The sequence below is a fragment of the Salvia miltiorrhiza genome, chromosome 3 (assembly GCF_028751815.1).
Source record: "Salvia miltiorrhiza cultivar Shanhuang (shh) chromosome 3, IMPLAD_Smil_shh, whole genome shotgun sequence".
Taxonomy (NCBI): domain Eukaryota; kingdom Viridiplantae; phylum Streptophyta; class Magnoliopsida; order Lamiales; family Lamiaceae; genus Salvia; species Salvia miltiorrhiza.
Window position 1 is genome coordinate 40,699,744 of NC_080389.1, and position 70,839 is coordinate 40,770,582.

A 70,839-nucleotide genomic window follows, 5' to 3' on the forward strand; every position below is an offset into this window, starting at 1 on the left:
TGATGTACTTTGTAAGTTAAATATAAAGTGTAAGTTCAATATTTCTTTCATTGTCTCTTCATGCAATCAAGAAAACATAGCTTTAGTTTTCCTACGACTATGCAACTGTAGGGTGAAAAAAAACACATGAAGCGTGCGTGTGTTGGCGTAGTGGTAGGAGATTAATACTCAAAACTTGAGATTTTGAGTTCGAGTCTTTCCTCGCGCGATCTTTGAAATTTTTTATTTACTTATATAATTTAATTTTTTTTTAAAAAAAGAACCATGGATGACCATTGCTAGATCTTGGAGGCGATGGGCGGTAGAGGTGGGAGACCACGAAGGTGACAATCTATGGAGTCACGTTAATTTTTTGAAGGCAAAAAATGAATATGGAATATAATTGAGTAGTTCAAAATTTGAAGGACATTTTCAACAAATTAGGATAATACTTTATTGACAGTTTGCAAATGGGATACCCGTTTTACTTAGTATAGCCTCCTATTAAAATAATAATGTAATAAATAATTGTGAATTTACTATTTACCCTATAGCTTATAGCCCCCCAAATTAAACACCCTGTAACCCCATTTTTCCTGCATTTGTCGAATACATTTATAGATTTCATATTTCAGAATTTCAGAGAAACACGAATAAACAATTATAATGCAGCAAAAATATGTACCATATGGAGTACAACACAAAGGAAGCAAAAGTCCATTTTCCACGTTCAAGAAAATCACAAACGAAGAATATTTTGCTATGGTGTTGAAGTGCTTCCACTGCTCTCCATCCAAGACTGTTAATTTCTTCGAAGATTTCGAGGCAGAAATTGGGCTGAAGCTCCACGACATTCCATCTCTGTCTTATCTGAAGTCGTAGCCTGCACAAATCAACATTTTCTTGATTTCAAGTTCTTTGGGATTTCATGTTTTGTTTGATAGGGTTGTGGGGTTTTCTTTAGTATATCAAGTGATTATGAAGGAGTTTAAATTTGAATTTGGCCTATTTTTAACTTAGTTACTACGATTCATTTAGAAGTAAATTGATTTTGTAGTTGGTTTTTAGGATCTTGAATTATTTGTAGTTTTGTACATGGTTTTTGGCAACTGATCTTCCAATTAGTTCTAGTTGTTAAAATGTACTATCCTGTTTCATTATGTGCATACTATTAGAAGAGTTAAGCTGTTATATTGTTAAGAGTTACTTAAGCTGTTATTAAGAGTTAGTTAAGATGAAAGCTGGCGTGTAAATGCAGAGGTTAGGTTTAAGTTAAGGGTAAATATCATAAAACCCCCTGAAGTATACCCACTTTATCAAAAATACCCTGAAACTTTCAAAATGTTCTCTAAACCCTCAAACTATCAGATTTTTATCAAATGATGTGAGTCTTATTTTGCCCCAACTCCTTGGAGGCCCAAATCCACGCACCAAAAGTCCATTCTCCCAGGCCCACTCCTTGTCTTCTTAACCTCCTTTGTCCTAATTGCTAAGAGCATCTCCAATGGGGGTGTTATCACTTCGGATCGATCGGCCAAACATGACACACCAATCGCTGGAGAGCCGCGGCGGTGCGCACCCAATTCTTACCTTCGACTCGGGACAATGGTGAGGGGAAAGACATGGGCGTGCGCTACACGCGCGCCTAAAATAAAAAAGAAAAAAGGAAATTGGGGAAAGAGAGTTCCAGGGAAAACTGGGGAAAGAGAATGGGGGAGGTCGGGTGGGGAAGAAAGAAGAAAAAAGGAAAAGGAAGGGGGGAGTCGGTGGGTTTTTTTTTTTTTTTTTTTTTTTTAATTTTTGTTCTTTTTCCTTTTAAAAGTTCTAGTATTTTTTTTCACCTAATTTTTAATTTTGTAATATTAGGATTTTTTATTTTTTGTAATTTTTTTAGTTATTTAAATTATGTATTTTTTTTAATTATTCAAATTATGTAATTTTTATTTTTAATGTAATGTTTAATTTTAATTTCAATTAAAATTAAACATTTTAACATAAAAGTGTTGAAATGGGAATTTTAGCACCAAGGTAAGAACTATGCATTGGAGGGGGAGGTGATTTAGGTGGGGACCACCATTTAAGCACCACCTTAAGCACCTCCCATTGGAGATGCTCTAAGTGAGGGATTGTGAGCAACGAATGAGGCAGCGTAAGTTCAAAAATTGGTGAAGCTATTTCTATTAGTGAGAAAGATTGAGAGGCGTCAGTGTCGTTGAGTGTGAGAGAGAAGACGGTTGTTCTCGTTGTTCTTGTATTATCGAGCGAACCTTGTTCTCTATCTCTCCCTTCGCCTTCCTCACGTGGATTGAACAAGAAGCTTCGTGTCTTGCTTGTTCTCCTCTAGTTTTGTGTCTTCTCATTGTTGCTACTGTGTGGAGCCGTCGGAAAGGGTCAAGGGTGTAGTGGGTGTGTGAAGTTGTTAATTCATTAAATATATCATAACAATATGTTAATTCATTAAATATACATTAAAAATTTATCTTCAATTTTATATCAATCATGAAAAAAGTAGTTTTTCAAATTTTTTATACTAATTAATTATTATTTAATAATGTGAAGCTTATGAATTGTGTATCATTCACACAAATTGACGGATTAATGTAAAGTTTATAAAGTAATATATTTCAATTAAGCCAACGATCAATAACATGGAAAACATATAATTTTTTATGACCAGTAGAAAACAAAAAGACAGCATACTGGTTTTCTTGCAATAAAAGCAAATTCTAATACAAGAGAGTTCCTTTCTCTGTTTTATTTTATCAAGAGAGTTCCTTCTCAAATCATATAACTTATTAATATGACAAATAAATATTATGATTTGACTGCCTCAAAAAACAAAAATTATGATTTGAGATAAGGTATATGTATATGCTGGGCCATGTAAAAAATTGTAGATAAATTATGGAGTACTTCTTTTTGTTGATGAAATGAGTATTCATTTTTTTTTTGATCCGTCTATCGATCGAATGAGTACTCCACACAACCCTCTCACAATAAAAGTGAGCCACTTATTTCACTCACAACATACTAATCAATTTTTTAATATTTTGTATCACCGTCAAATTGATACTCATTTCGTGAAGAGAAGGAGTATGAAAATAATATTTTGTAGAACCCAACCAACTGATCCTAAATCAACGGATCGAGATACTGAACACCACTAAAATTATTGATGAGTCAATTTGAAGACCAACCTATACAACTCATTATTTAAGCTACAATGAAATGATATCAAACTTTAGAAATTGTATTTGAGTTTTAATTGATTATTTGCGAGCCTAAACAAACTATAGATATGACGAAAAAAGAGATTCGAATTTCAGCAATTTGACAATTTTATATTTTACTTTTACGTGCTTGAAATATGAGGCGAGCTTATCAAACATAAAAGTATGTGTTACTCAACTTCAATGATTTTTTATTTTCTAAATTAACTTAAATGAATTTTTAATGAGTCTATTGGACACAAAAAGAGAGAGACGTAGTCACTACTTGCCAGGGGCGGAGCCAGGATTTTTTTTGGGGGGGGGGGGGGCTGAACTGTTACGGGGGTTCGGGGGCGGTAGCCCCGTTTTTTTTTTTTGGGGGGGCATTCAACACATTTTAGACATTTTTTACTAAAATACAAATATAATCATAATAATAACAACATTTTTATAGATAATATAGTTCAAAACATTTACTAAAATTTCTTTTTGGAGCATTCAATACATTTTAGACATTTTTTACTAAAATACAAATATAATAATAATAATAATAATAACAACATTTTCATTTATAATATAGTTCAAAACATTTACTAATTTTTTTTTTTGGGCATTCAATACATTTTAGACATTTTTTACTAAAATACAAATATAATAATAATAATAATAACAACATTTTCATAGATAATATAGTTCAAAACATTTACTAAAAATTTTTTTGGGGGCATTCAATACATTTAGACATTTTTTACTAAAATACAAATATAATAATAATAATAATAATAACAACATTTTCATAGATAATATAGTTCAAAACATTAGCTAATTTTTTTTTTGGGGGCATTCAATACATTTAGACAGTTTTTACTAAAATACAAATATAATAATAATAATAATAATAATAATAACAACATTTTCATAGATAATATAGTTCAACATTTACTAAAATTTTTTGGGGGCATTCAATACATTTTAGACATTTTTTTACTAAAATACAAATATAATAATAATAATAACAACATTTTTAGACATATTATAAATTTTTTTTTTTTTTTCAAAATTTGGGGGGGGGGGCTCTAGCCCCCCCTAGCCCCCCTAGCCCCCCCCCCCCCCCCCTGGCTCCGCCCCTGCTACTTGCTATATCTAAAATGTCAAAAACCATGCAATCTTCTTGAGAAGAGCCAAATTTAAAATAATATTGAAGATAATGAGTTACATGAATCTTATTCTTTCTTTCTTTTGGTGGCATAAGATTCCAAGTTTCCTATATATATACTATATGATACTAGGAGATGAGAAAGGGTTCAAATGAAAAGCCTTGTTACTTATTGTGAGAAGCCTATTGATTTGAATGAACATTTGATGATGAAGAGCAATTTGTGGGTGGACTTATGTTGCAACTGCCTTGTCTGCTTTGGGTGATTGTAAACTGATCAAACTCTCCATCTCTTCTCTACTTGGCAAACCCATATCTCTCTTCCTCGGACTTGGACATGAAGAACTATCCACCTGCTCAAAGATCATGGATTCGAGGTCTTGATCAGCCTCTGCATTCATGGCTAATCAATAAAGATCAAGAACGCGATATCTTATCCTCTTACCAAGTAGTCATCAAGAAGGGATTTTCTTGCTATTCTTGAAATCTCACCCACTTGTTCCGAGTGGATGGTGCTCGTTTGCTTCGTGTAGACGAGGCAACGAGCACTCAAGAGGTCGGCCTTCTCTGATGCTTCGTGGTCTAGTCGGAGAGGATCTGCAGAATGCAATGTGATATGAGAAAAAGCTAAGGTAGTTAAATATGCTGGTAGGTGAAGACCAGTAGTGCCTTCTTACATTCTGCAGACAACATTAAATTCTTCGTAGCATCATCCATTTCTTCAAGAAACGACGCTGCAATGGATGAAAATCGAGTGTGGATCTTCTCAATGGCTGCTGTTCCGTTCCTTCAAATGAAATGGAAGTGGTTAGATAGAACAGCCTATATCACATATTATGAAATGGCAGAAAATGAGCTTACTTGATGAGAGAATCGTCTGAGTCGAAATTCTTCTTGATATCATCCAAGAGGGATTCTTCAGACAGCCTCCTTTGTTGTGAAACCTCTGCCACCTTTCTCATGCTACATATAATGCATTAAAGATTCGATAAAACTACTACACATTTACATAGGCAGAGAAAGAAACCAAAAAGGAAAAGAAAAAAAAATGAAAGAGGAGTGTGATTCTGTTGCGTTTACCAGCATTGAATGCCGTCTTCAAGAGTGCATTTCCCAGCTTCCAAAGCAGCAGAATCTTCCACATATTCTCTTTTTGTTGTGTCAATGAAACCATTCCACTTTCCCTCTGCATCAACGGTTAAACTTTGCATGCAGGATATTTCTTGATTTAGCTTCTCGCCTCGGTTAGAGGCGCTCTCTAGCACGTCGTCTACTGCTGCTTGTATCTGAAGAACAGAATCACATCCCCCCTTATCAATAGGTGCACATTGCAACATTAATACAGAAAAAAAAAATGTCTGATTATTCCTGTCTGAATTTTACAACTTTACTGGTTCAATATCATATTTGTGAGACTTTATGAATGTAGACATTCAAATTTGGAGATGAGTTTTCATTGTAATAATAATACTTGCCATTTTCTTCTTTCTAGAACTCGAATTCGCCAAAAGTTCTGCCATTTGTTCCAACAAAACCTTTTCTTCAGCAACAGAGAACTCCTACAAAAATAAGTTCATAACTTAGTGAGTTATAGGAAATTGCCATAGGAAAACATTTTAAAAAAAAAAGAAAAAAAAAAGCTCTATGCTTGCAGTTAAGACTACCTCAAACTCCGTCGTGAAGGCGTGCAGCTTCTGTTTGGCGATGGTTTGAGAATCCTCTTCGATGAGTGCCAATTTGGACACATAAACTCTCAAAGTCTTGAAAAAATTTACAAGAGTGCTGGAAATGGACTTGGATGCATGGTAGGTTCGCGCATGATTCTGGTGAAAAAGGTCAATTCACAACATTATCAAGAGCCCTTCTACATGGCCGTGTGGCATTTTTTCGCGTAAAACAAGAGAGAAGTTTTTGTTCTTACCTCCTGTTGCTGCTTTACAAATGCATCTACTCTCAATTCAAGATTGTTCATGTTACTTTTTAGACCATTGTTAATGGCATCAGCATCTGATGAGTTTTTTGTCACAAGCTGCAATGGATTACTGGTTAGTTATGGTAACGTAGGAGAATCACAAAAGTGTGTTGTCACTACAAACATCGATTCTCACATCCATAATGCACGAAGAATGAGCTGATAACTCGGAGCTCAATCTACTTAATGCCAGTTGAGACTGCTGATACAGTTCTTCAGCTGAACCGTCCAAATTATTGACACCGGATGCATACAGCTCTTTCAGATGTTCGATCTGTTTGAATAGCTCGTCTATCGTCTACATCATTACATCAGAAGAAAAACATTGTACAAGATTCATACCCCTCATGATTGGAAAAATCAAAGAATAGACATTACTCAAAGAGTTTCTGAGCTACCTTAACTTTTGAAGTTAGAAATAGTCGTGTATCATCTTGGATCGCCTTCCAGTTCTGTTCTTGGCTCGTTGCTGAGGCCGAGACGCCTTCGTCTAACTCTTGAAGCTGCTGAACTAACTGAGAATAAAAATTCTCTACATGTTGTCTGTTTGTTTCTTCTATGTTTTTCTTGGATTCTGTTGGACAAAAAACCAATACTAGTCACTGATCTGACACAAGTTTTAGAAAAAGTGATGATACATATGAAGAAGAAACACGAACCAATTTTGGCGAACAAGGTAGACACATCCAGTGCAGCGCCCTCAAGGTCTGATCGAAGTTCAAGTGCTTTCTTTGTTAGTTCTTTTCCTGTACATTATTTAGCAATATGCTTTGTTTAAGGAAAAAATATCTTCTGCAATAAATGGATGAATATGAATATAAGATGCAGAATGAGATTGCATTCGACACAAAGAAATAATGCAAAAATCACCCTCTTACCAGAAGAAATGAGATTGAATATCACAGTCTCCTTATCTCTACACATGCCTTTTGCTTGTTGGTATTGATCTTCAAGATTAAACAAAGATTGTCGAGCCGTTGTCAGTTCTCTCTGGATTCAAACATAACATGCACCATTTTTACTCGTTTCGGGCTAGAAAAACCATAACCAAGTAACAGCAGCAGTATTATATATACCTCAGTGCTAAGTAGTTTATCTTCCAAATCTACTCTTAGCTGTTGCTGATAAATATACAGTTCTTGCAGCTCCATCAGTTGCTGCTCACAACAACAACCACTCTCTTTAGCCGTTCTCGTCTCAATATATTAATTTTTTTTTTTGAAGAGAAGTTAAAGTTGCATAAAACCAAGTAACACAAGGGCTACACACCTTCCTCAATGCGTCTGCACTATGTCGATCACCACAACCACCATTCATTTGCCTCGAAACACGAAGTTCTGATGCGAGGGAATCAAAACATAACTAGCTCATTTACTGCATTTCGCGTGTGAATCTATTTCATGAGACATGAGAAACATCTACCTTGTTTCAGACTATCTATCTGAGTGTAGAGATCTTTGATCACTGTAGATTTCATCAACTTTTGGTTCACCTGAAAATCAAACCGGGCTCATTTCATTTCTCATCTGACATTGATTCAAGACAAAACCCAAACGTAAACACTAAACAAGAATCCACCAACCTCAGGTCTGTTCTTGATACATTTAGCACGAAACGCATAGTCAAGAGTGCTGAGCGTCTCTTCTTGAGAGAGAATGGATGGTGAAATTGTTGATATAATACACGTTTTCGTCTTACCTCCCAAAGAATCCCTCAACAACCTAGTCAACTTGCTATCCCTGAGATTCAAAAGGGGCTAATCTTATATCTAATTCTTTCAGACAACAGAATGCAGCAGTCATTAAACTTGACAAAAAACAGGACATGCCTGTATGGAACGTGTGTAGAATTGTCAGCCAACGCGTTGATAACACGCCCGAGTGTCAGCAAACTCTTGTTGATCTCACCAGCTTCCCTTGCTCTCACCTGCATCATTACAAACAACAGATTAATTCAAGAATCTCAACAATTGTTTGTCAAAACTACACAGCAGAATGCGCGTTTTTAAAGACCTCTCGTGCACCAGAACGCAGTATGTTCTCGGAACCAGCAAGGTCCACAAGATTCAACCTGCCACACCTGATCAGCTCTGATCCATCGGTGGTGTTAGGCTCCTTAATCTGGACTGTGATGGTGAAAATCGAGTGAGACCGGTTGCTCTGCTTGTTCACGAGGGTCTCAGCCGTGTGCTTTCTAGACGACCCTTTATCCAAAATCGCCCAAATTTCATCCACACTATACACACTCTCTTCCTCCAACCCTCTAACAAAAACAGCACCTTTCCCATCTTCCATTAGTACTAATGGCCTCTTGGCCTCATCCGATGATGCCAAGAGATCCGTTATCTCCTCGTTGTAGAGCTCAAGAAACGTCGCCTTCATGCTGTAGTCTGCCCTCTCCCTCTCCAACACGTCGAATATCTGCTGCACTGCTCTTGGGATCACACCGGCATTTTCATGGAACTCACCATTCTACAACAGAAACCAAATATTCAACAACATGATATAGCATTTTTATGATTGCAACACATCTTTTTCAGCTGATAAAAAGCAAGAAACCTTGTGTTTTCGTCCTTCACCTTCCATGGTGTAGGTCTTGCCCGTCCCCGTCTGGCCGTAGGCGAAGATGGTCCAGCTGTAGCCTTCGAGAACTTCAGTGATGACGGGAGCAACGACATCATCGTACACCTCTCTCTGCTTCGAATTCGGACCAAACACCTAAACAAAAAAAAAAAGCACATAAATCCTCAAAAATTCCATCATTCAGTTCAAAAGTAGCTGCATTGTCACGTGATTGCATCATTTGAACAAAAAAGCTAACCTTATCAAACACAAAAACTTTATCTGTTTGCTTGCTGCCTGTGTTTGGAGAGGCGATCACTTGTTGTTTGGACTCATCACACGCAATCATTAACGATGTTTTTGCTCTCATCTCATCTTCACACAGAGGCCTAATGTGAACACAAACACTGATCACTAAAACATATGTCCAAATGCAAGAAACTTATTTATGTATGAAGATGAGAAAAGAACTTGCCTGCATCGCGCAACAACTTGCACATTTACGCCATTCTGATCGTCGTTGGATCGAGAATCTTTTGTGGGACTTTCAGTGCTACTCCACAGTGTTCTACGCATAGATGAAGGAGTCCAACTCCGTCTTCTTTGATTATTTGTTCTTGAATTTTCCATGCTATTCAAGAATCAAGAACCTGGGATTTACCAAAGAGTGAAATCAACAAGAGAGAGATAGAGAGAGGAGAGAGAGGGAAATTAATAAACATGGAGGAATGTGAAACCTTTTCTACTCTTTGGAAAATCCGACAAGAAAAATGCAACTTTCGTCAACATGAATAATGAATTTAAGACATCCAATAAACAAAACATGAGACATAAAAAGATTTTGAGAGAATTATTGAGCTGAATTGAATATCAAAACAGTGAGTTTTCTGAAATTTGGAGTGGGGATTAGGACAATCAAAATTAAATCGAGAAAGTGGTTGGCCGGCTATACATAAAGAATATTGAGTGTGGGAAGATAAAGAGACCGTTGATTTGATTAGGGATGTTGAAAATTTGTAAGGTTATGCCAATTTAATTCTTAAATTAATCACACTTTTCCTTTTTGATTATTTTGTCTTCATCTTCAATGATTAGATTTCAATATCTTTTTCTATTTGGAGGATCAAGAACAGTGAATTTAGAGAATCCTATATTTTCTTCTTCTTTTTTTTTACTCCAACATTGGAAGATCAAGTGCATGGATGCTTGTAATTAACCAATGACAAATAATTAATGAAGAAAAATGGTCCTTCATAATTCAATCGTATAAATAAATATGTAACTTGACCACCACAAATTAGAGAGTAAAGTAGACATTTCCAAGAAAAAGTGAAGAAACAAGAATCTGATCCCTCTACGTTCTAACCTTCACACATACACACACACAAAATAAAGAGAATTTCAATTAAACACTGAAGTCATCGACCAATAGAAGAGATAATATGAGTTTGTTTTGATTAAATTATGAGTAGATTATTTCGGTTACAATTTGTTTTGTTAATTGGAATGGAGCGTTTACTTTGAGTAATTACACCTCTGTGCGTTAGCTGTTAGGCGATATTAATGGTTAAAAGGGCAAAACAGTCTGCCAACTTTATCTTACAGAAACGTGTAAATTCTACTATCTTTTTTCCCCTTTGTTGTGTTTGCGAAACTTATGGGAAAAAATCTTCTTTTTTTCCCCCCTTAGTTTGAGAATGTATCAAGATTATGAAAATGCAGCAAGATTGGCGGAGACAAAGGGGAGCAGTGGGTCACTGGACCCTCCTAGAACTTTTTTTTTGTAATTTTATAAGCATGTTATAAAAATATAAATTTCATCTTCATCGTTATCGAGTTGAGCTATTTTATAATGTGATTGACGTGCAAGTTTTAGAGTTGAATCAATGTTTTAATGAAGTCAACATAAAATTAATTTTATTTATACATGTCATGCTTGGAAGTTGTATCCTAGAAATTCATTTTCGGGGTTCTATATTGTGGGGTTCTATATTGTAAAGCTACTTCATTTTACAAAGTTTTATCGATTTGAATTTTTTGAAGTTGCTTTGTGTAAAGTTGAAAGTCATCTGGAGAACTTTTATTGTTGATGCGCGCATGGATGAGAAGTTTTCAGAAGATGGTTTCTACAAGGAAATATGATGATGGTTTCCCATTGGTGTATTTGTTGATTAAATTGTCATTAAGTTTACTAGTTGTCACTATTACAGTTAAAAGAGTTTTTCAGTAATGTAGATCATCAAGAGTGTTCTTCATAATCATATGGAAGACAATTATTTAAATTATTACGCATTATCTTACATCGAAAAAGATTAATTTGTAAAAAAAATTAAATTACTAATATAATGCGAAGGTTTCATAATATGAAAAATATGAGAAAAACGTTTGATTTCTGAAACAATCATGCTTATTTTTTTTTCTAATTTTTTATTTAATTTATACTATGATATTATAATTGTATTAATGATTATTATTTATTTTTATCTTTATTTAGTCTATTTTTATTTTTATTTTGTCTACTTTTATTTTTTAAGTAATTATATTTTTTAAAATATTGAACCCCCTTAAAAAATGTGGAGTTCCTTTCTATGTGAAGGATACTCTCAATCAAACCATCGCGGATTATTTCTTTGATGGTGTTTGGCATTTTACTCAGGAGTTTGTGAATTCTTATCCGATGGTGGTCTGCGACATTCTGTTGTTGCCCATTGGAGATTCGGATACGCGGTTTTGGAAGCCTTCGTTGCAAGGCAAAGTGACGGCTGCACTTGCTTTTTCCCATCATAGGCATAAATTTCCTAAGGTTTCTTGGGGAACTTGGATTTGGGAGCCCTTCATTCCGGTACGTAGATCTTTGGTGTGCTGGCGACTGTTACATGATAGAATGCCGACTTATGATAGACTCATTAGACATGGCATGATTATGCCGAACTGGTGTCCCATTTGCAATAGAGCTTCTGAGACGTCGGAGCACATTTTCTGGGATTGTGAGCTTGTGAGACCTGTTTGGAATGATTTCTTCAATTGGTTTCACTTCCCGGAGGCTTTGCACTCGGCCGATATTCATAGTTTTTTGGTTCTTGCTTGGGGTAGGAAGCTGAGTTCTCAGCTAAGTAAATTCTGGAAAGCTAGGATTATCGCTATGATCTGGGCTATTTGGAGTCAACGCAACAAGTGTGTCTTTGACAATTATAAGTTTTGTCAGAGGCGCATCCTTCATGTGGTGAGAGTGGCTTTCCTGGAGATGGAAATGAACTTTAAGAAGCTTGGTCACATGGACAATAGTTGGGCGAACTATACTGTCTTACGGAATATTGGTATTAAAAGAAGAGCTGCGCCCCCGCCGACTTTTATTTCGGTCAGCTGGTGGCCACCTACGGCGCCATGGATGAAAGTCAATACGGATGGGTCGGCTCTGGGTGCGCCGGGTGCTATAGGATACGAAGGTGTCTTCCGTGACCACTGGGGATGGGTTCGTGGATGTTTCCACTACAAATACAGCATGTGTAATGCTTTCGAGGCGGAATTACTGACTGTTATTATGGCTATTCGTATTGCTCGGGCGAGACACTGGACTAAACTCTGGGTCGAATCTGACTCCACTTATGTTGTTGGTCTTCTTCGAGAAAATTCTAAAAACGTGCCTTGGAGGTTTAAAGCTTCTTGGGACGACATCTTGAGCTCCCTGTCTTCGTTTCAGCTGCACATCACACATATTTTTCGGGAAGGAAATAAAGCTGCGGATTTAATGGCGAACCCTTCACGTGAAGAGGGATGGTGGCCTCATGAGATTGAAGAAATAAAAGATGTTGCCCGGCAGGATATGGCTGTGCATTCTTATATTCGTATTTCCCGTTAGTGCGACCGGGGGTGGCAGCGGGGCTGCGGCGTTAATTTTGGAGGATTTTGAGGGTGTCGCGGACATTGTTTTGATCTGGCTTTTGAATCCTCTTTTGGCTGCTGCTGAGAATACTGTTGGAGTGAAGCATGACATGGTTTCTCGGCGTTGGTGTCTTAGAATTTTGATCGAACATCTGGTGGGCGGTTTTCGTTGTGGTGATCAGTCGAACTTTTGGGATTCGACGAATGATGCTCTTGTCCATTTTTTGTCTAACATTTGGTGGGCAGGTTGTACTGATTTTGGTTTCTCCGATTTTCTGGCGTTCTCGTTAACTTTTGACAGCTCCAGTGCCTATTTTTGGTCTTCCGAGGCTGCTGATTTCTCAGCAGCACGCTCACCCAAAGCTACTCAAGGCGGTATAGTTTCCGGCGACGGCGTATCACCGGCCGAAACTATTCGTCTCTCGTCCCTTATTCTTGTTTGTGGGGTTTTTTCGGCGACGGAGTATAACCGGCCGAATTTTTACCCTTCTTGTTTAGTAGTAAGTTCACGGCGACGGCGTATAACCGGCCGTGTAGCACTGTAGCTTCCCTTTTTTTGTTTGTTTTGTTTGTGCTAACGGCGACGGCGTCTAACCGGCCGTGTAGTTTCTTTCTCCTAGCAAATTGGCGACAGCATCTCACCGGCCTTTTGCCTCTGCTCTATTGGTTTTTGTTGGGTGAGAGCCAGGTTTGTTTGGGGACGATGGTTAGGCCGGAGTTCCGGAAACTTTCCTTTCCGCTCTCATCCTCTTCTTTGCTTTCCTTAGACGGGTACTCTTTTTCCTTTTTACGGTTTTTCCCTCTGGGTTTTCCGTAAAAAGGTTTTAACGAGGCTCGGCCCATAGTTTGCTTTTCTTGTGCTTTCAAGGGTTCTCTTAGGTTTTTTCTTTTTCTTTTTAATAAAATCGCATTTTAATAATAATTGAACCCCCTTAATTCAAAATTCTAGGTTTGCCAAGAAGTATCAGTGGGTTATACTATAAACTTTTACCTCCATAGAAACTATAAATCATATATAGACAATATTTTTTTTAGGGTTAATTGCACCAAATATCACCAACTTTGCCTAAATTTTATTTTTTTCCATAATTTAAAAAAAAAAAAAATTTATCACAGATTAAATTAATTGTTCATTTTTCCCACAATTTTTTGCTTCGGTGACCAGAAAATTGATGTGGCGCTGATGTAGATTTAAATTTACACATAATATTAATGTGGAATATATATTAATTTAAAATTACTCAAATAACAAATCACACAAAAAAGCCCTAATATCACTTGAATTAGAAAAAAATTGTTGTCTTCTTCTTCTCCAAAAATCAGCTGCCTTCTTCTCCTCTACCCCATTGCACTGCCAGTCGTTGGTTGAAATAGCCGCCAGCCCTGTGTCATCCACGCCACCCTTCTTCTCCACGTTGAGGCGTCGCCAGTCACCACCTCACCACGCCTCACGCCTCATGCCTGCACACCACCCCTATTTAGATCTGAATTGAAATGCACGCCACCTTACAATTGAAATGGAATTATGGGTGGGTGAAGAATGAAAAATAAACAATTACTAAGGTAGAGAGGAATTATGGGAAGAATGAAAAAAAAAAAAATTATGGGAAAATGGAATTCGGGCAAAGTCTGTAATATTTAGTGTAATAAAAAAATGCATCCTTTTCAATCGCGAACATGTGTGGCGTGTGCCGGCGAGCCACATCAGCGCCACATCATCTCCGATCTGAGGGGAGCAAAGAATCGTGGAAAAATGAATAACTAATTCAATCTGTGATAATATATATATATATAGGGAGAGGTTCAAATAAGAACCACTAATAAAATAAGAACAGAGAACCATTTTAAGCCATTCGATCATCAAGATCTACGGTGGATGCATCATCTTGGTGGATGGATGCAGATGCTGGGTTCGAATCCTGAAGGGAGCAATTTTTTTTTTTTGATGCATTAAATTTAATAGCGGATGCATTAATTTGTATAGCAGATGCAGTAATTTTATTGGTTCTTATGTTCTCACGATAATTGTGGTTCTCACTATAACCGCACCCTATATATATATATATATATATATATATATATATATATATATATAGGGGGCCGCTCCAATGAGACCCCGTAATTTTAGTGAGATCTAGGGCACGATCTGGTGCGTTTATTTTGTCAATCCTATGGCTGATATTGTATCAGGAGGGTGATTTTTTTTCGCAGGGTTCGAATCCTGGAGGGAGCAGAATATTTTAAATTTTTTTATTCATCAGTATATACTGTGTTGTTCATCAGTATATACGGCCATGTTCATCAGTATATATGTCTTATTCATTACGAATTTTTTAAATTTTATTTTTCATCAGTATATACATCTTGTTCATTAGATATGTGTTTTGTTCATTAGTATTATATGTCTTATTCATTGTACTCATGTTACACGAAAAATAGGGGGTCTCACTGGAGCGCGCCCCTATATATATATATATATAATTTTTTAAAATTATGGGAAAAATGAAATTCGGGTAAAGTTAGTTATATTTGGTGCAATTAACCCTTTTTTTTTACAACAATCATATTGATCAAAAATCCTAGTATGTAATATAAAAACACTTGTAACTACTTATTAATAGATAAACTAGAACGCCCTTATGTGCAATATACATATCACGATATTTATTTAAAAAAAATATGTAAAATATAAAAATATTATCATTTATGAGTTAGATTATTTAGTGACAAAAAATTTATATTAGATTTCATTTGAAATAGTGTTAATAACAATATTACCAACACAATAAGAACAAAACTACATTTAATAATAATAATAATAATAATAATAATAATAATAATAATAATAATAATAATAATAATAATAATAATAATAATGATTAACTTAAATTATTATTATTATTATTATTATTTTTATTATAGAGTGTAAAGCAAATAATTTAAGTTAATCTTGAGCAAATAATACTAAACTCATAATATAACAAAATCAATAGCTCACATTTAATATAACGATTTTGGGCTCTTAAAAGTTCAAATTATATTATTATTAAAAGTTTATATTTAAATAACTCAAAACTAATTAAAAATCAGACAACGCAAATAATATAAACATGAAAAAATAACAACAAATATGTTTAAATAAATAAATAAATAAATAATGCGCACACATAACATAACTAAATATTAAATAAATTTATATATTACAATTTTTATTTTCTTTATTTGCATTAAAAACTATTATAACTGTAAAATATGTAAATTTAAAATTATTATGATTAAGTAATCATGTAAATTTTTTTGAAAGAAAAAAAAAATCAACAAATGAAAAAATTACATAAAAAAATAGTATCATGTTCAATATTAGAGATAGACAAGTGTGGAAAAAAAATTGATACTTAAAACGATCATAATTTATTCATTTAAATTATCTTTTATATTTTTTATATCAAATTAAAGATGTTATCATGATCTTTAATTTAACATCTATACTGAATATTTTTTTGTTGAATCAAAATTGGTGATTTTTAGAAGAGAGAGAGAGAGAGAGAGAGAGAGAGAGAGAGAGAGAGAGAGAGAGAGAGAGAATTAGTAAGTAAAAGTTTACGTTAGAATTCTATTTTCATATATTATAAGATAATATCTCAACCATATTGTTGTTCGTCAATCAACACGTGATAATCTAATCGCATTATTACAATGTGAATTCATAACCAACGAGCAAAATTGTGCCACTCATCAATATCATGCCAACAATAACATTCATTATTTATTCATTCACCCTCTTTATAGAATACAAAGAACACAAAACAATCGAATGGGGTTGTCTTATTTATTTTTTGAGAGGGGTGTTATTTTTTAAGGATGTCTTATTTATGAGAACATCTAAGAGCATCCATTCCGGGGAATGCGGAAACCGACGCACATTGAGTGTACTATACATTATAGAAAATTCTATATTTTTATTTTTAAATCAATGTAATTTTAAATTTAATGTTAATTTTAATTAAAACAATATTAAAAATAAAGATAAAATTAAAATTAAAATTTTAAAATTGGGATATTAGCTCTCCCATGGTAAAAGGTGGACTCTTAAATAATGGAAACTTAGCCAAGCAATAGGCAAAAGGTTTTGGGTTCATGTTTATTATGGCACGACCTTTAAATTTTTTTATTTAATATTATTTAAAAAAAAATAAAAATTGGAGCCCACCTTGCTCTCTATTCATTCGACTTCCCAACGCAGCAAGCCAAGAATAGAATCCGATTGGTCGGGATTCATATTAAAAACTTATCATATGGAGATGAAATAAAAGACACGTCGCACGATCGACATATCGAGATAAAACATTGCATGAAACAAGCCTAGAGAGCATTTTCTTCATTACCCACCCAAAATAAAATAAAATAAAGAAAAGAGTATAGAGAGCATTATTGACTATAAATGAGTAAAATTCGCTGTTCCGTTGTACCTACACATTGCATGAGACGTGCAGGCAACATAGACCAACACAATAATTGGCGACATATATGAATATTAGCAGCTCAAACAAGTAGTATTTGACAAGCCAAATACATCAATCTAATAATAAAGCCTGCAATACTGTAAAATATTACGGAAACATCACAGTAGAGAATATGGAAACTATATACTTTTGTTCATTTTCTGACGAGAATATTTGTGGAGCGAAGAAGATAACGCCACTCCAAGGAAAAATAGTTTCCAAGACTCTACCAACATTATGCTCTAACAAGAAACACATTGTTTTCCCTCACAAGGTCGCATAACAGTTTCATTAACGGAAGAAATAACTTAGCAGAGTCGACCACTACCTTGTGCATCAGAACAAAACTACAAAACTGAAACCATTGCCAAGAAAATATAAATCGAGCAGAACCAAAAAAAATGAACTAATGGAGGACTTGCACCGTGATTTGATTATTGAGACAGAAGCCTCTGTTCTTGGTGATATAAGCATGCATGGCCAGAGCTTGGGAAGGGAAGCGAACAAGTGCCATTCTGATGGGGCCTTCATTTGTAAGTCTGCATCATTAACCAAAGACACAGTGCTTTCAGCCAAGTACAAAAAGCAGAAGAGTGTCATCCATCCACCACCTTCAGATAATAATTCTGAGTAATTCTCATGGAACAAGGATAGCATTTAACCTGACAGAAATCTGAATTGAAGATGAATCATACTGGCAACCAGAAAGGAAGCGCTCCACATCATCAAAAGAAGCATTGCGGGGGATCCCAAGTAGTATTATCTGAAATAATAGATCAAAGTTAAACAAATACTCAACTTTTCAGAGGTATAAAATAAGAAAATGAAGCACTGTCATTCATTTAACTTAAACATTACAGCCCATGAGAAAGTATGTGAGACATTGCAGCTAAGTACTCACAGCTTTTCCATCATAAGGTGTACCAGCATCCCATTCAGATTTCTCAGCCTGCAATCGTGTCAAAAATTAATAAAAAGTTACAAGAAAAAAAATTAGTTAAAAAGGCAGCAGCAATTAAGAAAGTACCTTTCTTATATTATAGAAATGGCCCTTCCTAGCAATTGACCTCAAGGCAGCATCATAAGATGATACCGAGGGAAATTCAACCAGCCTACAAAATTTTGCCAAATGATAAACAAGTTTTCAGTGAAACAGTCAAGAGACAAATGTTTACTAACGAATCACGTATCACGTATAATAAATGACGGCATGGTCATTCACTAGACCAGCAACCACACCTTGAAATCTTTCTTATCCATCTGATCGTAACACATGCAGTGTTGTAAAAAGCTGTTGAGGCTTACACCTTGAGGCCTGCCTAGAGGTGAGGCTATCTGAAAGCCTACTCCTTTTTAAGCTGAGGCGTATGCATCAGGGTAAAGTGCCCCAAGGTGTGAAGCCCGCCTCATCAAAAAGCAGCATTCAAGGCTTTTGGGCTTAGGTTGGTCGGTTTGTTTTGGCCCAAATAATTCAAAAACTATAAAAATTGAATGCCCAATAAATATTAAACATAAACTCTAGTCTAAACCCATCTAAAGTCAAATACTAATTATAACCCTAACTGAACAAAAAAGAAAACAAAGTTATGCAGTGGCATCAATCCGCCTATTGTTCAGGAGATGCAACGAACAAGATTGGATATAGATGTGTGTTGATGAGGAATCTAATGGTGTTGTTGAAGATGAGTTAGATGACTATGATGTTTGATTATTTGATCTTATTATTGAGTACCAAAACAATATTATTATGTCTTTAATTTGATGTTTTTGAGACTTCTAAACAATTAAGTTTAATGCTTGGTTTGTTATCTATGTTTTAAAATTATTTCATAATTTTTATGAACTTTTTTCTCTTTAGTATGAGGCTTATGCCTCGGACTGCCTTGAGCCTTACACCTCGCCTCGCATCGCCAAGCCAAGACATAACGCCTCAAATACGCTTTAAGACTTTTATAACATTAAACACATGAGAAAACATTCTTAAGATTATGGATTAACTTAATAGACTGTTCATCGACAGAGTTGAGTTGAGTTTCGTCATTTAAATGATAAAACCAATGTAAAAATACTTAACCATCTAAAGTCAAAGAAACAAGAAAGCATAGATATTTAGCACATCACAACTTTTTTTTTTTCAAATTGAAGCTCAAGACAATAAATTCTGCGGAGAGCCTTACATTGACAAAGGAAGAAACCCTCGATTGTACTCAACTTTGATCTTCTCCGGACCCAAATTACTGGCATCCAGTAAATTGATTATATCAGTCTTGGATGTATGCTTTGTGATATCAAGAAGTCTCCCATAAACTACACCTGAAAATGGAAAGAGAAAAATAAGATATCAACACGGGCCATCACACATGTTGAAGATCAGACAGTCAATCTTAAGATCAACAGTAGACAAATATTATTGACAACCACGAACCTTGACAAGAGACCTCTAAACTACTTTCTAGAAACCAGATTTTCATTCCACAGAATATAGTTTTTCTTTCACAATCAAAACATCAGCTAACGCTAATGTCTGCTTTATCATAGAAATCAAAATATTACCCTTCAGAATCATTTTTCTCAACGATCAGTTTCAAGCTTTACGAATAATGTAAAAATAGAATAATTTAAACTGCATATAGTATCAATTAAACCAGTCGTCTTTTAACTCAATCAAAGCACAAGACAGAAAATAATAAACAAAATAAATTCCAAAAACAGTTTCCTAAAATCAACAATAATCGCAATTAATCCCAAAACCCTACGTCCGAAAAATGGAAACGCGCAAAATGTATGAAAATAATCTAACATAATGACGTCGAAAGAAAAGCAGATATGCGAAAAAATAAAACATGAGAACCGGTGGACGGGGTTCGAAGAAACTGATCGTCGGAGGAGCCGAGGCTCGGCTTGGATGCTTCGGTGGAGAACGGCTTCGGCGTGACGGCGGCGGAAGGCGGCCGGATACCGCCAACTAGGCGGCTCCATTTCGTCGAAGCTCGTCTCAGTTGATTCATCGCCGTCGCTGATTTTGAGACCTTCGTAGGGAGAGAAACGCTGAAAGTGGTGTAGTGAACAGAGAGGAGGTTTTGCAAGATTCTAGAATTAGGGGGATTACAGCTGATGCGTCGTCGTTTCACCAAACGGAAAATCGTAGATTGACCTCTAAAGTTTGTGTAAATTGCGCGGCGAGAATTTGGGGTGACGAATCGATGTGGATTATTGATAATTGGGCTTCCGATCGATGTCGGCCCAATATCAATCAGTATCTTTCTCACTTCTCATTTCTTATTTTATTTTTTGGTAATTGCATGCGATATTCCATCTTGGGGCAAAATAAGTATATAACCATGCTGAAAGATAAAACATAAAAAATATTTATCTTTTATAAAATATATAAATATACCCATTTAGGATATTTTTGCCCTTATGTCGAGCATTAGTGTATTTTGCACTGATGCTCGATAACTGATACTCGACTTGTAAGCGATAAATGTCGAGCATTAGTGTATTTTCTAAGAATGCTCGACTACAAATGCTCGATTGTTCGACTCGCAATAGTTGAACATGTCGAGCATTGGAATATTTATCACTATTGCTCGACTCGCAGAAGTCGAACATGTCGAGCATTAATATATTTATCACACATACGCAATGCTCGACATGCTCGACTAACGCATGTCGAGCATTAGTGTATTTACCATTGATGCTCGACATGCTCGATGTGGATTAGTCGAGTATGTCGAGCAAAGTTCGCGATTTCAGCATTTTTTATGAATTAAGTAAGGGTAGCTTTGTCATTTCAAGCTCAAAATGGATAGTTTTTATAGCTTTCTTTTATAGTGGGTATTTTTTATTTTTTGTCTTTGAAAATGGGTAAAAAGAACCATTAACCCTTCCATCTTTTAATTATTTTTATGATGATTGTCCCTATTGTGGAAGATACCTCCGTTACTACCACTGCCACCCCGTCACCTGTGAGGACTACCGGGAACAGCTCATCTTCTGTAGTTAATCGCCGGTCGGGGTCTCATATGCCTACAGACCACTCCGATATTGCTCAGCACAATTCCTTTTCTGCTCTTTTTAGTATGGAGATAGTGGAGATTGTGGACAAGCCGGCCTTCGTTGTCGAAGATATGGACATCATCTCGGAGAATTCGGAGATGAACGACACTATGCATTTGCCGAAGGGGCCGATTGATATCCGTCCCCTAGCGACTCTTTCACCCCGACAGCCGACAGCTACTACTTCTACTATGCCTGATACGCAGATTGATATTGTCACCCCGACACACTGTAGCAGTCTAGATCTGGCTTTGATTGTGATGCCAGGAAAGACGATGATGAAAGAGCCCCTCATAACTCGCGACCGAGGGCGTCCGAAGGGTGCTACCAAGAAGGGGAGGGTTTCTGATTCCTCTATAAAACACCGACTCCAGCGTATAATCAAGAATGGCATGTCTTCGGATATGAGTAAGATCCAAAACACAACGGGCCGTGCTGCTGGTGCCGTTTTGCAGAGCGCCGTTCCTGACACTTTGTCGTCGGTGGAGTTCTTGAATAAAGTGCAACATGCTCAGGCTGGAGATTCGATTCTGCAAAATTTTGTGATTCATTCTTCTTCCGACGCAGCTCGATCTATGTCGACCGTTGTTTCTAAAAGATGGGAAGATATGTTGGACGACGAAGATTCTTTGGAAGAGGACGACCCTCTAAATATTTTCTCATAATCTTGATTTGTTTGTTTTTCGGTTACCTGCGCTCTTTTTGTTTTGCCTCTAGACGAATCTTTTTAATAAAATTTCTATTTCGACATTTTTATTTTTAATTCATTTCAGTTTTTCGATATCTTCTTTCTACCTCTTATTATTGCTCTCTTTTTTTCCTCCGACTATTTTTCTCTAATATCATATTAAACTAATTATCTCCTTTTTTATATAAATTAATAGTATTAAACAAAGAAATTTTAAGATCGCGTCACAGTGAACCCGAATCCAAGACCTTTGACCTTAAATTATTTTTTTGTTTGATAAATTACATAAGTAAATAAAGAAATTAAAAGACTGCACGATGGTGGACTTGAACCCAGGACCTCAAGCATTGAGTATTAACCACCTACCGTTAGGCCAACACACACACGCAAAATATTTTTTAGTTACGAAAATAAAAATAAAAAATTGAAGAGATATTTAACCAGTTATTGCTTGGCCAACACACACACATATTCTACTAATTATCTCTTAATATCAGGTGAAGCAGCTAATCAGTAAAACAACAATTAAAAAATAATGAACTCAAATAAATAGAATACTTATATACATATATATGGTTGGATTCTCATAGAATCCTTCTCTTAGGCAGTATATAGATCTAAATCTGGACCATTAATTGAAAAGAACTGCATAGATGAATGACACGTGGCACTAACACTAAAAGATTTCATTCTTAAAAAACCACGAAGAGACAAAACAGTCATTTTTCCGTTTCTTGCAAAAATCATGCATATGACAAAACAGAACATTGCAGATTGCACAACAGAACAATTCATATTATAAAACAGAACCATGCACGATTAATTGCAAGAAAATGTTTAAACTGAACTATGCATTCATATAAATTGAATCATGCATATTGTGTCAATGAACCCTGCATGTTGCATTAGCGCCAGTTGATGAGATAAGTATCAACACCTTTAAATAAAACGAATAAAAAACAGAAGGATTTTACGTGGTTCGATTGAATGATCTACATCCACGGGAGATTGTGATAAGGACAATATTGTGCATATATCTTAATAAATAAAAGATATGAACGAAGGCAAAGAACTTGAGGGCGGCGCTGGCTTCCGAAGAGTGCGACGACAGCGCTGGCTCCCAAAAAGCACGGCAACAACGTTGAATCCTAGAGAAAAAGATATGGATATTGCGATGATAAACGAAGAAGAAGAGACGCCAGCGCTGACTTACTACATACATGAACGTCAGTGCTGACTGACCACATACATGAACGCCAACGCTGACTGACTATATACATGAGGATAAAGAGCCAACATGGCCGCCATGAGCTGGATCATGCCAAGACAGCTGAAAACCTAGCAAAGGTAAGGCCAGGTCGCGACAAGCGCTGACCTAGCTAAGACAAACGAAGATTGACATTGCAAAGATAATGACACCCGACAAAAGCTGACCAATCAGTTTTCATTAGTGCTCCTGAAGATATAGTTAGTTAGACACCAGTGTACGTGAACATTGTTAGATTTACTATTTTACCCCTTTGTATCTGTTGTATAAATAGGGCATTGTATTTATTTAGATGGAGATCGGTCATCTCTTTCTCAAGAGCAGAAAATATGTAAAGTGTAAATTCTCTCAAACATAGTGAAAACTCCGGCAATCTCCCGTGGATGTAGATCATTCGATCGAACCACGTAAAATCCTTCTGTTTTTTATTCGTTTTATTTTAAAGGTGTTGATACTTATCTCATCAACATGCATAGTTCATTAACACAATATGAAAGGTTCATTGACACAATATACATGGTTTAGTTTTATAATATGCATTGTTCTGTTGTGCAATATTTATATCCAACGTTATGCATATTTGTGTTCAACTAGAGGCATTAGAGAGGTCATATAGTGATACTTTTTCATGCATATTTTTATCCAACATTATGCATATCTGTGTTCAATTATATGCATAATTTTAACGGCGGCCATGCCAAAAAAATAAATTTTCGATAAAAAAAAATTATTATTTTTAAAATCTTTGAAAATTTTATTTCTATTTTACTCTTGTGTGTATTTTGCCTTGGAAACCCTTGAAAGGAATCTGCCACGTGTCACACTCCCAACGCACCATATAAATACATTGTGTGGTCCAGATTTGGATCTATATACTAATTAGGAGAAGAGGTTATATGTATGTATGTATGTATAATACAAATATACTTTCAAGATAAAATAATTTTGCATTTTGACTAAATGAATTTCGAATTTATGGACAGCATAAAGATTCGCAGACTTTGTGCTTAGACCCCATAGTTTTAGGTAAAGTACCAAACTAATAGAAGATGTAAACTGTTGTAGCTTTTATTTTATTTTCTTGCATCCAATTTTAATTTTTTATGTTTTTAGTTTAATTTAATTAGAATTCTTTATACTCAGTTTTTTATAGTGTTTTCCATAAAATGTCTCGAACTTTCATCTTCTCTAAAAAAATCCCAAACTTTCAATTGTTTTTTCCATAAAATATCCTGTTATACAAAATTCAATAATAGAAAGATGACAAATTACTTCGAACTTTAAGCTTTTTCCAATAATGGTGGTTCCCAATATGATTTTTCAACAATGATGGTCCCCAAAATATTTCATCTGGTGAGATAAGTCATCTTTTCGTCACCGAATTTTGCATAGCAGAACATTTTATGGAAAAAATTGAAAGTTAAGAATTTTTTAGGAGAAAATGAAAGTTTGGAACATTTTATGAAAAACGCTGAAAGTTTGGGACATAAAACACTATTAACCCCAAATAGAATTTCTAATGACTTTTAATATCTCAAATATAATCTTTTTTTTAAGGAAATCTCATTTATAACCTTTCGATCAATAGTTGATTATTCGGATCGATTATAAAGCCACAATTTTTTAGTGATATACTCCCTCTGTCCCAAGGAAGATGCTACATATTTTTATTTGGGACGTCCCAACGAAGATGCTACATTTCTAAATATGGAAAAAAAAATAAAAGATTTTAATTGCATAATTACAATTAATTAATCACTCCCTTATTACCTTCTCTCTCCTATTTTATCACTTTATTACATTCTATCTTCTACTTTATCACTTTATTACTATATACTTAAAACACTAATCTACAATTCCTTGAATCTCGTGCCAAAAAGAAATGTATCATTAGGGGTGTAAATGAGCCGAGTCGAATCGAGTTTTGCTCTGCTCAAACTCGAACTCGATTATTTTCTTGAAGCTCGAGCTCGAGCTCGACTCGATGCTATACTCGTTGAGCTCGAGCTCGACTCGGTTCGGCTCGATTGTGGAGTCTTACTCGAGTTTGAGCTCGAGATCGAGCTCGTTTAAGCTCGTTGAGCTCGAACTCGTTTAAACTCGGTGAGCTCGAGCTCGTTTAAACTCATTTCATTCCTTTTTTCGACAAATTGAATAACATTGCAAATCACTCCATCACAAAAAGTCATTCTCCAAATCAATTATAACAAGTCTTAGATATCCAAAACATTGAAAGCATGAACACATGCGTTTTCAAATAGTCTAAAGGCATCAAAAATCAAAATGTAACAAGCTGTCTTTAATGAAAATACAACATAAAATAGCAAATGTGCAACTTCTTCTTATAGATATTGCTCCAACATTAAGTCGTTTCTCCAATACCAACACCAATCATGTTAAAGGCTGCATATAAGAAAAACAAAATATAAAGAACATCAATTAACACCAATATAAAAACATCCACAAAAAGGAGGGCATCATCGTGCATATAGATGATGAGCAGATCAATAAAATGCAAATGCCCTTGTCTCAGCTACATATATTACACAAACAAATTATGTTTATATTTCATAAACAGTAAATAAAAACACAACAACTATAGTATAATGATAGGAAATTTGTTATACAGAGGAACCAAACTTTCCTCTCATTGTCTGCATTAGCGAACACTAAGTGAAGCTTTGCAAGATGAAAGCAGGAGACTACAACCTCACAATCAATATTAAATAAAATTGTAAACCAACAACCTGGCAATACATGAAAGTTGGCACGTCTCACACAAGTGCACTAGAAACAGGCTGAGTAGCAGCAGGAGTGGCCGACAGGCCGTGGCTCGCCGGAGCGGCTGAGTGAGTAGCAGGAGAGCCGGTGGTTCCTCCCAATACTGTTGTCGCACGCGGCGAGCTGGGAAAATGAGAGCTAAAGGCGGCGGCTTCATGCTGCACTACTACTATCGCGCGCGCGCCGGGGTGAGCGTCACCGGTTTCGGTCGCCGGTCAGACTCAGCCGAGAGAGAGATGAGAGAATGGGGTTGGGGTGGCTGGTGTTTAGCTTAGGGCTTAGGGTTTTGTTCAATTGTGTAATTCAAAATCAGATTGTGTTAAAATGGGCTTAGGGTTTGGGCCATTTGTGGATCTTAAATATATTTAATTTTGGGCCAAAATATAATACTCCCTCCGTCCCGGTCAAGACGCTACATTTACTTTTCGACACGAGATTTAAGGAGTTGTAGATTAATGTTTTAAGTGTGTAATAATAAAGTGATAAAGTAGGAGAGAGAAAATAATAAAGTGATAAAGTAAGAAAGAGAAGGTAATAAAGTGATAAAGTAGGAGAGAGAATGTAATAAAGAAATACTTAATTAGTGTTAATTAAGTGTTTAAAATTCCTTATTTTTGCCAAATATAGAAATGTAGCATCTTGGTTGGGACAGTCCAAAAAGGAATATGTAGCATCTTGAGCGGGACGGAGGGAGTATATTATATAATAATTACTTGGGCTCGATTAGGCTCGCGAGCCTAACGAGTCGAGTATCACAAAACTCGAACTCGGGCTCGGTACCTATTCGAGTAGCTCGAGCTCGAGCTCGACTAACATCGAGTCGATTTCGAGTAATTTTTTAGCCGATCTCGAGTAGCTCGCGAGCTAGCTCGACTCACTTACACCCCTATATATCAACTCGGCTGGGACGGAATGAGTACGTTAATTTGTGTTAATTTTATAATAAAAATGGGGAAAAGTTAGGACTTAGGAGAGAAGGGTCCCACAAAAACAAGACACATGACATGACAGTAGAATATGTCCTCTGAAACAAGTCACAAGTGGAAGTGATAGCTATTTCGTATGGGGCCGTACGTACCTTTTTTCCTACACAAATGCAAGATACCAACTCCACCATAAAAACCAATATTATTTCCATTCCCATCAGGGGAAGGTTTCTTCACCACAACCACTCACACATTTACACGAAAATGTCCACTACTAATTAATTAATTATATATTCCCCCTTCATTTATAGATAAGATATAGTACCTATATGATGAATTAGTTGTAGGAATTAATGGAGTGGGAATGGGCGTTAGAGTTCTTGAAGGGCATGATCCAGCCGGTGGCGGCGCTGTCTGTGGTGGCGATGGCGGTGGCGCTCTCGTATTTTCAGAAGCTGGGGCTGGAGTGGGAGATGGCCTACTCCATCTTCAGAGCTTTTCTTCAGCTCTCCATCATTGGATTTGTTTTGGAGTTCATTTTCAAACAGGACAATGCTATATGGATCCTCATGGCTTATCTTTTCATGGTATCTCTCTCTCTTTTTTCTCTCTTCAATTTAGGCTGTCTTAGCTTTGAGATTCTCAATTACGACCTTATCAATATATGTCACATGTATGTATAAAATTAATGATGTGAAAATCTATGTATCTTCCATCAAAATATATATAGAAAAAAACACCTTTATGAAGAACTTTTTTCTGCATCTTTCTTGGAAGAAACTAGAAAGATTTCTAGTTCGTGTAATAACATCTTCTTTGACTAGTTAATCATCCTAATTAATGTACAAAGTCTAAATCATATATATATTCACGTAATTGAATAATCTTATACAAGTTGGTCGACTATTTCTCTTATACATAACGTGTATGAATGTGATAACAGTCAATTCTCTTTCTGACTGAATTATAGAAAATATTAGTTTACTTTTGGTATGGTGATGTATACGTGATTGACAATTAATATATACTCTGTTTCTTAAAAAATTGATAAATATTAATGTTAATTTATTAATAAGTGGCGAAGCATTCTTAATTAGATCCCTACATTTTTGCTGTTTATTTTACCAAGTCTTCGTACAATTTGTCGCTTTATCAGATCCTCGTACCGTTATATACTACCTCCATTCATAAAACATTTTTCAAAAAAAAAAGTGATACAAATTTTAAAAAAAGTTAATTATATATTTGATGAGTGGAGAAATAGTTTAACAAATTAAAACAAATGATGATAATTAGTGTAGTTATTTTGAAAAGTGATCGGTCCATTCGTGGTAATAGAGTTATTTTTAAAAATAATCTGAAAAAATATTTTGTGAATGTATGCAATAAAAAAAATAGGAAAATTTTTAGTTGATGGAGGGAGTATATTTCATCTCGAAAGGCCCTAGATTATTGTATTTCATCTCAAGAGATCTTCTCACTATTTTGCATTTTCTGACTAAAAATTCAGACAGTGAAAAAAAAAAAAAACTTATATAATATCTTGACAGCTCACTAATCTTATGATTTGCTGTGGAATTAATTGCTCAGAAAATATGCGACTCCAAATGAATTAATAGCAACATCTCATTATTTTGGATTCTGCATTGCTTTGATAATGGCTATTTGCATATTCTCTCATTTTCCAGGCCTAATGCATGTTTGATAGACTTTATAAGTTTGAATAGTAAAATTATTAATTAAAAAATTCGGGATAAAATCAAGATTATCTCTTATTTCACTATTTTTCTTTGTAAAACAAAATTATCTATTCTTGATATAAATTTATCTTAATGAAATAATAACTATTCATTGTATTATTTATCTTACATTTATTAATCAATCCATTTCTAAACATAAATATCATAAGTGCTAAGTATTTTTGTTTTTTCTTCATATATAAAAGAGAATTAATAATGATTCTTCATTTTTCGTTTCGATGACTCGAACCTTAATTTATTGAGTGAAATAAAAATATCTTATTAATTGAACCGTGTTTCATTGTCACCACACAAGTGCTAAGTTATATTCAGTGAAGTTCGCGTATGTGCGACATCAAAGATTTTTTTTTTTTCATTTCATTTGACGATTTACATTTTTGAATTGGAGAATTCAAAATAGAACGATAACCTTTCATCTCTACAATAGTATAGTGACTTAATAAAACCAAAACAAATAGTAGTATATAAATTGTGTAATTGAACAGGTGTCGGTTGGCGGTTACACGGCGGGACAGCGCGCGAAGCAGGTGCCTGGAGGGACGTACGTGGCCGGGGCATCGATTCTGGTGGGGACCGGAATCACCATGTTTTTGTTGGTTACACTGCGCGTCTTCCCTTTCACCCCGCGATACATCATCCCCGTTGCCGGCATGATGGTGGGGAACGCCATGACCGTCACCGGCGTCACCATCAAGAAGCTCCGCGACGACATCAAGATCCAGATGAGCCTGGTGGAGACGGCTCTTGCTCTGGGAGCCACGCCGCGGCAGGCCACGCTGCAGCAGGTGAAGCGCTCGCTGGTCATAGCGCTGTCGCCGGTGCTGGACAACGCCAAGACGGTGGGGCTGATATCGCTGCCGGGGGCGATGACGGGGCTCATCATGGGCGGGGCCTCGCCTCTTCAGGCCATCCAGCTTCAGATTGTGGTCATGAACATGTTGGTGGGAGCTTCCACCGTTAGCAGCATCATGTCTACCTACCTCTCTTGGCCTTCCTTCTTCACCAAAGCTTATCAATTGGAGACTAACGTCTTCTCCGCCGACTAAACTCATCTCTCCAAATCAAACGAATTGGTCTCAAAATGGAACCATTTTTCTGTAACCCCTCATTAATTATTGTGTTTTCATCAATGTACATGAAATATTAATAATTACTCGGGCTAAAACAAAACAAATTATATACTCCCTCCGTCCCCAAAATAAGTTCCTCTTTAGGGACGGCACGGGTTTTAAGGAAAATGGTAAAGTGTATTGATAGTGGAGAAAAATATATTATAATTAGTATTGGGAATGGTGAAAAGGTGAAAAAATGTTATAATTAGTATTGGGAGTGGTGAAAAAGTGAAAAGTAAGAATAAATAAAGTATTATTAGTGGTGGGGTAGTTGTCAAAAAATAGAAAGAAAGAAAGAGGAACTTATTTGGGGGACGTTCCAAAATGGAAAAAAAAAGGAACTTATTTCAGGGACGGAGGGAGTATATATTTCATGAATATTTGGATTGACATGTGCAAAGTTGCGCTATTCTCTTAAGGATTTGTGTGGGGTAGGTGCTATGCACTTGCCCCTTAAAAAAATTAATTTTTTATATGAATTACTTGTTAGAACATGGTATCGTCATATGATTGAGAAAATGATGGCTGTAAAGGTTTTTTTTATTATTCTTTCTTGTTGTGTTTCTGTTAACTATAATCACCCTTTTATAGGGCTGAGAAATAATACATAAGGAAAGGACAATTTCTATTCTAATTTGGGATTTTTGATTGCTAATTTCGATTCTTGATTGCATCTCATCCAATTCTTCAATAAATACTTTCAACACTCCCCCTCAAGTTGAGTGATGGGGTTCCCGATACTCAACTTGCCAAGAACTTCTGAAAAACTTTTGGAGTTCACACCCTTAGTTAAGATGTCTGCGAGTTGATCCTCTGATCTCACAAATGGTAGAGCCACGATTTCGCCTTCGATCTTCTCTTTGATAAAGTGTCTATCAACTTCAACATGTTTAGTTCTATCGTGTTGAACAGGGTTCTCAGATATGCTGATGGCAGCTTTGTTGTCGCAGAACAATTGGCAAGTGTTTGTTGGATGAAGACCTAACTCCATTCATAGTCTCCTTAACCACAGAACTTCAGTTAGCCCGCTTTTGATGCCTCTGAACTCTGCTTCTGCACTTAAGAGAGCCACCACTTTCTGTTTCTTACTCTTCCATGATACAAGATTACCTCCGATGAAGGCAAAGTATCCTGCTGTTGATTTCCTGTCAACCGGATTTTCCGCCCAATCAGTATCTGTGTAAGCTTGTATCTCTAGATGTCCAGTCCTCTTGAATAGCACTCCATAGTCAAAGGTCCCTTTCAGATACCTTACAATTCTGAGCGCGGCTTCCAAGTGGTCAGCTTGAGGTTGATGCATAAATTGGCTTACAACACCAACAACATAGGCAATATCAGGTCGTGTATGAGAAAGATAGATGAGTTTCCCTACCAGACGCTGATATTGCCCACGATCAACTAACTCAGCTCCTTCCACAATTTGTAGTCCATGATTTACAGCAATTGGCGTTTTTGCTGGTTTGCAATCCAACATCCCTGTCTCTGCTAGAAGGTCATGGGTGTACTTCTTCTGATTGATGAAAATCCCTTTCTTTGATCTGAGTACTTCGATTCCAAGAAAGTACTTCAGCTTCCCTAAGTCCTTCATCTCGAACTCTTTGAACAGATCCTCTTTAAACTTTTGAATTTCTTCTAAGTCATTCCCTATTATAATCATGTCATCAACATAAATGACTAAGTAAGAGATAAGATCACCTCGTTTCTTCAAGAATAAGGTGTGATTTGAGTTACTCTGCTGGTACCTAAACTTTTTCATAGCTGTGGTGAATCTTCCAAACCAAGCTCTGGGAGATTGTTGAGACTATATAGAGTTTTCTTCAATTTGCACACCTCGCCATCTTCGAAGTCGTCTGGAAAACCCTGAGGCACTTCCATGTAGACCTCTCTCCCTTCTTCGAGCTCTCCATGAAGGAAGGCATTTGTAACATCAAACTGATGAAGATCCCAATCTTTGTTGGCAGCTATGGAGAAAAGAACTCTGACAATGTTCATTTTTGCAACTGGTGAGAAGGTCTCCTCATAGTCGATCTCATACATCTGGGTGTATCATTTTGCAACCAATCGAGCTTTGTACAGCTCAATAGATCCATCTGGTTTCCTCTTGGTTGTAAAGACCCACTTGCATCCTACAGGCTTCTTTCTCTTCAGTAATATACACTTCTCCCATGTATGATTCCGATTTAAAGCACCAATCTCCTTTTTCATGGCATTCCTCCAGTGGTCGATTTTGAGAGCTTGTTCGATTGTGTGTGGGATCTCTTCATCGTACAAGGCTGCTTCATAAGCAGTGGCAGTTTTGGACAAGTTCCCTTTGGCGATATTTCCAATAGAGTACTGAGAATTCCTCCCAGACTTTTCTGGAGTATATCGTTTGGGAGGAATACCCCGAGTACTCCTAGGAGGTAACACATATCTCCCGGTATCTCCAACCACCGTATGCTCCTCATGTTCTTCTTCAACAACTTGAGGAATATGATCAGTTGAGTCGAAAACTACAGTAGTAGGTTCAGACGTCCTTACCTCAGATATCAGCGGCAGAGAATATATGGGCAGCTCATGTGGTGGACTGGATTGCTCAGAAGTGGATGAAACATGCTCGGTGGCAAGGCTAACTATTTCTATTGGATCTGCTGCTTCCGGGCCTGGCATTGGTAACCAACTTAACAAGTCGATTAGAAGTGGATCTGCTGCTTCCGGGCCTGGCATTGGTAACCAACTTAACAAGTCGATCTCACTATTTCCACTCCCCCTCTGACTGTTAAGGTGGTTACTGTAAAAATACTCAGTTTCGAGGAAGTTACAGTTCATGGTTGTTATAACTTGACGGGTTTGAGGATTATAACACCTATACCCTTTTTTATTAACCCCATATCCTACAAACACACACTTAACCGCACAAGGAGAGAGTTTAGTCCGTTCGTGTTTAGGAATGTGAACAAAAACAGAACACCCAAAAACTCAAGGTTGAAGAGTAAGAGCAAGGGGTATAGTGGCCAGAGTGGATAGTTTCTGCAATGGGGTTTCAAGTTGAAGAGTTTTAGTTGGAAGGCGATTAAAAAGATAAGCGGATGTGGCATCGGCTTCAGGCCAAAAAGATGTGGGTACACGAGATTCAATCATCATGGCACGAGTCATTTAAAGTAAAATTCGATTTTTTCTCTCAGCAACGCCATTTTGTTCAGGAGTGTGGGGGCAAGTAGTTTGGTGGATTATTCTCTTTTGTTGAAAAAGATTTTTCATGGAATTATTCACAAACTCCCCCCCCCCCCATTATCAGACCTCAGAATTTGGATATTTTTCTGAAACTGAGTTTGGATCATAGCATAAAAATGAGTAAATTTTTCAAAAACCTGAGATTTATGTTTTAAAAAATATACCCATGTCATCCTAGTGCAATCATCAACAGATAGCAGAAAATATTTAAAACCATGTCCGCCCGTAACCGGTGAAGGACCCCAAACATCATAATGTACTAGAGAAAAAATTGAGTTTACTTGTGTATTACTAGGTTTAAACGAATGTCTATGACTTTTAGCTAAAACACAAGTTTCACAAGACACAGCTTAATTTTTCACTAATTTAGGGAATAAAAGCTTAAGATAACCCGTGGATGGATGCCCTAATCGGCGATGCGAAAGCCAGGCTTCCCGGTCAGCAGTTCCGTGAGCCAGCATCACCTTGCCTTGTTGAGCTATTTCATCAACATAGTACAATCCCTTCTGCTCAGTGCCACGCCCAATAATCTTCCCCATCCTGATATCCTGAAGAAGATAGAAATGATGATGCATTAGCAAGGTACAATTGAGTTCCTTTGTAACATGGCTAATGGACATTAATTTATGTGAGAGAGATGGAACAAAAAGACAATTGGACAGCCATAGTGTGGGGGAAATTTCTATAGTTCCAGCTCCCTTGACCCTAGTCAATTCACCATTAGCAGTTTGAACATGGGTACGAAAGGATTTTGACAGCTCAACTATATCAGATTTATCAAAGGTCATAGTATCGGTGGCTCCACAATCAAATATCCATCCTCGATCTCTATCTTTTAAGTCACATACAGCTTGACATGCATTTGAGACATTTAAGGGATTTGGGTATAATTGAGGGCTCCTTTTGTTATTATGCAAAGTATTGGGGCAGTTTTGTAAGGAATGGGGGGGTAAAATCTGTAAATAGTCAAAAGTAGGAGGGTTTAGAACCCTATACCTGAATCTTCCCCATTTTCACTCTTGACCGCCTCTTCCGTTTCTCCCCTGCCTCTCTCGGTCTCTCCGCCTCCACCCACAGCTACCGCCGATCCGGCGATTTCTCGTCCTTTAACGCCGACCGCCGCCTTCCCCTTCGCCATCTGAGGTTTGTGATTGTCTTCCCACCACTCCGGGTAGCCGATGAGTTGGAAGCACCCATCCTTGGTGTGTTTCGTCATTCCACAGTGAGTGCTGAAAAGTTTCGACTTATCTTCCTTCTTCCGCGATGATGGGTTTCCAGAGCGGTGTGAAGGGCCTCTGCCGGCGCCGACAGCGTGTGGTGGTCGTCCTTCCGGCCGTGGTCCAGGGTGGTGGCGAGTTCAGCCCCTATATCTCCCCATATGATGAGTCTTTGGAGTCGGTCGGGTTGGTTGCCGGTTGCAAGATTTGCAATCGGGCAGCCTCTCGTCTCACTCTCGAGAAAGCCGATTCGGTTGAGGGAGTGGGCGTCTCCTTGAGAATATCTCACCGGATACTATCGTATTTTGCATCCAACCCGGAGAGGCTCCGATTTCCGATCAGTTTCAGGTACCTATTGATTCCTTCTTCACAACATCCAAGTGGGTTTGGCTCTCTTCGATCGATGGTGAGCCAAATAGTTTGCAGTTCGTTCCAATAATCTTCCAGTGTAAGTGACCCTTGACTCACTTTGTTGGCTTTAACTTCAAGATCGTAGCTCTGAAAATGATCTACTCCGCTCCTGTAGGTAATAGCAAGGCTGTCCCAAACGGCTTTGGCCGTTTGATGTTGAGCGAAGTTTACTACTAACTTCGCTTTCATGTTTTGTATTAGCCATGAAAAAATGGATAGATCCGTTTCTTCCCATCTGTAATAATCCGAATCTGAGGGCTTTGGTGGTGGTGGTTGCCCTGTAATGTGGCTGGATTTTCCTCTGCTCCCTATGGCGACCTTCATAAGTCGAGCCCAAAGAGGGTAATTGTTGCCATCTAGTTTGAACCCGAGCGTAATGTTGTCGGAATTCCTTAATAGATTTGCAATTTGTAGAGATAGTTCTTGTGATGAGTAGGGGTGGAGCAAAATAATGAAAAATTAGTATACCGCACTTACCGTACCAAAAAAATACCGAAAATATTGAAATTTCGGTATACCGTAAATTTTGGTACGGTATTGTACCGTACCGAAAATTTTCGGTACGGCAACGGTATCAATTTTCCTCATACCGTTGTATACCGATACCGCGGTATATGCCGAAAAATAGGTATATACCGTTGTTTTTGGTATATACCGTGTTACGGTATATACCGCGGTATCGGTTATACCAAAACATTGGTATATACCGGTAGTATATACCAAAAAACCCGTATACCGTCAGAATAAATTATATATATATATATATATATATATATATATTTAATTAGAAGTAAGTTATTAAAAATATCTTTCTCATAATTACTAAAAAATTAATGACAACTTATAAAATATATATATTTATTAATAATTAAAATTATGTAAATAAATGGAATGAATATAATATAAGTTGCATCATGTTAATTTAACTAAAGGACTTTGAAAAGTATACAAGTATATTATATAACTATACAAGTATGAGCTACATATATATCTATATTTATATGTTTATATACTATAATTCTAATTCTAGAATAACTATATCTCTAGAATAAGTTACATCCATGTTATATAAAATATTAACTAATAGATAATAATAAGTCATAAGTAAAATTTGAAAAAAGTAAATAAATTGAGTAAATATAAAACTCAAACAATAATTACAAGATCTACTGGGTTATTGATGAAACTAGAATATCAATATATAGTCAATTATAATATATAACTATATAAGTGTGAGCTATATGGTTATATTATATATATGTACACTATAACTATAATTTTAGAATAAGTTAATTTTAGGGATGTAAAGTAAACAAATCGAATTGAAGCGAATATTATTGGATTCGATTTATATTCGTAAAAATAATTGCATATTCCAAGGGTTACTCGAATATCTTTCAAATTTTATTTGCTATTCATATTCGATATATACAAATATATGGTAAGGCATGAAAAGATATATCAATAATTTTGGTATACCATAAGGTATGGTATACCGCACTATCGGTACGACATCGACATGAGAAAAGTTCATACCGAACTTTTCGATATGCCGATCTTTGGTATACCGAAAAGTACGGTACGACAACTGTATGAAAATTCTCATACCGCAATTTACGGTATGGTATACGGTATGACGAAAATTTTTCGGCATACTATACCGATCCACCCCTAGTGATGAGGCTCCTGTTGATTTTGAATCTTCTATTATTTTTGGATCTGACATGTTTGTGTTTGTGGTCTTTTTTAGGGGAAAAAAAAGAGAGAGGAAAAGGTACTGTATTGATCGAAAAAAAAGGTTGGGAAAGGTATTTGAAACTATGATGATAATTTTCCGAGTTCTAAGAATCGAACGTGCTCTGATACCATGATAGAACATGGTATCGTCATAGGATTGAGAAAAGGATGGTTGTAAAGGTTTTTTTTATTATTCTTTCTTGTTGTGTTTCTGTTAAGTACAATCACCCTTTTATAGGATTGAGAATTAATACATAAGGAAAGAATAATATCTACTCTAATAAGGGATTCTTGATTGTTGATTTCGATCCTTTATTGCATCTCATGATCCAATTCTTCCATAAATATTTTCAACATTACTCCCTCCGTTCCAGCTTTTAGTATCCAGTCGAGAGTGACACGGATTTTAATAAAGTGATTGGGTGTATTGTGAGTGGAATAAGGGTCTCACATTTTATGTGAGTGTTAAAATAATTAAGGTGGAGTGGGCTCCACCTACTTTTACTAAAAATAGAATTGGATACCAAAATATGAGACGACCAAAAAAATGAAAATTGGATACTAAAAGCTGGAATGGTGGGAGTATGATTTTAAATTTAATTAGATGCAACTTCAATTTTAATAGTGTATTACACATTATAAGAGAAAATATATTTTTGGACATGAGATTCAATACAAAATCAACTTAATATAGTTTTTTTTTATGATAACAACACATCATAGAGAAGCATACACTTTTTGATGTGAGATTCAATACAAAATTAATTTAATGTAGCTTACAAATAGTTTTAATTGAAATTTTCAAACCGCCTCAACAAAGTTTTAATCGAACATATTTGGTCACCATTTTGTACGATCCAAATTTTAATTGAAATTTTTTAACCGCCTCAACGAAATTTCTTTCTTTTTTTCCCCTCCCTGTTTAGCAAATGGATATTCTATTTCTATTGACACAGTCATCTACGATCTAGCATCATGCACCATTGGCTCAGAAGTAATACATCAGACAAAGTTTCATCAATCTACTACTATCAACCAAATAGTAGCAGATGTAAGTCCGGCCTTTTACAAACAATCATAGGTAAATATTCCAACACAAACTACATAGTAGAAACTCCACATTCAAGATTTTGGGACAAAAATTCCCATATTGAACTTCGGGCTATCATTTATGTGTGGGAAGATAGGATTCTTAGAAAATGAAATGAAAATAAATCGAAGGATTACCTACGGTCTGCTGGTAGACAGAGCTCAAAGGCGGCACGTCATGGCTGCTGCGGGAGAAGATGCTGAGGAGGAAAAGAAGAGGCTGGAGGACGAGTTGGGCGGAGGACGACGAGTTGGCGGCGGAAAAGAAGAGGCTTAGAGGCGGCGCGTCTCGGGTACTCTCTCGCGCTGGGCGGCGGCACGACCAGCTCTCAGCGTCGTTGGGGCTTCGGTGGTGAGAGAGGACAACGAGTTCGACGGGATGGTCGGATGGAAGGGAGGAAGACGAGTTTCGAGTCTTTTAACGGGAGGGGAAGACTTGAGAGTTCAGAGTTTCAAGTCTTTCTATTATTTTTATTAAATGTAGTTAAATAATTTAAAAATATATATTAATTTTAATCCGGTATTCAGGTATACCCGATACCCAATCGGGTATACCCGATACTCGATTTTCAAAGCACCCTAATACCTAAATACCGACCCGATACCCTAATTTTTCAGGTATCGGGTACTCAATACCCGATCAAATTCGGATCGAAATCGGCACTATTCGATACCCGAACTCTATCTTCCCACCCCTACATTTAACATAAATACTTATTTTAAATAAAATGGAAATAAATTATATAGAAGCCCTACCGTAAAAAAGGCTAAGTGACGACCATACCTATAAAGCTTCAAAGGGGGCTCGTGCGGTGTGGATGCTCTACCATTCCAGAATGCATATACGAATACGATTATGCAAATTGAACCATTCAACAGTATTTGTACTTTGCACTCTATATAGGTATTCTGTTTTCAAAAAAAAAAAATATTAAAGTATTTCTATTTCTAGTACTTATGCAAACTTTATATATTTCTTTTTGTTTACACTGAAAAGTATTTTTAAATTTGAATATTTTTTGTCACTCAATCTTTTCATAGAGTGCAAAATACGAACTACTCTAATTCAAGAATGAAATTTTATAAGAAAATATTAATTTTAGGATGTATAGTAGTAGTATAGATCTTTTTTTTTTTTTTGTGAAGTCAATTCTAGGGCGCCGCTGTATGACAAAATGTATTTATTTTCTTGAAATATATAATATTTCTCGAAAATTCGAGTAAATAACCGCCTTCCAACCGAAGCCTCACTGGTTCAACCTCGTATGCGAAGCGTACAACCTTAACGACCTTAAATAACCAACGCGCGAGCTCCTTTTTCTTCCCCCTTCAGTTGTCTCCTTCCCACGCCAAGGTTTCACGTCAAAAGAAAAAAAGAAAATAATAATAATAAAGGAAAATTCTGCTCAAGCCCTAATTTGGATCGAGCAATACTCCGGTGATTATTATTTTCGATATATCTATTGATTTGAATACCGAGGTGGCGAGGATTGGCGCTACGATGATTCGCCGTCGATTGATATTGAGGGTTCCCTTGTTGGTTTTTTATTCATGCACGATTCTTCTCAGCTATTCCGCAGGTAAAAATCTCGCCGATTCAGTTAATTAAGCGAGAATTGGTTTTCATGTGATGATCTTCGTTGGATTGAGTTTGTTATTTTGAACCTTTGATGATTAAATATGTTTTATTGTATGAGAATTCGGCGCGTTTGGGGTGAGAATTTTCAATTATTATATCTGTCTATACGATACACGTTCGTTATGTTATTGATTTTGGCACCTTCATGATTTGAACTGACATCACTGATGATAGAAATGGATTTGTGAACATTTTCTCAAGTTCAAAATTGGGTATCGAAGATCGAGAACATAATTGAAATTGAGAACAAGTGAATATGCTTTGAGGAGCGCTTGTTGTTAAGCATAACTCGTTATTTACTGCACAAAGGAAAAAAGGCATTTATTATATAAGCTTTGTTTTGAGAGAGAATGATTTGGTCGGGATTTTGAAATTGTTATACCGAATTGTTGGCTTCGTTGAGTAAAGATATGTTGAGAAGTACTTTTTCTTTTTTCCCCTTTCTATGTTGAATGAGAGTGAAAGAGGCAATGTAGTGATGATCTTGATGCATTTGAGTTTTTGCTGCTGACTTAATGTTAATGTTTCTATTCTGGTTATCTTGCCCTGCCTCCAGCTTTTATATCAGCCTCAGTTGTCACGCTTGATTCTATCGAGATCTTCAAAACTCATGAATGGATTCCGACCAAACCGAAAGTTTACTTTAAGTGTAAAGAAGAGGGTGAGATAATTCTACCAGATGTTAAAGAAAAGCATGTATTGTATTCCTTCAGAGGTGAAGAATCGTGGCAGGTAATTTCCTGATGATTATCGAGTTCACATTTGCTGATACTTTAGCATCTTAAACTTCTTAGTTGTTTCTGTGGATGACTTTTATTATTTTTAATTTGTTTTGGAAACTTGAAGCATATAGTTTGTTGTGTTAGATTTTTTGCTTGTATATTATTTTCTATATAGTGTTGTAGAAGAAGAATATTGGTACTACGATATTCTTCTTCGAAATCCACTCTAAATTCATGATAATTGTGCCCCACTTGTTCCGTTTATCTCTTGTTGCGTGTGGTGATAAACTGTTGAAAGTTGGTCTTGCTATTTGGCTATTGATAACTCCTGTTATCATTAACTTACTTAGTGTTGCTACTCATTGTTGTCTGATAATTGGTTATTTCTGGCATTTGGATTATTTATACCATATTATACCAATTGAACATTGAAACCTCAGAGGTGATTCTAAATTTCCACTTGTTCATCTCAGCCTCTAACAGAACTTCCTGATATAAAATGCAAACGATGTGGGCTCTATGAGAAGGATGCTATTAGATCAAATTATGTATTTGATGAGTGGGAACTTTGTGCATCTGATTTCACACGGTCCGATGGCAAGTATATTCATATTAAGGAGAAAGAGTTCAATGCCACATTTCTGTGTAAGGAATGTGTTGCGCTGGCAAAAGGTTAGAAACCTTGTATTATCTTTCTGTTCATGTTTTAATTGTATTTATGTGATGCAAGACTCTCATGGCATCTTAGGGTTACATATAGAGTGTCCTCTTAAATAGTTACATAGTTCAAATGCCTTCATTTCTTGGCGAGCATATGAAAGTGTATCTCTCTGCCCTTGCATTCGTTCAATTTGCTTGTACATGCACAATCACAGTGTAAATTAGGTCCATTTATATAAAAGCAGTCATTCTCTTCAATTACCAAAACATGATAACAGTGTAGTTTCAAATATCTTGTTTTATTTTTAGTTGCTAATTAGAATCATTCCTGTCTGAATGTTTGTTCTGTTATTTTCAAACAAATGGCAAATCAAATAACTTTGAAGTATGAATTTGTATTCTTCTTGTGAGGCATAGACTCATTTGAGCTGACTGTTGAATTTTATGATTATTTGTCAGCTTCAGCTGCAGCTTCATCTTCTGCTGCAGATAAAGAAAAAGATAATTCCTCTAAAGCCAAACAAGAGGAATCGAGTAAAATGCTACCTTGGCCTTTAATCTTAGTTATCAGCTGTGCATGCCTGATATTGTTTACTGGTGGGCTCGTAGCCGGTTGCAAGTGGTGGCAGAGACGAAAGAGGCTGCAACAGCAGGCTCAATTCCTCAAACTATTTGAAGATGCTGATGATATCGAGGATGAATTGGGAATAGGTCCTCTCAGCCATACAGTTTGAATCATTCATCGTAATCTTCACTCTTCGTCTGTATAGCTAGGACACGAGCCTTCTTGTATAGGTGTGAATACTCGATTTCCATACACAAACATTGCATGGTCACGTTCATATTTGACAAAGATAAAACATAGGAGCTTCAAATGACTGTGTAAGATGTTCCGAGGTTTTGGAGCAGTTCGGATCATTTGCTATTTTACCATCACATGTACTATAAATAAAACACTAGATGAGATATTATCAAACTGCCAATGTAAAGATGAAGAGATTCAGTAGCAACAAGTCACCAACAAATGATTCCTTTTTCTTTTCCTTTTTTGTTTATCATATATCATCTTCTCTACCGCACAAAATGTACATGGTACTGCACCGTGTTATAACCTACTGAGAATGAATTCCAGTGCACACAAGATGAATACATTTCAATTCTTCGTTCCGGGGCACATCATAGAGTGGATGCTTTAGCAATGCTTCGTCTCTTTCGCTTGTTTGAAGAACACCAGATGATATGACTTGTCATCAGCTCGTCGTAGTTAATTAGCATGGATACAGTATGTCATAGCAGACGATTACGCCTCTTCATAAGACAATCTTCAATGAGCTCTTTGTGGCAGAAAACAGGAACTGCAAGAGACTACTAGTTATAAAAAAAAGTATGTCTTCCGCTGCTCCACTTCTCATATGGTAACAATCTAATAACAACTTCGTTCCAAATTCTTTCCCTGAAAAGCATTTCATCCAATTAAACGATTTTTGGAATAGAAAATAAATAACATTATAGACTCCTTGACTAGAAATTAACAAGTAACAACTAACAAGGAGACTCAATGAGTAAAAAGACTACGAGGGTGTTTGGTGAGCTTATAAGCTCTTTCAAAGTGTTTGACAAAATAAGCTCCTAAAGAGCTCATAAGCTATAAAAATAAGCTCTTAGAGCTTATAAGCTCCTCAAAAAATAAGCTCCTCAACTGCAACTTATTTTCTCATCATCTTATAAGCAACACTCATTTTACAAAAATAACTCAACTATGATTTTTTATTTTCATCATAAATCATTCTAGTTTTATTTTTATTCGATTTTCACTCTCTAACAAAGATTTTCTCTCACTAACTAAAAATTCTCTCGCTAGCTTATAAGCTCAATTACCCAAATACTTTGACAACTTATAAGCTCTTACAAAACTACATCATATAAGCTCTTGAAACATCTTATAAGCTCCAAGAGCTTATAAGCTCTTTAAAATAAGTTTAGCAAAACACCCTCTAAGGCACAAACCTATGCTACAAATGAGTGAGAAAAGGATCTAAATAATTAAAAATCAGATAGCCTTGTACAGTTTGGAATACATAGCTTTTCGATAGAAGCAAGCAGCAAGGAAAGAATAGACAATCATCACCACAGACATTCAAACACACAAGAAATACACACACACAACTATATTTATCAGAGAGGTAAGTTTCAGACATACGTGCAAGATCCTTTCATTTAGAACTTTTGCTCCATATTGCATTGTTGAACTTCTCTAACTCTTGTGAATTTGTTCCGTACACAGTCTTAATAGTGTCTGCACAACAACTGAAGCCGAGGCCTGTATTAGTAGATTCACTGACAACTTATGCACAAGGGTGACTTCTCTCGATGGACAACTTATACATGAACAGTTATGATCATAGGAACAGAAAACATCTAGGTTGGTAAACCTGCATGCTTCTTTGTTGAATCTTTTCTTGTCAATCCCGTATAATCTATGAAAAATCTCTGGCTCAACTCGGCAAAAATATGGACGATCTGAAAAAGTCAAAACACTAGAACTGCAGAACTAAATATAAGCTCAAATAACAAATTTGAAACTTCAAATAAGAGCCCCTCGCCATTCTGATTATTCGGTCCCTATCAAACTTGTGATTCAGCTTTTGATAAGTACACAACATTTGGACCTTTCTAGCAATCAACATTGCAAAAGATAATCGAGAATACTCACCAGCATATATCGAACATTTTCTAGAGCTCTTATCATAGTGTATGCACCACCCATCTTGGCCAACCAAGCTATTGTAGTGCTGAACAACATATTCAACATCATATATTCGTAAAAACGAACTCCATTTAAAGAACTCAATCGGTCGTTTATGCGCAAATCTTATACTACAACTCTTAAGAACTATAGAGGCTGTATCCACATATTCAACATTCCAAACAAAATTCTTTTTACTTTTATATGCATACTCAAACAAACACTCTGTTAAAACATTCGAGAGCTATAAACATCACATTCACAAACTCAACATCAGAAAAGCAACAGAATTCTCTTCACTTAATTATGCAACCTCAAAATCATTTATCCACCTTCTGATAAAAATCTCAACATCTTATAAGCAAGTAAGTAACAAAATTCTCTTCACCTAAATAACCAAACTAAATCCCACTTCACATAACTCAAGAAGCACATACACCAATATATAATCAAATTCGTCACCGCCGAAATACATTACTACGCAAACTCAATTCATATATGCACATCAATTTCAACAACTATACACATTGGGCCGTCACAATCACTGTGCCCTAGAATTGAAGATTAATTCTTGAAGTGCGCACTGGGCAAGAAGGCTGAGGAAAAAGACCTCGACATCAGAAGGGTCGTCGAATATTTCTTCAGGGGAAGGAAAAGTGGGGCCCTTGTCGAGTTTGCAGCATGCGCCGCACTTCTCCACGCATTGCCACACGGGAGTTTTCTTCTCGCCGCCGAACCCATGGGTGGCGGATTTCTGCCGTTGGGTTTTAGGCGGTGGCGGAGGTGGTGACTTTTTCTTCGCGGCGAAACACGCCGGCGACTGAACCATCATCGTCAGGGCGTGTGACATTGCGAAAATTGAACTGAAACAAGTAGACTGAGTTGTTTCTTTGCAGATAAATTAATAAGTAAATAAATGGATCGTATATATATTTTTTAATTATTATTATTATTATAAAGAGTTACAGTTTTCTAACGTTAATATTTTCCCAGTAAAAATTTTGACTGTTTTTTTCTCCAAAATTTTAACTAAACGTGATTTCAAAATTTCAGATGTAATTTCAACAACAATTTCACTCATAAACATGGATTTCAGCAATCAAACCAACAAAATTAACTCAATGTCTTCACCATAAGGAAAATGAAAAAATGAGAACTTCAATCGAAGAGTTCTGAATCTGCATTTGTTCTCTTTTTTAACCGAAGAGAAAATGAAAAAATTGAGAACTTCAATCGAAGAGAAAATGAAAAAAATGAGAATTTCAATAGAAGGTAGTAATTGTCACGCCCAGATTTTAGAAAAAACCTTGAACTGAATGCGAAATCAGTGGGGATAAACAGAGTCGGCGGCGTGCTGTTGCAACAACAGAGCAGTGGAGCACGACGTTAAATTCGTGAAGAAGGGCTTCTGTTTGGTGTGTGGGTGTTGGTAACAAGGATAGAGATAGATGAAGCGAGACAGAGGGAGTGAGGCTAGAGAGATGATGGTGGGCACGGCAGCGGCGGTGACAATTGCTGAACGTATGGAATCATTTATGATGCAGTGATGGAACATTTTATCTCTGGGAGACAATCGGAACCATGGTCCTCAAAGAATGGCTTTGTCACGGTTCGTGGATAACCTGTTTTCTAAAGTAGTGATAACTTATCAGTTTTATCTATTCATAGAATTCATGGTTTAGTGAAAAATGATAAACTGCGCAGCTTCTTGTCTGCCCCCACCCCCACTTTGCCCCCCCTTTTAAGCATCTTTTTCTTTTATGGAAAGCCTTGTACTCAGGAGACTATGTTCAAAGTCTGGGTTCATGAAAAAAGTTATTTACACGCTCTAGATTAGAAAATTTCAGATGAATATAGTGTTTTAGTTTTAGTTTTAGTTTTCAGCTGACAAGCAAAAATAAAAATGACTGTGTTGTCTTGGGCCGCTTTTCTGCATCTATGCTTTTATGTGATTAATTAAGATAGTTGAGCAGTGCACCTACATATGCATTCTTTATGATCTTAATTGCTCATATTTCTATTTGCTGGAAAAATTTGGCATGTAAAGTATTGTCTGATTATTCATCTAATTGTTGATGATAGGGAGCAACATGGGATCCAGATGGCTGTATGGTACTTGTTTCTTTTTCGGAGTCATCATCATTAAGGTTCCATTCACTTTACATCCAAACCTCCATCGCTAGGTATGTAACATATCCTGCTTTTGTTCTGTTGTGTTAATATTTGTCCTATTATTCTGATTGAATAAAATTCACGGGTATGTGGCTTTTGCAATTCTTTTTTGTCGAAAGGGTTCATGGTTCTATTCATTGCTTGTGAAATTGAAACAATGAGTACCTAACAAATGTTTGCAGATAAGTTGTCTCATACATATCTGTGATTATGTGATGTTACCATCTCTAAGATGAATGGATAATAAACTTTCGCATAAATTTTATTATTTTGAGTTTCACCAATGCAAACAGATATTGAATGAGCTTCCAGAATGCTCTCTGTTCCTTAATCTGAAGATTCTTTTTTATGATATTATAAATCTTTGGACATTTTCCTGACAGACATGCAAATGTGGTCTCTTGGTTTCTTGTTGGGTAGCTTCTCTAACTTTCCATGATATACTTTGGAGGATGACATTTTTATCATATTTGATTGAATGTCTTCAAATTTTTTGAAATGGTATTTGTTTGAGTATCACTTTTTTCTGTTTAACCTCATGTTGATCTTCAGATGCACATCTTATACCAGTTGAATTGCCAGAGATAAAATTGTTGACCGACAGGTAGAGAAATCTTTTAACTTAGCTGTTAGCATATTCTCTGGTTATATTTGTATTGAGATAGTGCTACAAGGAATTTGGCTTTATATTTGTACATGTATACTTGAAGTCACTATATTTGACTGATTGTTTACTAACTTTATATCATTATTCTGCAGCCAGGTCATTGAGAAGATAGCATGGGATGCTTCAGGAGAGAGATTGGCGGTGTCATATAAAGATGGTGATGAGCAATACAAGGTCTCGTTGCTGTATTTGATGTTAAAAGAACTCCCTTAATTTCAACAGTCTTATCTCTTTTATAGTTCCCTTTTCAGTATATATTTATGTATATTTTCTTCATTGCTCATAAAACCAAAATTTTGAACACACATGTTATGGTGGCTGCAATAGTTTTCCGTTTCAAACTTTCTTCATGCATGTGTTTTGTTCCTAAACATATTCTTTTTGTGTATTTTGGCTAATCATCCGAGGTCCTGCTGACAATCCGAAGCCAGTAGCATTTTCATTCCACGACAAATTTAAACAAGGGCCATTGGTTTCTGTGGTTTGTCATTGGCCTTCACCTTCATCTTTTTCTGCATTTATCGTGTTATACGGTATTGGACTGTTTTTAGATAGCATCGCGTAAGGTTTATGTGAATGAACCACACTGCATGATATGTTCTAAAAGTGTATATTAAAGCTGAATTTGATCTTGAACCTAACAATACAGTGTTGCTTTTATTCCGGTGACAGTATAGCTACATTTTCTTAATTCCATCACATGAAACCATCTCAATTCACTATATTTATTTTGCAGTGGATTTTGCTGCACCTACCCTCTTATATTCCGTTCAAATATTCTACCATAGTTGAGGTATGAGTTTATACTAATTTCCAGCTATAGTATTTCTGCTCCTCTTGAAAAGATGGTAGGTGTAGGAATTCTTTTGCTATTGCAAAGCGGAAATCTGATTCATCAATCTCTTCAACTTTTGATCCAAACTGTAGAGAAGTCAAAATGTAAATTACCAGAGCTGAGTGGCTGTGCCCAAGCAACATTACGGTTAGTATAGCTATTCAAAATTGATGATTTTGTTGCTCCAGTTTTTCCTGTACAAGTTTTCAAGTTTGGCTTCTGATTTCAGGTTATGCAGAGATTTTTGTGTTTTGAAGTCTTGTTGATAATCTGCATGCAGCGATCTTGTGAGTTCGTCGCCAAGGAACTGAAATTTAACAGTCTATGAACTTGATACAACATATTTACAGTTTTCTGTATTTTCCCTTTTAAGTGTACTAAGTTTTATTGTCAACTGAGATCATCTACACTCTGAATTTGTACAAAACTTAGTAATGATTCATCACGACGGGTTTCAAAATTTAATAATAAAGATTGAAAACTAACTCTTGAGCTAAGGACACCAACAATATCCTTACTCGATTTTATTAAATAATTGAATTTATAAATAAAGCCAATTAAATCATAAATACTTTTTATTGCATGATACAAATGCAATTTCATGTCATGCTTAAACATATAATAAGTAATTACTTAAAATATGCACATACTAATAATAATATTATTATGAAATCATTATATAAAAATAATTAATCAAATTAAACTTAAATATATTTCTAATCAAATAATTAGTGCAGACCAATTGAAATTAAAAGCAAAGGCCCAGGTCCAATAAAAACGCAACCCAACAAATTAAGCTAATTGGCAGCACAATAAAATATAAGTCAGCCCATTTCTTTAAAGTGTCGGCCCAATTAAAAGAAATATCAAAAGCCCTCTTGTTAAATAACTTAAGCCCACAACCTTTAGCCCAACAGAATTCCTCCTCCCCCTCTTCTTCTTCAACACTGCTGCGCCCCCACCTCTCAATCTCTTTCACTCTCTCGGCTGACACATACACACTCAATCGGATCTCCCTCTCTCCCTTTTTTGGAATCACGCACGCTGGCACACACACACACAGATCAGCACGCCGCCCCCTCTTCTCTCCACCCTCATCTCCGGCCAACACCGGCCCTCCTCCGACGAGCAGCGACCTACGGTCACCGCCGCGCCACCACTCCTCTCTCTCAAGCCCCGCCGCTGTGGCTCCACTTCCGACGAAGCAGCGCCCGACCTCCCTCAAGTTCTCTCATCCCTCTGATCTCGTTTCCCCCCTGGCTCCGACCGGCAGCAGTAGTTAGCTCACCGCCGGCCGCCGTCTCCCTCTATCCTAAGTCAGACGGCAGCGAACCGCCACCAGTCGCCCGACTCACCGCCCTCGCCTCCCCCTCTCTGGCGCTTGACTCCGGCAGACAGCAGCAGTTAACAACCGCCGCCGTTGCCGCCCTGGCTCGACTCGGCTCTCACAACATCCGACAACCAACAATAAAACAGAGTTCAAGTTTACATCTATTCTATTCATTTTCAATTCTTAATGCTCATTCAAGGAAAATCTGATCTTTTATGTAGTTGATGACATATAATAACATGTGTACATTTTCTGTAAAAAGGGATAATTCATGGTGACTCACTAAAATAAATGTAATGAATGTATGCGTGTGTTTCTTGCTTGTGAAAGTTGAAAATTTTCATATGCGCAAAATAAGATGAATGCCTTTACTCACACTGTAAAACAAGTGATGAAGTTTAAAGATGAAACCTTGATTCTTGTGGGAGAAAACATGAAGAACTATAGATGAAATGTCTTGCTTAGAATGAAATTAGAGAGTTTGGTTGGAGTAACTTTGATAAAAGAGAAAGGCAACTGTGAAAATGGTATAAGAGGTGCAATTATGTAAATTTTGATGTTTCGAATGAATAGGAGTGCAGGTGATTGAGTTATAATTGTACCTTGGTATGGGCTATCTATAAGTTAGAGTGTGAAGAATTTGAGGAAAAGGTGGTAAGTATTTCAAAAGTGTATGACACTATAATATGAAATATTCTAAATCAGTAAATGGATCCATGTTAATTCTTTCGATTTCGCTAATTAAAAAGTTTGTCATATAATTCAAACACTCAAATTTAAATAAATGCAATGCATAAGAATTTAAATAAATAAAATTTACAAAAGCTTTTGTAAAATGTTTTGTTGGAATTAAATAAATTCATTTTCATTTTATTCGGCTTGAATCGTTCTAACTTCTAAGTTCAAAAATATTCTAAATTTAGCTAGGGAAAACTGGGGCATTACACCATAATATACTGGATGCTGCAATCTTGGCTGAAGTTAGCTAGAACTTGAATAACTGATGTCAATTTCTTGTCGATTGTCATTCTATGTTAAGACCCTATCTTATTAGAAATTAAGATATAGCGAGAGGTTATATAGAATATCCTTAAACCTTAATATATGTTCTCCATGTCAATAGTAATTCTTGACCTAGAGATGTTTTTACTCTTACACTTACAACATGATCAAAATATCAGGTGTATTGCAAGTTGGGGGTGGTATCAATACAAGCAATGCCTTGACTTACATAGATGAAGGAGCAAGTCATTTTATCAAACAGGTATGAGACCTTTACAATCTTGAACTCAACGGGGAAGAACCAAAACTTTAAATGAAACCATATCGGAGTAAAAACAAAAAACCAATAACTAAATTGAACAGGATTATAATTAGGTGCTGAAGATGAATGAATCAACAGATTGCAGGAAGATGTAGCTGACCTGAACCGCCTGCACCGGAGGAATGTTGTTGACAGATGCTGTTTGAGGTAGATGATAAGGCGAAGTAGTTTTTTAAGAGCTGATTCTCTAATGCTCTCACTCACGTATATCACACAAAACAATTTACAACCCTAAATCATTTTAATTTTCAACTAGTATATTCACCCGTGCAATGCACCGACGTGACATTTAAAACTATATAATTATAAGGTGTGATATTATAACTATCAAATAACTTAAATATATCATAAATAGTACTAAGATAAATACAATATAAAGTTATATTTATTTATTTTTTTCAAAAAAGTCATATTTACATGCATGTGTTGTATTCATATGTTCTGTATTTAATTTTGTGATTTTATGTACTATAAATATTTTCATTTGTAAGTGCTATTTAAATTATCTAAATAAATTAGTGATATTACATAATTTATTTGTGCTATGTTTTCAATTCTTATTATCTTCAAAAGTTTATCTTTTAATTTTCAATATGTTTTTGTTTTCTTTTCTAATTATAGAAGAAACACATCATATGTATTGACGGGAATAAATAACAATGAGTAGTTTTTATATACATTAAAAAAATGGATATGTTTCTATTACAAATTAGAATGCTAATTTTCATTATTAACAGAAAATTAAATATACAAATTTGTTTCGTCTTATAGCACACACTAATTATCCAATAACAATATATATATAGGGTGTGGTTCTAGAGAGAACTATATTATTTGTAAGAACGTGAGAACCATCAAATCTAATGCATCCACTGTAAAAATTAATGCATACGCTGTTAAAATTAATGCACTCAAAAAAATAAAAAAAAATTGCTCCCTTCAGGATTCGAACCCAAGATCTGTATTCATCTAACAAGATGATGCATCCACCGTAGATCTTGATGATCGAATAGCTGAAAATAGTTCTCCATTCTTTTTTTATTTAGTGGTTTTATTTTGAACTTCTCCCTATATATATATATATATATATATATATATATATATATATATATATCCAATAACAATATAAAACTAAATATTTAAAAATTCCTACTTTTTTTAATCAATTTTGTGTGCTTCTTTTTCTTCTTCTTATTCTCAATGTATTTTTATTTTAAGAAATAAGAGCAATTTTTAATGTATGAATTTTATGTAGAACACGTATGAATTCGCTGTATAAAAGTATGAATTGTGAAAAATAATTTTTTGCTACCTTTGGGATTCGAACTCAGGACCATAAATTCATCCAACAGGATTACGAATCAACCGTAGATCTTGATGATCTAAGGGTTGAAAATGATTCTTATTTTATATCTTAAGAAATGCTCTTATTTTAGCCCTTCCCTATATATATATATATATATATATATATATATATATATATATATATATATATATATATATAGGGGTGGGCTAGAATAAAAACACTCTTAAGTGTATAAAATATAAACGTTTCTTAATGTACGAATTTTATGTAGAACACGTATGAATTTATCCAACAGAATTACGAATTGCGAAAAATAAAATTTTGTTACCTTTGGGATTCGAACTCAAAACCACGAATTCATCCAACAGGGTTACGAATCAACCGTTGATCTTGATGATCTAAGGGCTGAAAATCATTTATATTTTATACACTTAAGAGTGTTTTTATTCTAGCCCTCCCCTATATATATATATATATATATATATATATATATAGAGAGAGAGAGAGAGAGTGGGGCTATAATAAAAACACATCTTTTTGTAAAAACTAAAAACGGTTGAATTCTATGTAGAACACGTATGAATTAGCTGTGTAACTGTATGAATTGCGAAAGGTCCTTGAGTTCGACTGAATTCTATGTAGAACACGTATGAATTTCGCAATTCATACAGTTATACAGCTAATTCATACGTGTTCTACATAGAATTCATACATTTTAGCCGTTTTTAGTTTTTACAAAAAGAAATGTGTTTTTATTATGGCCCAACCCTATCTATATATATATATATATATATATATATATATATATATATATATATTCTGATCTAATTCTTATATCTTTAAGTTTTATTTTACAACTTTTAGAAGAAAAAAAAAAGTTTAATGCGTTTGTGATCATTGTGTCAGCTAGAAAATTGAATCCGAACGTATAATGCGATTTGTAACACTATTGGATAATAAGGCTAAAAATGCTCTTAGGCCATCTCCTTTTACACCAAACTCAGTCTCCAAAAAATACTTTTTATATATTTTCTTTTCATTTACTTTTTCTATTTTTTAATCATGTCTATACGTTTTATTTTCTCAAATTATACGTTACCACATTAATCATTAATTTCATATAATTATATATATATATATATAAAGGCTCAACCTGAGCCAATGAGAACCATTTTGGCGGGAAAGTGAGAAAGTGTTTTAACCAATGTATTTTATCTTTTGATTAGTCTGTTGTGTAATGTTCGAAATATTGAAAGGATTTTTTTTTTCGAACTTGGGCCCCAAACAATTTGAGCGGCAAAATGAGCTGATATTTTTAAAATTTGGCCCCCAAGCATGGAGCCAAAATTCAAATTTCAAAATTCAATCTAAAATTTGCCTATAAAATTTACCTTGGTGTAAAAGTTGGCAGCAGGTTGAGAAGTGTGGTGGATTGGAATTACATCGTCGAGAAAGTTAAGAAGAAAATCGACGGGTGGAAGAACCGAAAATTGTCTTTGGCAGGACGAATCACACTGGTACAAGCGGTGCTTCAGGCTATCCCTATTTACCAGCTTTCTTTCTCTTTCATTCCAAAATCAACCGTGAGATCCCTTAACTCTATTTTTGGGAACTTTTTATGGGGCGGGAAAGTGGGTGCTGGGGCGATTAACTGGGTGAAATGGAGTGAGTTATGTCTGGAGAAGACTGAGGGGGGGTTGGGTTTCGGAATATTGGATGGTTTAACCATGCTTTAGTGTTGAAGTGATTGTGGAGATACTTAGAAGGAAGAGGGTTGTTATGGGCAAGAGTCATGAGTTCAATTCACGGGGATTTGAAGTGGGGTGCGGAGGGGTTGTGTCTCACGGGGAAAAATAGGTCTTTAGGTGGCTGGTGGCCGAACTTAGTGTCAAAGGGTGGGGGTCCGAACGGGGTGTGGTTTTTGGAAAGCGTTAAGAGAGAAGTGGGGGACGGGCAGGGTACCAAATTTTGGGTTCACAAATGGGCGGGTAAGAGTCCTTTTAGGTTTGTCTTCCCTAGATTGTTTCATCTTAGTGCGAACAAGGAGGCTCTTGTTAGTGAACTTGGGAGGTGGGATGATGGTGTTTGGGTTTGGGAGATGAAGTGGAGAAGAGAGCTTCTCGATCGAGAACTTGGGGCTGCTAACAATCTGCTCATTTTTCTCCTAGATTTTGTCCCAAAAACAGGTAGCATGGACAGGTGGTTGTGGAGCGCTTCAAAAGGTGGGGAGTATACAACAAAATCAACTTATTCGACTATCAAAGCCTCAAAGTTCGATAGCTTGCTGGAAATCAAAAACAAGGAAGCATTGGCAAAGATCTGGGATGCACCAGCTACACATAAAGCAAAAGTCATTGCATGGAGGATTTTGAGAAGTCGGCTACCAACATGTGACAACCTTAGGAAGAGGAATGTGACGCTGAACGAGGAGGAGATGATGTGAAACACCTGCTTTCATTCTCCCGAGACGATCGACCACATTTTTCTAACATGTCCGAAAACAGGGTTGGTGTGGGACGAAGTACAGAAATGGATTGGGAGCAGCTCGGTGCGACCTCGCTGCATTGCCTCTCATTTTGAGATGTTCACTAAATTGGGCAGGGGGAAGAAATGTGACAAGTTTTTAGAGGTGGATGTGTATCATTTGGGTCCTTTGGAAGCAAATGAATGTAAGCCGGTTCGATGGTAAGGTGTGGAACATCAAAGGCACGCTCATGGAGATCAAAGGTAGATCTTGGAGTTGGTTTAAGGAGTTTAAGATTATGGAAAAAGAAATGAATTTCTGTACTTGGTGCTCTTCTGATCTGTTACCAAAGCTGTTCTAAGAACCACCCTTTGGTACCTCTGGTGCCTTGTCTCTTCTTTTTTATGAATAAATTTTTCTTGATAAAAAAAAATCATATACACAAGTTGGGCTCAGTTACTCCAGTTCAAAAATAACTATTGGGTTTTCTATTTTTACACAATTCTGGCCCATTTATCCTTAATTGTTGGGCATTTTGCATAACATTCCATCAAACTTTAAAACCATCACGTTTTGTACGTAACTACCGTTGATGAATTATTTAACTATATTTAGTTGATTAAGAATGAATATTTCTGTCTAACTATATAGTATTATCAAATAATAATATAGTTAAGGTGGGATTATTATAATTAGCCCGCACTCAATTAATCCAAAAATTGATAGAGCTGGCCTAAAATCTGGTGAGCCGGTCCAATTGACATACCTAATTTTATGTACGTAAGAATGTGATAACCCACGTCTTGTATTACAAGAAATTAAATGTACGGTCAATAATACAATTAATATTTAATTATTTATTCTTTCACTTATTTGTTTGAGAAGATACTCATTCTTTATTAGATATATGTAATATAAGCATAGGGCATACTGTCACGATCGGACTTAATTAAGGATAATTAAACCGAGAAACCATGACTAAGGGAGGGAGATAAGAAGCGGGAGTAGAAAAGGGGAGTGAATAAATAGAGAAGGATCGTACTTTTCATTGATAACGAAGGAAACATCTAATATATATAACGGAGATTTAGTTGCAATGATTCGATTGAACTAGTAAGTTCGGATATCTCCAACTTAGCCAAAGTAACATAAGACTTCTTTGAGTACGCAACGGAAGTAATAAGGTTTCTGATTACATGTATGAAGACATGTACCCAAGAGTTTTTCAAAACATAACATTGAGACAAAAGAAGATCCTGCTCGTCACTTCATCACCATCGGCTACTGCTCAACCTGCACATTTAGAAATACATGCAGGGCTGAGTACGAAGGTACTCAGTGGGCACATATGCCTAATATGAAAATAACATGCTTCGTAAAGTTGTATATTGTCATGCCATCATAAACAGTACAACAAGGGGGTTTTTCGCTAACAAGGCCCAAGCTTACTAAATTCATTTGTGATTCTTAAAGTTCGTCTGATCAGACTAAGTTCTCTTGTAATCTATCATATCTGGAATTGTGTGCCGGAGAGGTGGCCACCTCTCACGGACACCTGACCGGCCAACCCGCTCGATGACTCACGGTCACACGTGTACACTAGCCCTGACAGGATAGCTATCAACTGCTTAGGACCCGAATTCGAATACATAACACATCAGATAGATATCATACTAAAATTGAAACTATTTATGACAAGACAACAATTGTAATAATTTCAATTCAAAGATTTTGTCATGAAAATAACTTGCTTGAACGTAACATTTAAATTCATTTGATATAAATGAAAGTAATGCCCACCTGATAGAAACTTTATGTGGTATAGTAGCTCTTTGACTTGTTATTAACCTCGCGCTTGACATTTATTACGAGAATATAAATAAGATACTGCTCGAGCAAAATCCTCAAATAATGAGAATACGAAATTAACGATGCATGACCCTCTTATGCAAAATTATATTTTATTTTCAAATTATTTTTTATTTTTATTTTATTATTCTTTTTTCCATTGATTTATGAATTGTTGTATAAATAATCCTATATTTCTTTACATATATTATTTTTTTCTTGTTTCGAATTTATTTTTTCTGAAATTAATTTTTGTTATTCGAAATTTATGTTATATTTTTTTGTCAGAATTTTTTTTATTTGTTTCAAAAAATTTGTTATTATTTTTTATTTCAATAATTTAGATTTTCTTCTAAAAATAATTCTATATTTGTTTCCACTAATTTAGAGAATATAATTCTCCTAAAAATAATCATTGATTTGTTTCTACTTATATTTTATTTTTCGATATTGTGTTTTTTTTCGCCCAAAATAATATTCAGAAGTTGTTTTTGTAAAAAAAATCGAAATAAGGGTAAAGTTATTTTAATTTTGATAATTATTTATTTTTTCCGACTTTCATGTGCAAAAAACATTTTGAAGATTGTTTTTTTTTAAATGAAAATAAGGAAAAAGATGTTTGAGGGGTTTGAACTTGAGACCTCTATAAAATGTGAATGATACTTTGCCACCTTGTCTAGTAGTGGCAACAACATAAATCCTTAGTTAGAATTGATAATAAAATGATTCATGCGATTGGACATCGAGCGAATAATTTAAATAACATATACATTATATTATTTCAACTCTTATAATAAAGTATTAATTAATTGAAGTAAATTAGTGAATATGAGAAAAAAAATGATTGATACGAATGTATTTCGCTCGCAAGACTATTTAACATAGACTTGAATGAAAAACTATGTATTATTGTAAATAATACAATGAGGTTGTTGGGAACCTTGTGGAATATCCTAATCCTTGTTTTGATGATACCAAAATTCATAGGTCTTAATTGTAATAGACTAGAATTGTTATGAACTCAAGTGTTAGAGTTCGTTTCTAGTTTAGCTTGCGGTGTCGAAGACTGAAGACTGAAGACTGAAGAACGAAGGACTGAAGACTGAATACTGCAGATACCAACTGAAGTATCAGTTGAAGAATCAGTTGGAAACTGATTACTTAATGCGCGCAATAGACTGATATTAAAGTCAAGTATCAGTTGAACATTCCTCATCGGACTGATCTTCCAACGTACAGAGAAAGCCACGTACTCACAAAGTACAGCCGCATTAAATGCAGAGATCTCAGAATCCTTATCTCTGCAGAGGTCATTCCTATCTGGTGGTTACTTTTCAGAGACAGTCACATCTCCTGTCCATCAAGAGACCCGTTTCCACCCAGACAAGGAACCTCGAAGATTGAAGCCTCAGCCCAAATTCGAATTGCTCTCCAACGGAAGAAATCTTGAGGACGGTCTACGCCAACGGATCTATTCAAGAGTTCTCCTATAAATAGCACTCGAGGATCACTTCAACCTTCACCGATTCAACGACATAAGCTGAAGCTCTGCCGGAATTGCTACTCAGCCTAAAGCTTAACCTCCCCAAAGCTTGAATCGAAGAAGAGAATTCCAAAGCCAAAATCAGTCACTGCTGATTACATATATTCTCTTAGACCTTAGGCAAACCTCTGTGTTTACCCAGAAGCCAAAAGGTCAAACTTGCTTCAAAGAACTTGTTCTTTGTAGTATAGTTGGCACTCGTTCAAACCTCCCCCCAAAAGAGTGTTTGAGTGATTCGGAGTTCAGGAAGGTACTCTGACTCTGAGTGAGAAGTCTTAGCACGAGTTGTGCTGAGCAGAGAAATCCGACACGAGTGAAGTGTGGGTACTGAAGAAGGGTTTTCTTCAGTGGTACGGTTGTGTGCACCCGGCAAGCACACGATTTGGTTTGCAGTGCACCTGTTAAGCACTTGCGGAGTGGATTGTTGGTCTGATCAACCAACCGTGGATGTAGGAAAGGGTTTTTCCGAACCACGTAAAAGTCTCTGTGTTGTTTACAACTTTCAGTATTTACAGTCCTACTTGTGTTGTTTCAATTGATAAACTGAATACTGATTAACAGCAAAGAGAAACCTAAAGACCAACAACGTGCTCCACCGAGTCTATTGCGAAACTAAGTTTAATTTTCGCTGCGTATGATATCAGTCTGACTGATCTATCTTCTGATAGTCAGGAAGAGTGTTGTCATCTCTGTTTAGCAAACTCAACTGAAGCCCATAAGTGTATCAGTTAAGTTCCAGTGACTTAACTGATAACTCCTTACTGAAGAGCTTTCAGTATCAGTCGTCAACCCTGTTTGGTCAAAACTGATTTCTGTAAAACATGCGTCTTTGTTTGCTTGTAAAGTTTCGTTTTGATCTCTGACTGAGATCCCTCTGATTGAGGATTTGTAAAAATAGCCCATAGGTGTATTCTCCCCCCCCCATACACCTATTCGAGACCCTCAGAACCTAACAATTGGTATCAGAGCAGGTTGTTCGCAAGAACTCTCTGCATCTGATTAGGTTCTAATTGAACTAGATCTTTTTTCTCAAAGGTCTCGAAAAAGTTCTCTATTTCTTTTTGTGCTTGCTATCTGTTATACCTGCTGTTATCTAGTTCTCTCTTTTTTGATGGAGACTAACCACAGCAGATTATCTTCTCTACCTATGTTTAGTATTGAAAAATACGACATATGGAAGATTCAGCTTGAAAGCTTCCTCACCGCCCAACATTGCCGAATGTGGGAAGTCATCACCAGCGGACCAATCACCATCACTGAAACCGTCAAAAGGGTCCATGTTGATCCACAACAAGATCCTTACGATGAGGTCCAGCCCAAGCAAAAGGCAGACTTTACCACAGAAGAAAGGAAGCAAGATGAGCTTGACAACCTAGCCAAAACATCATCTCCGGCACTCTTCCCGACAAGCATGTCATGAAGATCATCAAGTGCGGAACTGCAAAGGAGATGTGGGACATTCTGGAAAGAATGTGCGTAGGTTCCGAGGAAATCAAGGAGAATAAGCTATCCATAGCTTGCCAGAAAGTTCGACTCCTTCCTCATGCTCAAGAATGAATCTGTCGAGGAAATGGAACTTAGATTCAATCACATCTTGAATGAAGTTCAATCCATTTCTAAAGACAAATACACTCAACGAGAAAATCAACCTGAAGATTCTTCGAGCACTGCCACGAGGAGAATGGCAGATCTACTCAGTCGCTCATCAGCATAAGCCAGGATTCTGTCAGCTCCCGACAAACAAGCTTTTCTCCGATCTCATGGCAAATGAGCTCGACCTTCTGAGAAATCTTGGAATCAAGAAGGCTGGAGGATCAAACGAAGATGGTCCATCAACCTCAAGAGGAGTAGCACTGAAAGCCTCAACAAGAGAAGGCAAGAAGCAGATCAAGGAACCAACAGAACTCAACCCTGAGGACTTCTTAAGTTAATATGCTTTGTTGACTGAAAGATTCAACAAAATGGAGTCCAAGTTCCGGAAGTACAGAAGGTTCCACAAGCAGCACTACAAAGGAAAGGAAAGAGAAAGCAACTCCAGACATTCCACAGATCGAAGCGGAGAAAAGGAAGTCAGCCGCTTACGACATCAAAGACATGGAATGCTTTGGATGTAGAAAGAAATGGCACTTTCGAAATGAATGCCCTGATCTGACTCAAGCTGAGCGCCGAGAGCTGAAAGCTAAGAAAGATCGTAGCTTTTCAAAGAAGAAAGCGATGGTTGCTGACGATGCTGATTCTTCCAAAGACACATCAGAATCATCCGACTTCAACAGTTCCAGCTCAGAAGATGAGAGCCGAGCCCTGATGGCCAATGAATCAGAAAGCGTGGCTGACAACAGCTATGACAATGGAATGAATGGCTCAGAGGTAATCTCTCATTCAAGAACTCCTTATATTGATAACTTCCTGATGCTTTCAGGAGACCACTCAGAATCTGGAGAAAGCTCATCCGATGAAATTGACGAGTTTGATCAGCTCATGACTGATCACTGTCAATTGAGGAAAATGTTCAAAGATCTCCTCAAGCATAATCAGAAAATGGACAAGGAGATCAATGATGAACAAGCTAAGAATCAGACAATCATCTACTTTCCGGATGAAACTTGTCTTGATCAGCTAATCATGGAGAACAGCCGACTGGAAGAAAAGCTCAGAATCTCCAACTCAGAATGTGAGAGAGCATCTCATGAGATCAAGAGGCTCAATCACAAGCTGGAAGAAACAGTCAAGAACTGCATGATGCAGTCTCCCATGATGAGCAACTTTCCATCGAAAGGTCTTGTTAAAAGCATTGGAGGAAAGGTTGCAGCTGACAAAGGAAAGAAAGTCATGATCACTTCAAAGGACGATCCTTCTGAAATCACAACATCAGAAGAATCAAGAGATCATGATCTGGATGAAGTTCACAAACGCAAACTGATGGCAAGATCAAATGTTCCACCTCCACGGAGCTACAGACGAGCAAAGAAGGCCCCCAACCAGTTCATCTTACTGAGAAGACTGGAAAGCAGATTTCAGTCAAAGATCGGGGAAGTAACATCAGGGATCAAGAAGAATCTTCCTCACCAGTCCAGGGGGAAGAAAGGCCACATCAGTCAGAGACTGACATCAGTTCAGTTTCAGAAGGAACAACATCCATGGAGACCAAACAATGTTGAGTCCAGTCGAGCCAAGCGACATCCACGACGACAAGCAACTGGACATCAAATGACTCATGTCACACGACATCAGTCAAGTCTTCATCAGTCTACAAAGACTCGAGATCTCAAGGAAGATACTTCGCCGAGCAAAGAAGACCTCAACCACTCATCAGATAGAACTCCTACAAGAGTGAAGCCTTCAAAGGAAATTCTCAACAGAAGAATGCTCGTGTGCCAACTGAAGCGCCAACAACGTCAGTCAGACGATCAACAAAGCGCAAGAGATCAACCAGACCAATTTTGAAGCAGATATGGGTTCCAAAGGGAACTCGAACTAACGTTGAAGGACCCAAATCTTGATTGGGTGCCTGAAGCAACTCTTCCTTGCAGGTCAATATCAGGAAACTCAAAAAGAAGGAAGAGGTTAAAGCTTCAATCAGAACATGGTATCTGGATAGTGGCTGCTCGAAGCACATGACGGGCTATAAAGAATATCTAACTCAGTATGTTGAGAAAGCTGGATCCAAAGTTGCATTCGGAGATAATTCAATCGGAGAAACAAAAGGCTACGGTGTGCTCAACATGGGTAACGCCAGTATTAGTAATGTTAGCTTTGTTTCTGGTCTTAAACATAATCTGTTGTCTGTGAGTCAATTTTGTGACAGCGGTTTCACAGTGAAGATCAAGAAGGATGAATTCAATGTTAGAAACAATCAAAAGAAGGTGGTTCTGAAAGGATTCAGACAAGGAAGTCTCTACGTCGTTTCATGGGAAGACAGCCCACCAGAAACATGCCTCATCAGCAAAAGCAGCTCGGAGATCAACTGGCTGTGGCACAAGAGACTCAACCATCTCAACTTCAAGACGATCAAAAAGCTTGCTAAACATCAACTGGTAGAAGGTCTGCCTTCTATTGTGTTCCAGAAGAAGCAAGAATGTGAAGCATGTCAAAGAGGAAAGCAGACACGGATGTCATTCAAGTCAAAGTCAGGACACTCATCTGGAAGAATTCTTCAACTACTTCACATGGATCTGTTTGGCCCCATCTCTCCAAGAAGCTACAACGGTAGGAAGTACACCTTAGTAGTTGTGGATGACTATTCATGATATACTTGGGTTATCTTTCTCTTCAAGAAGAATGAGACGCTGGAGGAACTGCCAAAGCTGCTGAGAAGACTGAGCGTTGAAAAGGAAGTCAACATCATCAGCATCAGATCAGATCGTGGGACTGAGTTCCTCAATACTGTCATTCGTGAGTATTGTGATGAACAAGGAATCAGTCATCAAACTTCTGCAGCAAGAACTCCACAGCAGAACGGAGTTGCAGAAAGAAGAAACCGGTCTTTGAAGGAAGCAGCAAGAACGATGCTAGCCGAATCAAAACTCCCCTTGAAATTTTGGGCCGAAGCAGTCAACAACGCATGCTACACGCAGAATCGCTCCTTCCTCACTCAGAGACATGGAAAAACTCCATACGAGTTATGGAAGAACGGAAAGCCATCTATTGCCTACTTTCCTGCTTTCGGTTCTAAGTGTTTCATCGACAACAATGAAAAGAAGAGGTTAAACACTTTTGATAGCAAGGTTGATCCAGGAGTCTTTCTTGGATACTCTGGAATAGAACGTTCAAGTAAAGCCTATCGAGTGTTTAATTCTCAAACTCTTTGTGTTGAAGAAACACCTCATGTGATCTTTGATGACTCTACAGATGATTTCAGGGAACAGGAAACTGAAAAGTGTATCCTAGAACACTGAAGGATCTAAAGCTGAAATCCACAACACCGAGCCCTCTACTGTCTTGGTGTGGGGACCAGGCAAAGATGAAGATACTGAGAAGCTTCAGTATCAAAAGATCAGCCAAAGGTCTGAAGTTCAGACTGGAGCCAATGCAGATGGCATCAGTCAAGGGAGAACTCCAATTGCTGAAGATCGAGTTGAACGTGAAGAAGCAGCTCCAGCTCAACTCTCCCCTGCTCCAGAAGGTGCTCAACACCTCAGAACCATTCTGACCGAAGAAGCCCCACCATCTCCAGAAGAGATCAAGAAGTATCGAAGATGGTTTGAACTCCACTCAAAGGAGAACATCATTGGAGAACCATCAGATGGCGTCAAGACTCGGAGATCAATGTGCAACCTTGTCTTTGACATCAACCAGAACTGCATCAACGAAGATAAGATTTTCAGCTAGTTTCTTATCATCTACAGAGCCCAAGGACGTTGAAGAAGCTCTGAAGTCTACTCAATGGGTCATCGCAATGCAAGAAGAACTCAATGAATTCAACCGGAATTCAGTTTGGGAGCTTGTGGATAGACCAGACGATGCAAAGGTGATTGGCTTGAAATGGATTTTCAAGAACAAGAAACACGAAGAAGGAAACGTTGTGAGAAACAAAGCGAGGCTTGTAGCAAAAGGATACAGTCAAGAAGAAGGAATCGACTACGACGAGACGTTCGCTCCAGTTGCCAGATTGGAAGCAGTCAGACTCTTCTTAGCCTTCGCAGCTCACAAAGGTTTCAAGGTACACCAAATGGATGTCAAGTGTGCATTTCTCAATGGAGTGCTCACAGATGCAGTCTATGTGGAACAACCTCCAGGCTTTGAGGTTGCTGACCAGAAAAGGTGTACAAGCTGAAGAAAGCGCTCTATGGATTGAAGCAAACACCAAGAGCGTGGTATGATACTCTCTCGGAGTATCTTGTTGAACAAGGTTTCAAGAAATGATCTGTGGACAGGACTCTGTTCACTCTCAAAGAAGGAGAAGATCTCTTGCTTGTTCAGATTTATATCGATGACATAATCTTCGGATCCAAATCCGAACGCATGTGCAAGAAGTTTGCTGACATCATGACCAACAAGTTTCAAATGTCGATGATGGGAGAAATGAATTTCTTTCTCGGATTGCAAGTCAAGCAGACCAACGAAGGAATACTGATCAGTCAGTCCAAGTATGCCAAGGAACTGATAACCAAGTTCGGTATTTAGCACATGAAGTCAGTCAAGATCCCAATGAACACAAACTGGAAAGTTGATCCAGGTTCAGAAGGAAAATCTGTCTCTTCGACGAAGTACAGAGAAATCATTGGATCTTTGATGTATTTGACTGCAAGCAGACCAAACATCTCATTTGCAGTCGGGGTATGTGCAAGATGTCAATCAGATCCAAAGGAAGCTCATCTGGATGCAGCAAAGCTTATACTAAGATATCTCAAAGGCACACCCAATATAGGATTGTGGTATCCAGCAGACGACGACATCAAGCTCACCGGATACTCAAACTCAGACTTCGGTGGATGCAAGCTTGATCGCAAATCAACCTCATGGTTTTCAAAGAAGCAGACTTCAGTCGCCACCTCCACAACTGAAGCTGAATATGTTGCTGCCGGAAGCTGCTGCTCATAAATCTTGTGGTTAGTCCATCAACTAAAGGACTATGGGATCGACGAAAAGGAAGTCCCAATCTATTGCGACAGCTCCAGTGCTATTGCAATCTCCCAGAATCCAGTTCATCACACCAGAGTTAAGCATATTGCTATTCGACATCACTTCATCCGTGATCATGTCGAAAAGAATAATATCTCTGTGGAATGGATTCCCACTGCTGTTCAGAGAGCGGACCTGCTGACCAAGGCTCTTCCAGAAGAAAGGTTCAACGATCTGTGTGGAAAGATCGGCCTCATCAACCTAGAGAGTGATGCTGTGTTTGAAGACTTTCTCAAACAGTCATGCTGACTGGTGGTCAACCGCCGACGAAGAAAGCTATGAAGTCAGAACGCTCATCTGAAGAAGAAGTCATCCTGATGATTCAACCAGGATCAAGTGGTATCGACTGACTACAATGATCAGTCGATCAGTAAGTATTTTAAAGCTTACTTTTTAAATCAGTTATTTCAGTTAAGAGTTTTGAGTTCTAGTTCAAAATCTTTCTCTAACTGATCAGTTTCTTTCAAAAACTTTAACTGATTGTTGGAAAATGGAATATCCGAGAAGGACAAGTGTTTTAAAAGGGAAAATCTGTTTTGATTGAACTTGTCCTGATCTTTTGCCAAAAATCTTTCCAACTCTTTTGCCTCTGTGATAAAATTTCTTGAGAACATCATTAACATGACAGAATGCAATGATGCCTCTCACCTTTTTGAAGTCTCAGTCCCCTGCAGTGACGGCGGACGTGAATTTTTCTTCAAAAACATTTTAGGCACAGTCTTCGAAAAAATTTTCATCTTCTTACATGGTACCTTTTTTTGTCTATTTATACCATGTTGTCTTCACTTCTTTTTCTGCATCAACTAACAACTCTCCACAGCCTTCACTGTGAGAAAATCTTTCAATTTTTCCAAAGTTGCAGAGAAAAATTGTTTCGACTAAAGGAGAAATCTATGACTGCAAAGTCATGAAGTGGAAGAATGACGCTCACATACCTGGTCTTCACCGGACCCTTCCACTGGATCTCAACGTCTCTCCGACGTCAAAGTTTGCTCTACCCTCACTTGTATCCAGCGAAGCGAGTGTCTTCCATCCTCATGCCCGGACCATAGGGTTTGAAGTATCTATCTCCAGTAGACGGACTTCACCTGTTTCTCAGGAAAGCCTCTCGCCCTTTGGTGAAGCTTCCATGTGGTGCAACAACAATGAGCAGGAGCTCGTTGTCAACCAGTGCAACATCGACAGTGCTAGTCCTCACGACTATCACTGATTCGATTTTTCATCCTCACCTCATCTTTCCTTCATGTATGACGAGGCGCGTTTTGATCCATTTCTTTCATCAAAGCCTCGCCATGCATTTCCTTCGTTTCTCCTCCCCACCTCTCTCACTCCTCTAATTCTTCCCTCCTCGTCTGTCTCCTCGCTCTCCGGACAAGTATGTATAGTTGCATCTCATGATTATCTCTAACGATGCTATACATACTTTCTTTTCCTGTACCCTGCTCTTCTCCTATCTCTTCGTCTCCATCACTTCTCCGTCTCCCTTCTCATCTCTCTACCTCTCCACTGGCGTGCTTCTTCCTTCTGTGTCTCAGGGATCTCATCCTCTTCTCAAGTCTCTCACAAATGCTTGAGAGCTGGAGTTGAAGTCCCATACGATCAATGCCTCCATCATCAGCTCTCTTTTTTATGTTGCCAAAAAGGGAAAAAAGTCAGAGATGGAGTCAGTGAGCAACCTTTCCTTTGGGTTGCTCATTGTCCTCTATTTCTTGACTGAAGATGGGACAGCAAGGATCACCAGAAGTTGTAAGGATGACGTTCCAGTAAAGACCTCGTTTCAACGGAAAATAAGTGAGAGTGGAACAAGCTTAGGAACATGAAGACACGAAGACAGAAGATGAAGATCAAGAAGTTCAAGGCGTAGCCAAGCAGACTGCTGGAGTCCATGGGTTTCCCATGTTGTTTTTGTTTTTCTTTTTACTCCAATGTAAGTCTTGCTCTGTACCTCGACTGATGGCTTATCAGTGCCTTTTAATGAAAAGAACTTCTTATTGATCTCAACCTGAAGACAATGACTCTTTGTCCAGGCTCTGATTATGTTTTTCTGTCTTCTCCTTGTTCTGTTTTAGAACTGTTTTCGTTCTTAACTTTAAGTACAAGTTTTTAGGTTCTATTGTTAAGGGGGAACTGTTTTCACCCCAGTTTTAGAACTTGTACTATGAGTTCAGTCTTTTTGTTGTCTAGAACTGCTGTGTGGTTTTGGCATCATCAAAAAGGGGGAAATTGTTGGGAACCTTGTGGAATATCCTAATCATTGTTTTGATGATACCAAAATTCATAGGTCTTAATTGTAATAGACTAGAACTGTTTTGAACTCAAGTGTTAGAGTTCGTTTCTAGTTTAGCTTGCGGTGTCGAAGACTGAAGACTGAAGACTGAAGAACGAAGGACTGAAGACTGAAGACTGCAGATACCAACTGAAGTATCAGTTGAAGAATCAGTTGGAAACTGATTACTTAATGCGCGCAAAAGACTGATACTAAAGTCAAGTATCAGTTGAACATTCCTCCTCGGACTGATCTTCCAACGTACAGAGGAAGCCACGTACTCGCAAAGTACAGCCGCATTAAATGCAGAGATCTCAGAATCCTTATCTCTGCAGAGGTCATTCCTATCTGGTGGTTACTTTTCAGAGACGTCACATCTCCTGTCCATCAAGAGACCCGTTTCCACCCAGACAAGGAACCTCGAAGATTGAAGCCTCAGCCCAAATTCGAATTGCTCTCCAACGGAAGAAATCTTGAGGACAGGTCTACGCCAACGGATCTATTCAAGAGTTCTCCTACAAATAGCGCTCGAGGATCACTTCAACCTTCACCGATTCAACGACATAAGCTGAAGCTCTGCCAAAATTGCTACTCAGCCTAAAGCTTAACCTCTCCAAAGCTTGAATCGAAGAAGAGAATTCCAAAGCCAAAATCAGTCATTGCTGATTACACATATTCTCTTAGACCTTAGGCAAACCTCTGTGTTTACCCAGAAGCCAAAAGGTCAAACTTGCTTCAAAGAACTTGTTCTTTGTAGTATAGTTGGCACTAGGGCTGAGTAAAACCAAACCGGAACCTCCAAACCGAACCGAACCTGAACCAAACCGGACGGTTTGATTCGGTTTTTGTAGTGAAAACGGTGCAGTTTGGTTTGAAAATTTTCAAACCGCCAGTTTTCGGTTCGGGTTCGGTTTGGAAAAAATGGTGCGGTTTATAAACCGAACCGAATCGAAATTTTTAATATATTATTATAATATATTATATATTTTATAAATATTTAATATTAATAATATTAGAATTTTCAAACCCTATTCTCAATCTCATTTCTAAATTGAGCCCTAGCCGCCTCTGACCTTTCCCCCATTGCAATTCAAGTTTCAATTTCTAGGGCTCACTCCCACTTCCCGTCGGGCCGCCGCAGCGCCACCGCCACCCCATTCCGGCAGAAGCCGACTGCCATCCCCACCAACAATCGCCGACCCAAGATCCCTGCCGGCGCCGCCTCTTCGTCCAGTAGAGTTCCCCGCTACGCCCGCCGCCCAGGTCCCAGCAGTCGCGACACTCACGACGTCGCCCAGCCGTCCCGCGACGCCGTCGCCTAGGCCTGACCGAGCCTCGCCGCCCCACGCCGTCGCCCAAGCCTGCCTCGCCGTCGCCTAGGCCCGACCGAGCCTCGCCGTGGCCCAAGCCAGGTTTTTGAATAAAAAAAAAAAAATTGGAACGGTTTTAGGCCAAACCGAACCGAACCGAAAATTTATGGTTCGGTTTGGTTCGGTTTTTTCAAGTAAAACGGTTTGGTTCGGTTTGAAATTTTAGTTGGCGGTTTGGGTTCGGGTTGGTCAAAACGGTTCGGTTTCAACCCAACCCGCCCGAATGCTCACCCCTAGTTGGCACTCGTTCAAACCTCCCCCCAAAAGAGTGTTTGAGTGATTCGGAGTTCAGGAAGGTACTCTGACTCTGAGTGAGAAGTCTTAGCACGAGTTGTGCTGAGCAGAGAAATCCGACACGAGTGAAGTGTGGGTACTGAAGAAGGGTTTTCTTCAGTGGTACGGTTGTGTGCACCCGGCAAGCACACGGTTTGGTTTGCAGTGCACCTGTTAAGCACTTGCGGAGTGGATTGTTGGTCTGATCAACCAACCGTGGATGTAGGAAAGGGTTTTTCCGAACCACGTAAAAGTCTCTGTGTTGTTTACAGCTTTCAGTATTTACATTCCTACTTGTGTTGTTTCAATTGATAAACTGAATACTGATTAACAGCAAAGAGAAACCTAATGACCAACAACGTGCTCCACCGAGGCTATTGCGAAACTAAGTTTAATTTCCGCTGCGTATGATATCAGTCTGACTGATCTATCTACTGATAGTCAGGAAGAGTGTGTCATCTCTGTTTAGCAAACTCGACTGAAGCCCATAAGTGTATCAGTTAAGTTCCAGTTACTTAACTGATAACTCCTTACTGAAGAGCTTTCAGTATCAGTCGTCAACCCTGTTTGGTCAAAACTGATTTCTGTAAAACATGCGTCTTTGTTTGCTTGTAAAGTTTCAGTTTTGATCTTTGACTGAGATCCCTCTGATTGAGGATTTGTAAAAATAGCCCATAGGTGTATTCCCCCCCCTATACACTCATTCGAGACCCTCAGGACCTAACAGAGGTGAAATGATTCATATGGTTCATATGAATATATTTCGCTAGCAAGACTATGTAACGAAGTTGATTCAGTTATTCGTTATAAAATAAAGATTTATTAATTAGTTTAAGTTAAATTAGTGAATTTGAGGAAAAATGTAATAAAATGAGGTGAAATGGTTCATATGAATATATTTCGCTCGCAAAACTATGTTTAACAAGTCGATTCAATTATTTGTTATTAAATAAAGAGTTATTAATTAATTTAATTAGTGAATTTGAGGAAAAATATAATAAAATGTGGTGAAATGGTTCACATGAATATATTTCGCTCGCAAGACTATATTAACAAGTCGATTCAATTATTCGTTATAAAATAAGCATTTATTAATTAATTTAAGTTAAATTCGTGTTTTTGAGGAAAAATATAATAGAATGAGGTGAAATGGTTGATATGAATGTATTTCGCTTGCAAGACTATGTATAACAAGTCTATTCAACTATTCGTTATAAAATAAATATTTATTATTTATTTTAAATTAAATTAGTGATTTTGAGAAAAAATATAATAAAATGAGGTGAAATGGTTGATATGGATGTATTTCGCTCGCAAGTCTATGTATAACAAGTCAATTCAACTATTCGTTATAAAATAAATATTTATTAATTATTTTAAATTAAATTAGTGATTTTGAGAAAAAAAAATATAATAAAATGAGGTGAAATGGTTGATATGAATGTATTTCGCTAGCAAGACTATGTATAATAAGTCGATTCAACAATTCATTATAAAATAAACATTTATTAATTATTTTAAGTTAAATTAGTGATTTTGAGGAAAATATAATAAAATGAGGTGAAATGGTTGATATGAATGTATTTCGCTTGCAAGACTATGTATAACAAGTCGATTCAACTATTCGATATAAAATAAATATTTATTAATTATTTTAAGTTAAATTAGTAATTTTAATATAAATATTTATATATATATATAATAAATAAATAAAATAAAAAACACTAGCCCATTTATTTTTTTCGGGCTGTGAATATAAAACAGCCCCCTTTTATTTTTTTCGGGCTGTGAATAAATGTAAACAAATGAATATAATATTATTGAAAAATATAAATAATAGAATTTTCGGAAAAAATAATATGTGTGGAAATAAATCTAATTTCTTTTTAGGAGAATCCTCATAATAAAGGAAACAAATCAAAAAATAAATAATACAATTTTTGAAAAAAAAAACTAAAATTATTAAAGTAAGAAAACATAAAATAGAAAGAATTAAAATCCAATAATACAAAAAATCGGTTGATATAATTTTGGAAAGGATATTCTAGTGGAAACAAATCAAAAAGATTAATACAATTTTCGGAAAAAATAAAAAGAAATAGCTGAAATAGAACCATCAATAATCGGACAACTTAAAAGAAAAATAGTCAATTCATAAATTTTCGGGAAAAAAATTTCGATAAACAAATAGCATAAATTTAAAAAAAAATCGAAAAAAAAATTATTTTCGGAACAATAAAAAAATAATATATGAAAAATTATTACTTTAGGATTATGTTTACAACAATTCATAAATTTGTAAAAAAAATAATAAAAATTCGTAAATAAATAAATAACAATTCGAAAAAAATCATAAAATTTTCAGAAAAAATAATATTCAAAAAAATGAAAAAAAAAAAGGGAAAAAACGAAAATACAAAATAAATAGGATAAGATTAAATGTAGTTGAGGATCTTTAAGGAAAGGATATTTTAAGAGAAAAATAAAAACAATTCGAAAAAAAATCAAAAACATTCGAAAATAAAATATAATTTTAAAAAAAAATTGCCAAAAAAAACCCGAAAAAATAGGGAAAAAACAAAAATGCAAAATAAATAGGATAAGATTAAACGTAGTTGAGAAATATAAAAAAAAGATATTTTAGTAAAATCATAAATTAACAAAAGATCGACTCAATAAAAAAATTCCCTAAAAACCAGTTTATACCTAGGTGTCTAGGTGTCTAAAAACCACTTCCCATAAATGCAACACTATTAGTCGTTGATGATACTTATTAGCTTCATTAGAGCACCCGCAACGCTCTCCTCGAGTGGCTACTCGAGGAGGGCGTTGCGGTCGAGTAGGTGCGTTGCGGGGGGGAGCTCCTCGAGGAATGCTCGAGTGCTCGGGTAGCACTCGAGCGGCGCGTGCTCTGCACGCGCCATAAATAAAAAAAAAATATTTTTCAACGGCTTTTTCGACCGTTTTTCGCTTTTTTTTTCCCAACGACTCTTTTGTCCGTTTGAGCCCATTTTCCTTTTTTTTTTTATCTTCTTTTCTCTCTATAAATAATACTTCTCTCTCATTCATTCATCACAACTCACTTTCATTCATTACAACTCACTCCTTCTTCCTCCTACAATTTTTCTTGCAAAATATCATATTCGGTCTTCCAAAAATGTTGTCACCTGAACATGATTCTTCGCCCGATTCCGACGAAGTCGCTGAAAAGTTCATGGAGTTGGTTGAGTTGCAGAAACAACTGCTTCAATCATACTGCCCCCAACCGGCGCCAGAGCCGGCGCGTGCCAAACATCCCCGATCATACGTCCACCGTGATCGTGAAGAGGCCCATGTACGTCTTATGCAAGACTACTTCGTCGACAATCCAACGTACGACCCTACTTTTTTCCGGCGTCGATTTCGCATGCAGAAGGAGCTGTTCTTGCGCATCGTCGAGGCTGTTCAAGGTGAAGATATTTTCTTCCATATGAGCACTGATGCACTCGGTCGAGATTCTCTTTCTCCTTTGCAGAAATGCACGTCGGCTATC

General features: G+C 36.8%; 7 protein-coding genes and 1 long non-coding RNA gene across 9 annotated transcripts; 5 read left to right on the forward strand and 3 right to left on the reverse strand.

The window, feature by feature from the left end:
- Positions 1-4,356: 4,356 nt before the first annotated feature.
- On the reverse strand, positions 4,357-9,877 carry LOC131016712 (kinesin-like protein KIN-5D). 2 transcript variants are annotated; one of them, XM_057945412.1, is made up of 22 exons: positions 9,615-9,877; positions 9,353-9,527; positions 9,137-9,266; positions 8,875-9,033; positions 8,329-8,787; positions 8,145-8,242; positions 7,899-8,055; positions 7,739-7,808; positions 7,586-7,653; positions 7,393-7,473; positions 7,195-7,306; positions 6,976-7,062; positions 6,715-6,890; positions 6,453-6,614; positions 6,266-6,373; positions 6,009-6,167; positions 5,820-5,903; positions 5,425-5,630; positions 5,206-5,307; positions 5,022-5,131; positions 4,790-4,941; positions 4,357-4,697 (listed from the first exon to the last, which is right to left on the reverse strand). In XM_057945412.1, the coding sequence occupies exons 2-22, from the start codon at positions 9,505-9,507 to the stop codon at positions 4,578-4,580; spliced, it is 2,955 nt and encodes a 984-aa protein (XP_057801395.1). In that variant the 5' UTR covers positions 9,508-9,527; positions 9,615-9,877; the 3' UTR covers positions 4,357-4,577. The 2 variants fall into 2 exon arrangements, with proteins under 2 accessions (XP_057801395.1, XP_057801396.1); XM_057945413.1 differs by lacking the exons at positions 9,353-9,527; positions 9,615-9,877 and having other exon boundaries at positions 8,895-9,033.
- A 1,677-nt stretch (positions 9,878-11,554) lies between these two features.
- Positions 11,555-12,736, forward strand: LOC131018806 (uncharacterized). Its single transcript, XM_057947514.1, has one exon. It carries the CDS (start codon positions 11,555-11,557, stop codon positions 12,734-12,736), a length of 1,182 nt encoding a protein of 393 aa, XP_057803497.1.
- Positions 12,737-17,393: 4,657 nt separating this feature from the next.
- LOC131016713 (uncharacterized) lies at positions 17,394-20,565 on the reverse strand. The gene is made up of 6 exons (XM_057945414.1): positions 20,113-20,565; positions 19,439-19,574; positions 18,289-18,373; positions 18,163-18,210; positions 17,924-18,024; positions 17,394-17,800 (listed from the first exon to the last, which is right to left on the reverse strand). Exons 1-6 carry the CDS (start codon positions 20,267-20,269, stop codon positions 17,668-17,670), a joined length of 660 nt encoding a protein of 219 aa, XP_057801397.1. The 5' UTR covers positions 20,270-20,565; the 3' UTR covers positions 17,394-17,667.
- Positions 20,566-27,107: 6,542 nt separating this feature from the next.
- Positions 27,108-29,923, forward strand: LOC131016714 (protein ALUMINUM SENSITIVE 3). The gene is made up of 2 exons (XM_057945415.1): positions 27,108-27,569; positions 29,228-29,923. The coding sequence occupies exons 1-2, from the start codon at positions 27,336-27,338 to the stop codon at positions 29,786-29,788; spliced, it is 795 nt and encodes a 264-aa protein (XP_057801398.1). The 5' UTR covers positions 27,108-27,335; the 3' UTR covers positions 29,789-29,923.
- An 8,833-nt stretch (positions 29,924-38,756) lies between these two features.
- On the forward strand, positions 38,757-41,567 carry LOC131016715 (uncharacterized). The gene is made up of 4 exons (XM_057945417.1): positions 38,757-39,101; positions 39,717-39,892; positions 40,356-40,554; positions 41,002-41,567. Exons 1-4 carry the CDS (start codon positions 39,023-39,025, stop codon positions 41,274-41,276), a joined length of 729 nt encoding a protein of 242 aa, XP_057801400.1. The 5' UTR covers positions 38,757-39,022; the 3' UTR covers positions 41,277-41,567.
- On the reverse strand, positions 41,509-44,734 carry LOC131016716 (uncharacterized). Its single transcript, XM_057945418.1, has 6 exons — positions 44,595-44,734; positions 43,899-44,151; positions 43,256-43,334; positions 42,975-43,062; positions 42,743-42,849; positions 41,509-41,995 (listed from the first exon to the last, which is right to left on the reverse strand). Exons 2-5 carry the CDS (start codon positions 44,136-44,138, stop codon positions 42,756-42,758), a joined length of 501 nt encoding a protein of 166 aa, XP_057801401.1. The 5' UTR covers positions 44,139-44,151; positions 44,595-44,734; the 3' UTR covers positions 41,509-41,995; positions 42,743-42,755.
- A 30-nt stretch (positions 44,735-44,764) lies between these two features.
- On the forward strand, positions 44,765-47,356 carry LOC131016717 (uncharacterized). Its single transcript, XR_009099194.1, has 7 exons — positions 44,765-44,897; positions 45,371-45,471; positions 46,013-46,064; positions 46,220-46,301; positions 46,864-46,920; positions 47,055-47,109; positions 47,192-47,356. It is a non-coding gene; the product is annotated as an uncharacterized LOC131016717 (long non-coding RNA).
- Positions 47,357-47,396: 40 nt separating this feature from the next.
- LOC131018807 (uncharacterized) lies at positions 47,397-51,057 on the forward strand. Its single transcript, XM_057947515.1, has 4 exons — positions 47,397-47,413; positions 47,880-48,445; positions 49,474-49,556; positions 49,670-51,057. The coding sequence occupies exons 1-4, from the start codon at positions 47,397-47,399 to the stop codon at positions 49,709-49,711; spliced, it is 708 nt and encodes a 235-aa protein (XP_057803498.1). The 3' UTR covers positions 49,712-51,057.
- Positions 51,058-70,839: the final 19,782 nt, after the last annotated feature.

Bases quoted from the DNA above. Each gene is read 5' to 3' on its own strand.
- LOC131016712 (XM_057945412.1), bottom strand. From the start codon at position 9,507: ATGGAAAATTCAAGAACAAATAATCAAAGAAGACGGAGTTGGACTCCT. The intron at 7,063-7,194 runs GTAAGAGGGTGA...AATAATGTACAG, and splicing joins ATTCAATCTCATTTCTTCTG to GAAAAGAACTAACAAAGAAA. The intron at 6,615-6,714 runs GTAGCTCAGAAA...GTAATGATGTAG, and splicing joins TTCTAACTTCAAAAGTTAAG to ACGATAGACGAGCTATTCAA.
- LOC131018806 (XM_057947514.1), top strand. From the start codon at position 11,555: ATGGTGGTCTGCGACATTCTGTTGTTGCCCATTGGAGATTCGGATACG.
- LOC131016713 (XM_057945414.1), bottom strand. From the start codon at position 20,269: ATGAATCAACTGAGACGAGCTTCGACGAAATGGAGCCGCCTAGTTGGC. The intron at 18,211-18,288 runs GTACTTTCTTAA...ACACGATTGCAG, and splicing joins ATTTCTATAATATAAGAAAG to GCTGAGAAATCTGAATGGGA. The intron at 17,801-17,923 runs GTTAAATGCTAT...TTAATGATGCAG, and splicing joins TCAATTCAGATTTCTGTCAG to ACTTACAAATGAAGGCCCCA.
- LOC131016714 (XM_057945415.1), top strand. From the start codon at position 27,336: ATGGAGTGGGAATGGGCGTTAGAGTTCTTGAAGGGCATGATCCAGCCG. The intron at 27,570-29,227 runs GTATCTCTCTCT...GTAATTGAACAG, and splicing joins TCATGGCTTATCTTTTCATG to GTGTCGGTTGGCGGTTACAC.
- LOC131016715 (XM_057945417.1), top strand. From the start codon at position 39,023: ATGATTCGCCGTCGATTGATATTGAGGGTTCCCTTGTTGGTTTTTTAT. The intron at 39,893-40,355 runs GTAATTTCCTGA...TGTTCATCTCAG, and splicing joins GAGGTGAAGAATCGTGGCAG to CCTCTAACAGAACTTCCTGA. The intron at 40,555-41,001 runs GTTAGAAACCTT...ATTATTTGTCAG, and splicing joins ATGTGTTGCGCTGGCAAAAG to CTTCAGCTGCAGCTTCATCT.
- LOC131016716 (XM_057945418.1), bottom strand. From the start codon at position 44,138: ATGTCACACGCCCTGACGATGATGGTTCAGTCGCCGGCGTGTTTCGCC. The intron at 43,335-43,898 runs GTCTTTTTCCTC...TATGTTGTTCAG, and splicing joins ACGACCCTTCTGATGTCGAG to CACTACAATAGCTTGGTTGG. The intron at 43,063-43,255 runs GTGAGTATTCTC...TGACTTTTTCAG, and splicing joins AAAATGTTCGATATATGCTG to ATCGTCCATATTTTTGCCGA.
- LOC131018807 (XM_057947515.1), top strand. The intron at 48,446-49,473 runs GTTTACATCTAT...TCAAAATATCAG, and splicing joins AACAATAAAACAGAGTTCAA to GTGTATTGCAAGTTGGGGGT. The intron at 49,557-49,669 runs GTATGAGACCTT...GATTATAATTAG, and splicing joins CAAGTCATTTTATCAAACAG to GTGCTGAAGATGAATGAATC.